At 44.3% G+C, this 71224-nt stretch overlaps 2 protein-coding genes and 2 long non-coding RNA genes across 5 annotated transcripts in view; 2 read left to right on the top strand and 2 right to left on the bottom strand.

The window, feature by feature from the left end:
- LOC141564410 (cytochrome P450 2F1-like) overlaps positions 1-7781 on the top strand; it is a 10103-nt gene extending 2322 nt beyond the window's left edge. For both annotated transcript variants that reach the window (XM_074306871.1, XM_074306870.1), the window contains exons 5-10: positions 941-1101; positions 1259-1435; positions 4472-4613; positions 4819-5006; positions 5417-5558; positions 6136-7781. In XM_074306871.1, the coding sequence (XP_074162972.1) occupies positions 941-1101; positions 1259-1435; positions 4472-4613; positions 4819-5006; positions 5417-5558; positions 6136-6317 (992 nt within the window). In that variant the 3' untranslated portion in view covers positions 6318-7781. The remainder of the gene's footprint in view (positions 1-940; positions 1102-1258; positions 1436-4471; positions 4614-4818; positions 5007-5416; positions 5559-6135) is intronic.
- Positions 7782-23800: 16019 nt separating this feature from the next.
- LOC141564409 (uncharacterized) lies at positions 23801-25450 on the bottom strand. The gene is made up of 2 exons (XR_012488630.1): positions 24662-25450; positions 23801-24064 (listed from the first exon to the last, which is right to left on the bottom strand). It is a non-coding gene; the product is annotated as an uncharacterized LOC141564409 (long non-coding RNA).
- Positions 25451-32365: 6915 nt separating this feature from the next.
- Positions 32366-34954, bottom strand: LOC141560011 (uncharacterized). Its single transcript, XR_012487614.1, has 3 exons — positions 34875-34954; positions 32874-32929; positions 32366-32464 (listed from the first exon to the last, which is right to left on the bottom strand). It is a non-coding gene; the product is annotated as an uncharacterized LOC141560011 (long non-coding RNA).
- Positions 34955-52515: 17561 nt separating this feature from the next.
- Positions 52516-58890, top strand: LOC141560010 (cytochrome P450 2F3-like). The gene is made up of 9 exons (XM_074297647.1): positions 52516-52776; positions 53432-53594; positions 53963-54112; positions 54360-54520; positions 55159-55335; positions 55462-55603; positions 57193-57380; positions 57650-57791; positions 58622-58890. Exons 1-9 carry the CDS (start codon positions 52612-52614, stop codon positions 58801-58803), a joined length of 1470 nt encoding a protein of 489 aa, XP_074153748.1. The 5' UTR covers positions 52516-52611; the 3' UTR covers positions 58804-58890.
- The last annotated feature ends 12334 nt before the right edge of the window (positions 58891-71224 follow it).

Raw genomic sequence — 71224 nt, 5'->3', positions numbered from 1 at the left:
ACTCTCATAGGTGCCCAGGACACAAATGCAAAAAAAAAAAAAAAAAACCCTCCTGCATATGTCAAACTTGCATTCTGGGAAGGTCTCCTTTGTGGAGGCGCAAAAACTTGCGGGCATCCCGCTGCAGCACAGCTTCTTGCTTCCCTTGAAGTATCCACATATTCAGGGTGAGCTCTTCCAGTGGAGGGCTGCTACAGTGGTGCGCCTTCAGCTGCTCCCACAATGCCCGTGTGCCCCATGCTCCTTGCCCTCCACCTCCTGAGCCTTCTCAGGCACTCCCTTGCTCCCTTGCTCGCTTGCTGTCCTGCAGCTTGCCATGCCTTCTATTCTGAAATGTTCATGACCTTGTGCTCGCTCTTGATGGTATCTGCTGTGTTCTGGGACAGAACTTATTATCAGGGGGCATACTGCAATTGGATTGTGCAGCAGTCTGTTGCATTACTTTGAGCTGTGCATCCTCTTGTAGGGCTGCATCGACTAGTGGTTGTGGTCCTTTGATAACTTGCTGCACCTGAGTTGTTACATTTTACTGTGTGCCAGAGCCAGGCAATCATCCGTGGGACAATAGGCAGAGATTGAAGGGCGGCCCCAGGCTCCTTTCATGGGACTGCTACAGTTCCTTCAGCTCCCGTCACCCTGCCCCCTCACCCTCTTCTAATCACTCTGGGCTTTACCCCCCCCAACATTGCTCCCCAAAGATGTCTGGTCTTCTCATAATTTATTCAGAATCCCAGAGGGTGATTCTCCGTGCATTTTAGAGAAAGACAACAAAAGTCCATATTTCCAGAATATAAAATGTCACACCTGGGAGGATCCTTTGCACAGACACTTAAAGAAGAAAGCGAGAGCTGAGAAGGATCTTGGACTATAACATGTCAGGGTTGGGACACAGAATGTAGCAGTTGCTCCCTGCTGACCTTCGGGTATCTCTGGCCCCCAGGCACCCCCTTTGATCCCACCTTTGTGCTCAGCCGCTCAGTGTCCAACATCATCTGCTCCGTCATCTTCGGCAGCCGCTTTGACTATGAAGACGAACGTCTGCTCAAGATCGTCCAGCTCATCAATGACAACTTTAAGATTATGAGCAGCCCCTGGGGAGAGGTGTGATTGGGCAGACACAGTGGGGAGGGGTGGAGAAGATGGCACCTGCAGAAGTGACTGAAGGTTCCTAGGGGACTCAGAGGACAGAGGGATGGGGAGAATGGGGAGACCTCTCTCTGAACTGGAGTCTTCTCCTCTCTCTCCCTTCCCAACTCAGATGTACAACATCTTCCCTGGCCTCCTGCAGTGGATCCCAGGCCCCCACCACCGCCTCTTTCAGAACTTTGGGTGCATGAAAGCCCTCATTGACCAGAGCATCCACGAGCACCAGGCCAGGCTGGACTCTAGCAGCCCCTCGGATTTTATCGACTGCTTCCTCATCAAGATGGCTGAGGTAGAGTCTTCTCCACGTCCCCTTCCCGGCCCTTCCGGGGTCCTCCACATTCAGCCCGGAGGAATCTGTGATCTTGGTCTCTGAGGGACTGGGGTGTCCCGATTCTCTGTGATTTGGCTGGAGAAGATTCTGTGATTTCCTGACAGACTTAGCAAATGGCAGAGCCGAAAGGAATCAGAGAAATTGAATCCAATTCCTCATTTTACAGAGGAGTAAATGGAGGCCTTGCATTTTGGGGTAAAAAAGTGCCGAGTGGAAGGGTGAAGTCCCGGGAGTGCAGGGAATCCTCAAATTCTCTCATTTTAAGACCCTAATATTCTCTGATGAGAGCAGGGCTGCCCCCAAGAGTAAGAGGCCCTCTAGATCAGAGTGGAGCTAGGGAGGAACTCATCCCGGAAGCGAACAGTAGCTTGTTGTTTAGTTTTTCTTCCTAAGCACTAAATACTTTTGTTCCCACACTGGTAAAAGGTGCAAGTATCAGGCACCTTGTAAATTCGACTGCTTAAAGAGAAGTTCTCGTCACTGTTACTTCGTAGCAACCTCGGAGACTTGAGGGGGTCTGGGTTTCGTTGCTTCTAAGAGTCAAAGATTTGAAAAGTCTAATATTTCATAACTGAAGACTCTGAAAGTCCAAAGTTCTGTGGGTCCAAGTTTCCAGGACCCGGAAGAATTTCAAGTTCTGTTAGTTCCGAGAGTTTTCCGCCTTGAGGAGCAGCGAGGTGGATAGATGCTCTGAATCCACAGTCAGGAAGACCTGAGTTCAAATGTGGCCTTGGACAGGTGTTAGCTGTGACTCTGGGCAAGTCACTCGCTCTGTTTGCCTCAGTTTCCTCATCTGTAAAATGGAGAAGGAGATGGCAAAACCGCTCCAGTATCTGCCAACAAAACCTCACTTGGGTCACGAAGAGTCACGTGACTGGACAACAACCATCCTGTTAGTCCACAAACCTCTAGGTCCCTGAGGGATTTTCTCCCACAATCAGGGAATCCTCCCCCTGTCCCTTCACCCCAGAATGCAAGGCCTTCATGTTCCCCTCTGTAAAATGAGGGGGTAGATTCGGTTCTGTGATTCCTGTCAGCTCTGCCGTTTGCCAAGTCTGTCAATCAGAGAGTCACGGAATTTGTGATTCAGGAATAAATCGGGACCCGGAGCCAGGAGAGGAAGAGAATCCCGCGGGAGGGAAACGGGGAACAGAGGTTGTTCCTGAGGTAGAAGAATCCCAGAGAAGCTTTCCTCAAGTTCTCAATCACCGATGTGACATTTCGGTCACGGGATTTAGCACTGAAGGGGACTGTTGAGCCCGCCCCTCTCAGTTATTAGATAGGGAAACAGACCAGAGGAAGGTTCAATGTGACAAGGGTGGTGAAGAGTTCGAATTCAAAGCCTCTGCTCAACTCGGTTAAATTAAACAAGCATTTATTAAATGCCGACTATGGGCCCGAACAGCAATTAGGAAAGGCCGCCCTGCAGCCGCCCTGAGCTCTGCACTGAAGGCAAGGCCAGGGTCTGGAAGGGAGGGAGGGGAGCACTGGGAGAGGCAGCCCGTCGGGGCCTGTGCAAAGGCCCTTAAAGTTTGTCACAACCATAAATCAGCCCATTCCTTAATTTAACCCCACTCGGTCCCTGGCAGTTTCCTCTTCCCCTCGGGGTCTGCAGGCTCGGAGCTGCTTTGTGTAGTGGCCCTGCTCCCACCCCCACCCCCAAGCCCACCGAGGGCCATTCTGAAGCCTGGCTGGCCCAGACAGGAGGTGGCCCCAGGGCCCAGGAAGGGTGTCCGAGGGTCTGAGGAGTCTGAGGGCCTGAGCTGGCTCTCACTCCAGGTGAAAGGGGGGTGAAAGAGGCAGCCTGGCCTGATACATGTCTGGGAAGGGGAGGGGATGGGGGAGGGAAATGGGGGGGACGGCAAGCCAAGGTGGAGAAAAAGGGAGAGATAGAGACAGAAACAGAGAGACAGAGAGAGATAGACTGAGACATACAAAGAGACAGAGACAGACTGAGAGATACAGAGAGACAGAGAGAGGCAGAGACAGAGAGAGATAGACTAAGAAATACAGAGAGACAGAGAGAGACAGAGACAGACTGAGATACAGAGACAGAGACAGACAGACACAAAGAGACAGAGACTGAGAGATACAGAGAGACAGAGACAGACTGAGAGATACAGAGAGATAGAGACAGACTGAGAGATACAGAGACAGACAGACAGACTGAGATACAGAGAGACAGAGAGAGGCAGAGACAGAGAGAGATAGACTAAGAGATACAGAGAGACAGAGAGAGACAGACTGACATACAGAGAGACAGAGACAGACAGACACAAAGAGACAGAGACTGAGAGATACAGAGACAGAGAGAGATAGACTGAGAGATACAGAGAGACAGAGACAGACAGAGACAGACTGAGAGATACAGAGAGACAGAGACAGACACAAAGAGACAGAGACAGAGACAGAGAGAGACAGACAGACAGAGATACAGAGACAAACAGACTGAGAGATAGAGACAGAGACAGACAGAGACAGAGATTCAGAGACAGAGAGAGATAGACTCCTGAGAGATAGAGACAGAGACAGAGATAGACTGAGAGATACAGAGACAGACAAACACAGAAAGAGAGAGACAGAAATAGACTGAGAGATACAGAGAGAGACTGAGAGATACAGAGAGAGAGACAGACTGAGACAGAGATACAGAGACAGAGACAGACTGAGAGATACAGAGAGACAGAGAGAGGCAGAGACAGAGAGAGATAGACTAAGAGATACAGAGAGACAGAGACAGACTGAGATACAGAGACAGACAGACAGACACAAAGAGACAGAGAGACAAAGAGACAGAGAGACAAAGAGACAGAGAGACAGAGACAGAGATAGACTGAGAGATACACAGAGATAGAGACAGAGACAGAACCAGGCTGAGGAAGGAGGGAGCGGGAGACTCCCGCCCGCCCGGGGTCAGGATGGCCTGTTGGACCCCGGAGTTCGAGACCCGCGGGGGGTGGAGGGGGGGAGGCTGAAAGTCTCGCTCTGCCCCAGGAAGCCAAGAGCCCAGACAGTCACTTCCACATGGAGACGCTGGTGAAGACCACGCACAACCTGCTTTTCGGCGGCACCGAGACGGTGGGCACCACGCTGCGCCACGGCTTCCTGCTCCTCATGAAGTACCCGCACATCCAGGGTGGGCCCCCCCAGCGCCCGCGCCCCCTCCCCGGCGCCCCCTAGCTCCCCTTCCCCCTGTCCCCGGGCTCCCACAGGAAAGCCCCCGCGCCCCCTGCCCCCCGCCGGCTGCCTCCGCCCCTAGCCCCTGAGAGAGACGAGGGGACCCTCGCTCGGGGAGCGGGGGGCCGCGGGGGAGGACCCCCGCTCACTGGCGCCTCCCGCAGCTCGGGTGCAGGAAGAAATCGACCGCGTGGTGGGGCGGGGGCGGCGGCCGGCGCTGGAGGACCGCGCGGCCATGCCCTACACGGACGCCGTCCTCCACGAGGTGCAGCGCTTCGCCGACGTCATCCCCATGAACCTGCCGCACCGGGTCACCCGCGACACGGCCTTCCGCGGCTTCCTGCTCCCCCAGGTGGGCCCGGCCGCTCTGCCCCCGCCCCTCCCGCGGAGCAGCTGCCTGAGCGGCCCGGGAGCTCCGGACCCAGACGGCCCCTCCCCCCACACCATCCCTTCTCTCCCCCGCCCCTTGATGGGACAAGAGCCCCTGTGGATCCACCCTCCCCCCTCATTCCAAACCGACCCGGTCTTTTCTCCCCTGACCGCCCAGCCGGCCCGCACCCGGCCCGGTACCACGAATCCAGGCCCCGCCCCGGGAGCCGCCCATCAGCCGAGCCCCGAGCAGTCACTGGGGATGGCCGAGAAAGCAGCTCCCCCAGTGCTCCCGTCCCTCAGTGCTCCAGGGCCCCAGTGCTCCCGGCCCCTTGCCCTCTCCCCATGGAGACGGACCGAGTCCCAGCTCCCGGACCTGCCCCCCACTTCCAGGGCACTGAGATCATCACCCTCCTCAACACGGTTCACTACGACCCCAGTCAGTTCCAGACGCCCCACGAGTTCAACCCTGCCCACTTCCTGGACTCCAAGAAAGACTTCAAGAAGAGCCCGGCCTTCATGCCCTTCTCTGCGGGTGGGTGCCCCAGGCCCCGCCCCCCCCAAACCCCTCGGCGGGACGCTCGGAGGGCTGGGCTCAGAGGCTCAGCTCTCCCGTCACAGCCGGGGACTTCCCGGAAGTCACTTCACTCTGGCACGGCTCAGTCGGGTCAGCGTCCCAGAACCGGGCTAGAACCGGCCCAGAACCGGCCCTGGGGGGATGAAACCGAAGCAAGCTAGAGACAGGGGAGTGGGGACACAAACAGAAGTTTAACAGTGAGGGAAAAGGAAAACGGGGGGAGGCCAAAGGCAGGTCCAACATACTTATCGTCATTTTGGGGTCTCGAGGTACCAGGGTCAGTGCCGGGGGCAGGGTCAGTGACAGACGCTGAATCCCTCAGTGAAGACCCGGTGCTGCTCCGGCCACGCGCTGCCGAGGGCGCTGTCACCCCGAGAGCAAAGGACTGTGGTTATGTCAACCTCGGGCCCTCAGCCCGGGAAAAAGGCCCGTTTCCAAACTGTGCCGACCGTCCCTTCCTCTGCACGAACGAGGGGCGGAAAGTCCCTCTTCTCTCTCACCCCGCGGTCCTCTAAGACCCGTCTCCTTCCCGCAGGACGCCGGCTGTGCCTCGGGGAGCCCTTGGCCCGGATGGAGCTGTTCCTTTACCTGACCGGCATCCTGCAGAACTTCACTCTACACCCCCTGTGCCCTGTGGAGGAAATCGACGTCACTCCCCTCAGCTCTGGCCTGGGCAACGTCCCCAGGCCCTTCCAACTCCGAATGTTGCCCCGATGAGCGCGTGACCAGAGCTCATCCACTCTGTCCCCACCCCTCGGTTAACCTGCCTGTCCTCCTCTGCTCCTCCGTACTCTTGCCTGGACCCTTCAGTTTACCCCGTCTCTTAGTCTACTCCCTCCTTTTTAACCTCTCTCGGTATGTATCTCTGCCTTTAGTTCTCTCTGTCTCTCTCTGTCTCTCTCTCTTTCTCTCTCTGTATCTCTGTCTCTCTCTGTCTCTCTCTGCCTCTGCCTCTCTGTTTCTGTCTCTCTCTCTCTCTGTCTCTCTGGGTGTCTCTGTCTCTGTCTATCTCTTCCTCTGTCTCTCTTTCTATCTATCTCTGTCTCTCTGGGCGTCTCTGTCTCTCTGTTTCTCTCTCTCTCTCTCTTCCCCCCATATTGGAATGGTTGGGGGGAGTATTTTGCCAAACTCTCCCTAGGACAAAGAGAGTTTCCTCACAAGGGGAATGAAATCGCAATCCCTGAATGAAAATGGCCAGCTGGAGGACATCCAGAGAAGGGCAGCCACGTTAGGGGAGGGCCATATGAGAAGGAACTCACCATATTGAGCCTGGAACCGAAAAGGCTTAGGGGGAACAAGAAAGCATTTGCCTTCTGGTAGAAGGATTAGACCTGCCTTATTTAGGTCCAGAGGGCAGAACAGAGGTTGCCTGTAGTTACTGCAAAGAAGCCAATTTAGATGGAGGTCATGAAAAGTTCCTCATGACTAGAGCTGTCCACAAAGGGAAATGGGCTTCCTCCCCCCTGGAGGTCTTCAAGGAAGGGCAGCTTTGGCGCACTTCGGGAGGACAGAGGAGAACTATGGAAGGAAACATTCACTAAGTGGCCAGGTGCCACGCGTTCTAAGAATTTTACGGATCTCCTCTGATCCACCCCAGGAGCTTAGCGTTATTATCATCCTCACTTTACTCTTCTTTGTTCTTCAATCTCTCTGTCTCCATCCTTCCATCTCTTCTCTCCCTCAGCCTCCCCATCCTCTCTCCGTTTCCCCACATTCTCTTCCTTATTCTCCCCCATCTTTGTTCTTTTATCCTCAGTCTCCCCCACCCCTTTCACCCTTAATCTCATCAGTCTTCCCTGACTCTCTCTTCCTTGGTTTTCCAGTCTCTATTTTTTCAGGCTTCCCTCATTGTCCCTCATTTCTCCTCTTTCCCTTTCCTTCTCTCCCATTCTTACCCCAGACCCCACATCCTGGACCATGGCTCCCTGTAACCTGGTCAGGACCCCAGAGCTTGGACCCCAGTCTGCCAAGATCTGGATCAGGTCCTTCTCCTGCTCTGAGTTCCCATGATTCCTCCTCCATCCTTCCCCTCTCACCCCCTAGCTTCATTACAAGTGCTGGGCTTTGTGCTGCTCACCCTTCCTGCAGCAGCTTCAGTTTTACTCAGCATTTGAGTCGGACGTCCTTTGACCTCCCAATTCTGCCCCTCTGACTGTCTGTGAATAAACAATCTATTTCTAAGCCGATGTCCAAGAGATGAAATGTGTGGGATCCGGGTGGGACATAGGTCAGAGAAGGCACCTGGAAGCCCCCCAAACATGGATCTGAGGCAGGGGACTAGGACCGAAGCCCATGGAAGCCTTGTTTCAGAAGTCAGGGTATCAGTATAATAACTCCCTAACAACCTTCAGAGCTCAGTCACTATAGAGTGAATCTCAGGGCTAGGAATGGAAACTCTTAAAGCACAGAGACAAAGCTCAATGGGCCAAGGCAAAGAAGCGGCACGGGACGGCTGACAGCTGCCATTTCTGACACACTGGCTGGGAGACACTAGTCAAATCACCCAAGGAAAGTGTCTGAGACAAACCTGCTAACCCCATCTGTATTCCCAGAGTAAGTCCCGATAACAAAAAGTCATAGGTTTGGGCTTTAAAACAGAAAAAGCCCACTCATATAAAGGCAGGGATCTGCATAGATCTTTGAATCATACAGTTTGAGAGCTGGAAAGCACCTCAGCGATCCTTTGGTTCAACTTATGGTCAAAAGGATCCACCGTGGAATGGTTGCCCAGCCTCTACCTAGTGCTCACTAAAAAGGAAGCCCACCCTCTCTTATGGCTGCCCATCCCACTTCAGGACAGCTTTCGTGGTTGGAAATGTTTTCTGCTTTCTCTGCCTCTTACTGCTGGTTCTGCACTCAGAGCCCAACCTGAGCATGGCTGGTCCTTCCCCAAAATAACAGCCTTTCAGGGATGTGCTTGAAGACAGCCATCACGTTCTTTCCTAAGTCTCTTCTCCAGCTGCATGTGTCCAACCCCTTCATACAATAGAAACAGTTTACAGATGAAGACAGAGACAGAAGACAATCAGACAGATGCACATGGGAGAAAGTCCAACAACCCCTTCAGTAAACATTTCCTGGGCTCCACTGAAAGATCCAGCCCTGGGGTTTCAGCTTTGACTTTCCTTGACCCTGTCCACGGTGCTTTGTCTTCAGCATCAGAACTACTTTCCAAACCTTGCCATATCCTTGAAACCTCGCCAGACTTTGAGTAGCCTTTGAGTATTTGATAATATAAGAATAAATATATATAAATATTTATATGTATTTGAAAATTTATATGTAAATATTTGGTATTCAAGTATAAAGATACTTGAGTAGCTGACTCCCCAGCTCTTGAACTTGCCCAGCTCCCTGAGCTCAGAGATTGGATGCCCTGTCCCTTATCATCAAGGGAGCAGCTCAGTCAGAATGAGGAAGAAATTAAAAAGAAAAATATCTCAGGGTCTAGACTAATTAGCACCTTGTTTGTTTTTTTTCTTCATGTTCAATCAGATCTTAAGATGAACCCTTTAGCTTTTTATGGTCTCAGAGAAGAATTCAACCAACACTTTTGTTGGTCAGTCATTTTAGTCATGTCCAATTCTTCACAACCTCATTTGGGTTTTCTTGGCAAAGATGCTGGAGGGGTCTGCCATTTCCTTCTCCAGCTCATTTGCAGATGAGGAAACTGAGGCAGGGTCGAGTAACTTGCCCAGGATCACCCAACTAGTAAGTGTCCAAAGCTGGATTTGAACTCAGGAAGTTGGGTTTTCCTATTTCCAAACCCATTGTACCACTTAGCTGTGCTTACCATGTACCAGAGCTGTATCTCTCTCAGAATACACTTGTTACTCTACCTGACTTTATATCAAATTGGGGGATTATCCCCTAAAATCTGCTCTGACTTGTTCATCCATTCTTAAGGCTCCCAGGCCCCTCAGCAGCCAATTGCAATGCACCCATCATTCTATGTTCTAATATCCAGGTAGAAGTATAAGTAATAATTCCAGAGCCATGAGGCAAATTCAACTAAATAAAGTCAACTGAAATCTCTTTTTTGTAATGTTAACCAGGATTGACAGGAAATAGAGGATGCTCTCAGTTTCCTTAGTGTGTGCTTCTACTGTCTGGCTCACTTTGTGGTTTGTGCTCTTTTTGAAGAACTGGGGGCAGACCTACACAAACTCCTCAACCTTACTCTCTCTTCTAGAGTCTTCAAAGTCCAGGACAAAAGTCAACATGGCTGCAGTGGGTGACCTTGATGCTTGACCAAGCTCTAAGCACTTCCCTTTGGCCGTCATCACGGCCAGTAGAACAAATGGTTCTCATGTGTCCCTTCCACCAGGGAAAGTCTTCACATGCTTGGGGCAGACATCAGTGTGTTTGAAGGCCATCAGTTATCCTCAAACTGGATTAGCCATGGGCCAAGAAGATTTTGCCAGGCTGTGGCTGCTGCACATGCTACTGCCCCACTACATACTCAAATCTAGCATTCCCTACTTCTCCACTAAGATGCCACTGCCCTCCACTGGACTTCCTTGTATCTTCTAAGTGCTCATTTATGTCATCTCTCTCAATAGATTATAAGCACTCTGAAGAAAAAAGCTGATTTTAATCTTTCTTTGCATCTCCAATACATAACCTGAGGTGTTATGCTGGAGCCAGCTCAAACTGCTTTGTGATAACTGTTTGTTTCATTTTCAGTGTGAACACTTAAGTCTTAGAAAACTACAAATGGGTTTGATTTATTGTTTGGCTGATCGTCTAGGCTTTAGAAAGTGGGGAAGACAACAAAGCATTTCCACTTCCTCTGTTTTTGTCCGCCTGCATTTTTGTTTTCCTTCTCAGATTATTTTTACCTTCTCTCTAAATCCGATTTTTCTTGTGCAGCGAGACGACTGTATAAATATGTCTCCATATATTGTATTTAACATATCCCTTAAGATGCATTGGTCTACCTGCCATCTAGGGGAGGGGGTGGAGGGAAGGAGGGGAAAAGTTGGAACAGAAGATTTTGCAAGGATCAATGCTGAAAAATTAGCCTTGCATATGTCTTGTAAATAAAAAACTAAAATTAAAAAATGGTGAAGAAAATGCCAACAGCAACAACAGCAACAACAAAAAGATTATACTTAGAGGTGTGTCATACATCCATTTTCCCCCCCCGGAGACCTGGTTGTTAAACACTTACCAGCAGCTCCCTGATTTTCTAGTAAATACATACTAGCATAAGGGATGGGGACTGGATTTTATTTCAGTGATTTAAAGAACTTCCTGCTATCAGTAGATTATCACATTTTCTGCTACTTATCACTTTAAAGAATTGCTAGAGTAAAGGTGTCTGCTACACCCAATAAATACTTCTCGTAGCTCAGCTCAGATTAAAATATAATTGGAAAATATTTATCAGAACAAATAAAAATACAACAAAATGTAGATAATTTGAATGTATAATTGTCTAAGCCAATACATGATGGCCAGCACCACCACTACCCCACCCCAACACCTCCAGGAATTCTTCAGTTAGTGTTTAGAGTCCTGCATTTCTGTTCGAGTTTAACAGCTCTGACCTAGAACACTTAGGGATTTGTCCAGTTTCATGCAACCATGTGTTAGAGATGAGACTCCTTTCCAGATTATCTTTCTATCCACTATACCATGTGGCCTCGCTATATAAGTATATTAAATACTTAATGGCTTAATAGATGGTTAATTGATTGACTGATTGGGTGTTATGACTCTTTCCCGGGCAATGCTCGGGGAATCCGATCTTTTGTGAGACTCCTCAGTCTCACATATGTCATATATCCAATTTTCTTGTTAATCGAGTTCCTAGCTACAGCAACATACAAGACGGCTATCTAGATATTTTTCTATAACAGTACAGTTGGAAGGGTGCTCAGAGGGATCTAGTCTAACTCTTATCCCAAAAGTCAATTCCTCTAAATAACTGTTCATTCAGCATCTCTTTAAAGATTTCCAATGACAGGGAATCCATTACTTACAAGGGTGTGTTGGTGAGTACACACTACTCATCAACACACGCTTGTAAGTAATGGTTATCTGTGTCCACATGGGTATGTCTAGATGTGGCTCACAAAGAGACATAAATATACAGCTCTAGAATCTCTTCCAACAATGTCCTTCTGAGGGGAACTCTAATTCCTGCCAGGAAAGGAGGAGTGCCATAAAGCTGACCGCTTTGTCCTCCTCAGAGAGAGAATACCAGTTTGGAATTACATTTATCTGCCTTTCCTAAATATTGTTTGTCTAGGAATTCTTATCTCCACCCTTAAATCTCCACTTTCCCCCCCCCCAAAAAAAGACTGACGTGTGATAATTTATTTAAATGTTATACTAAAATCTTAGGAAATAAAGTCTATAGCCTCCCTCTGACCGTTAGCCTGGTTATCTCATCACAGACTTCATGTGGGTTGGTCTGTTCTGGAGCTAAGCTTACTACTTCCTCAGATATCTCTTCCTTTGAGATGATCGCTTCCTTAGCTAAATGTTTCCTAATAATTTCTCTAATAATTCATAGCCTTTCTAGTGGGCACAGATATCCTTCCCAGGGATGTTACCTTGTGGCTTGATGAACTACAAGCAAATATATGCTCATAGTTGCCCATGTTCCTATGACTTTTGAACTTGATGGATTGCCCCACAGAGGCAGTGACCATAAAAGAAGGAGAAATCATCAGGCCCAAGGCTTTCTAGGACTCCATTCTGGGCTGAGTGAGGAGTAAAGAGGGGGCTCCTAGGTGTTACTCATCCGGCACTCACTCCCCTAAGGAGATAGCAAAGTTGATCAGATCAGAAATGGGATAGAGAGATGGGATCTGAGCTGGGAGGGTGCCAGGATAACAGAAGGTGGCAGAGTGGATAGAGCACCAGCCTTGAAGTCAGGAGGACCCGAGTTCAAATCCAGCCTCAGACACTTCCTAGCTGGATGACCCTGGGCAAGTCACTTAACCCCAATTGCCTCAGATAAAAAAAAAAAAAAGGAGACAAGTTAGGTCACATTCGTAGCCCCTTCACTAGCTACCTCCACCATCCCTGGAACAAAGAACTGCCTTGAATTTACCTATCACTCACATTCTGTTCTCCTTCCAAACTGGTGGGTTGAAAGGTGAACAAGGGTGAGTGGGGGAGGAAAGGAGAAAGACATTTTTCCCCATCTTGGCGGCCAGTCAAACCACCAGGCATTGAGAAATTCTATTTGCTTATTTGCTTACCCCTATTTCTATGTTATTTGAGGCCATCGACCATGAATTCTTGGCACACGCAAATGCCATGGGGCCTTTGTTTCTCCTGGGCCCCATCCCATTCAATATATACACACCCTTTGGAAGTTGCGTGAGGAGCAAGGGCAAATACTTTCCCAGGAACCAAAATTAAGCTCCCTGGACTTACAGATTCTCTTCCCTTCTCTTTTGTAACACTCTAGACCCCACCTGCCCCTCTCTAGCACTATGGTCCCATTGCCCTTCTCCACAAGCCCTGAACTCTCATTGACACCTATTTAATCATCACAGTGGACTGCTGTCAGTACTTGAGACTGTCTTTCACATGAGACAGATCACTTTAACTCACTGAGGCAGGAGGTTGGAAAAATGCATATTCCTGTCCTAATGTCAGTGGGGAACGAAGTACGTTTACTAACGGTGGGTTTCCAGTCGTCACTCTCTCTCCATCTGCCTCAGTTTCCTCACCCATAAAAAATAGCCCCTGCTTCATGGGGTTGTTGTGATGACTATTCAAATGTTAACTAATACCATGGAGGCCCGAATGCTCACTTACTATCTCTTTCCTTATCTTTGGCTCCAACTCTCCACTAACCCTTTTGTCTCCTGGATCTGTGAATCCCTCTGCTTGGCAGTAAACTACAAAGTCAACATTAGAACTGAGTAGCAATTTCTTGGCTCTAACATCAACCTCCATCATCCTATGCTTGCCAAGAAGTGGTCCTTTCCCATCCTTGACATTCCCCCTTTTCTCTGAAAACAGCTCAAAGATATCCCTCACCCTTAAGACTTCTGAAATACCCTGTATTCTTTTGTGTTTATTCCCTCCTGTTCTAACTATAACTCCTTGGGCTAGATCAAGTGGATTTTATTAAGACTCCCATCATACCTCTTACTGCATGAATCCAGATTATTCCAACTGGAACCAGCAAATTTGAGCAACACTAGAGGGAGCCAGTGATTCTGACATCCTTGCCACCATCGCAAAGATTCCGTCCTTTTTTATCTAAAGTCCTCCTTCCCTCCCTTGTGGAAGTCCAGCTCCAGTGAATTATCAAGAGAGCGGGTGAACACCCGAGGCCAGGCAGAAAATAGGCTTTGCAATCTCCATTTATTAATCTGAATATCAGCATTTTTACACCTTTTAGCTAGAGTTCCAAAATTATTAGCTACCATCATATGCCTTCTAGGACATTTCCATATCCACCTTAACTATCCATACCAAGATGCTTATCAACACAGAAATATAAAATAGGCTACTTGTGGCGCTCATCAACATCAAGAGAATTGTAGAGAGTTGTGATATTTATCAATACAGAGCAGAAATGATCATACGAGTGTATTTACCTCAAGTATGTCTGATTCATTGTATAGTTAAAATGCCTTGTTCCTGTCCCATGCATTCTCCATCAAGATTATCCTGAATTTAACAAGTGTGTTGTTACAATTGTTAGAGAGATGGCTAGCCAATAGTATTCAGTCCTGGCCCTCTACACTCTCTGACAGCACAACACAACAAAACAGCACCAAATCACACAACACAGAGCAATACAGTGTGATATAGCACAACACAATCCATTTCAACACAGTACATCACAGTGCACTACAACACAACGTGCAGCTCAGTACAAGATCATGCTGTACAATAGATATAACAGCAGATTGTACCTATATCACAATATAATGAATATAGCCACACATACACTACAATATAACACAGCACGGTGCCACACAATGCTCTTATTGATTATTCAGCATTAGGAAAGGTACAAAATTTAAATATGTGATAAATGTGTCAAAGAGAAGTGTGGTGTTGGGGGAAGGGGAGATACTTAAGCACTTAAAGGGTTGTCACAAAGAAGAACCACCAAAGCTCTCCTTGGTCCCAAGGGGAAGATGAGACCTCTCTCTCGGTCTCAAGAGCAATGGGGAATAGTGGAAAAGAAGCAAATTCAGGCTCAGTATTGGGAACAATTTCCTAACACTTAGGGCTGCCCCAAAGTGAAACCAACAGCCTTGGGACGTGGTGACCCCCAAAGGGGGACCATTCCCATCTTTTGTCACCTCTACCCATTTGAATTGAAATATGTGTTGTTTTGATGGACATATCTCTTATTGTTAGTAGTTTGAAACATTTGGTGTTTTGCTTCGTTTCTGGCATTATATTATGTTCTCTTCAAAGGCAGAAACTGTCTTTTGCTTCTTTTTGTAAACCCAGCACTTAGTTCAGTACCTGGCACACAAATGGTGCTTAATGCATGTTTATTGGTTGATTAGCTGAAGAGCCTAGACACTTCCACCATATTTTCCACTTCAGACTATTCTGTCGCTCTATTCTTGGTGGGAAAGAAACCAGCCAGTAGCTTATACTTAGGACTGGTGGAGAACAGAGAATTGACAAGGCTATCGCTTATTCTGGGTGAATAGGCAATAATCTGTAGCTTTTCTCTCCCTAATACCTCCAGCTGGCCCAGCACCGAGTTTCACATCTCTGTCAAAGAAAGGATTTCCAACAGAGTGAAGAACCTTTGGTGGCCATTCATTTTCTCCATTGATGTATCCATATTCATCTCAATCACAACCTCTGACCTTAAAAGAGTGAGGTCTTAAGAAAAGAAGGAAAGAGGACCTACATTATCCGAGTTTAAATGATACCTTGGAGCAGAAATCATCAAATTACCTGGTAATAATAGTGTTTGAATAGCATTTTAAAGATTACAAAGAACTGTTATCACAAATGGTCTTCACAAAAACCTTGAGAGGTGGATGCTCTTTTTGTTGTTGTTGTTGTTTTCTTTAATAATTTATTTTTATAAATACATTGAAAGATAGTTTTCAACATTCACCTTTGCAGAACTCTGGGTTCCAAATTTTTCTCCCTCTCTTCTCCTTCCCCCCACCAAGACAGCAAGAAATCTCATATAGGTTAAACACGTGCACTTCTTCTCAACATATTTCCATATTTGTCATGTTGCGCAAGTAAAATCAGATCAAAAGAGAAAAAAAAGAAAAGAAGGAAAAAAGCAAACTAACAAACAAAAGTCATCATCAAAAATGAAAATTCTATGCTTTGATTCACATTCAGTCTTTATAGTTCTTTCTCTGGATGTGAATGGCTTTTTCCATCCTGGGCCTATTGAAATTGCCTTGAATTACCACATTGTTGAGAAGACCCAAGTCCATCACAGTTGATAATATTGTTGTTCTAATTGGTTCTGCTCACTTCACTTAGCATCAGTTCATGTAACATTTTCTAGGTTTTTCTGAAATCAGACTTCTCTGAATGCTCTTATCATCTTATCTTATAGATGAGGTAACTGAGACAAAGAGATTAAGAGACTTGCCTAAGGTCACAGAGTGAGTAGGTATCTGAAGCAGAATTTGAACTCTTCCTGACTCCAAATCCTGCACTCTTCTCCACTGTGCCCCTGAGTTTGTGTTACATAAATAGATTAGATAATAAAGTATTACCAACTACATATCAAACTTTATTGTGCAATAAACCTAGGATCACAAATTATTGTAGATAGTATTCATAATTCAACATTATACAACCAAAAAATTGCTGGAAGAACTGGATTGCAGTTTGGCAAAAAAAAAAAAAAAAAGATGGACATAGATGAGCATCTCCCTTTTTATACCACAATAGATTCCAGATGGATTCATGGTCTAAATACATTTTAAAAATATTATTAAATCACAACAATGTAATTGAAAAGAGAAAAATAAACTGAAAGCTGGGTAATTTTAATGACAATCTTGGCCCTAAAGAACAGACAAGAAAACACATCTTCCTCCTTTCTTCCCAAAAGTGGTGGGCACAGCATATACTTAGTTTCAGCTGACATGTTGGTTGGTTTTGTTGAACTTTCTAATCTTCTCTTTTAATGTTCTTTGTTAAAAAGGGATGGCTTTCTAAGTAGAGGAATCCAGAGGTATAGATTTAGAAATGAAGATGATTTAAAATGAAAAGATATCAATAACAATTTAGATAGAAAAATTAGGACAAGTGGTAAATATCTTACACAGCTGTGGAGAAAATATGAATGTTTAACAAGCCATGACTTAGAGGAAATTATAAAAGACAAAATAAAAGATTTCATTATGTAATCCGTGACCAAGACCCAAAGCTCTGAATTTATACGGATTAGTTGAAATCTTGGGCTTTTCTTACAAAACCTTATTTTGGCTCATGCCCCAACATAGTCAGCCTCTGGGAACCTCAAAACTTGGCACCCAACAGAAGAGGCAAAGGATTAGCACTAGGTTGTAATTAAGACAATGTTCCTTCTTTTTCCTGTGGGTATACACCTCCCCCAAGAAAATATAATTGCCCAGATGTATTATACCTTTCTGGGGTGAAGGTATCCTCTAAAGGAAAAGTCTTTAGAGAGCTGATTCTTCTTCTCAGACCAATGGGGTCGATAAAACTCAAGTATTAGTAGAATACAAAGTCCTCCATATTATGATTCCCACAGGCATTATAGGGTGTGTGTCACACCCTAAAATCACATTCTCACTAGCAATTTTCTCCCCGGACAAGAGCCAACAGTACTGCTAACCCAGGTTAAGCCAGTACACCTGGCACGTGTGCTATACACGTCTACAATACTTCCTTCCCATGCCATTCTTTGGCTGCTGCTCTTGTCTGGTCTAGGATGTCCTTGACTAGGCCCAGAAAATCCAGGCCAGGGAACTCCCACTGCTTTCTCCCTTTTGGTGCTATCTCTAAGGCTAGAGGGACCCCAAGATGTAGCCAAGGTGATCAGAAGAAGCCCCGTTCAATTTGATCAGTTCTATGACTGACTTGATGTGACTACAGGGTGTGGACTTTTGTCAGAAAGGAATATTTTCCTTGGGAACCAGCCTTTCTGGAGCATCAAGTGCAAGAGGACATCCTTGCTGAGAGGGCACAGGGAATGCCTTGGAATTGTTCCCAACTATAATGAAAATCACTGATAACTGAGAGTCAAGGGGAGCCATTCTTCTTGAAGGACGCTCCCTACTCTGCAGCCTATAAAAATGAAACTCCCATTCTTTTGAGCCTTCTCTTCAGGAGAACTCTTTTGCAATGCATTCTCTCCAATGGACTTGCCCATAGCAATGGCAACTTGCAGCAGAATCACACAGCAGCATGACTGAGACTGGATCTCAAGTTCAAGGCTGTCTTCTGCTTGAGATAATATTTATAAAGATTGAACCACAGCTCCTAGCATATGGAAGATGCTAAATAAATGCTTATTTCCTCCTTCTTCTCCTTCCTGCCTTTCCATTTCTTTTTCAAAAGCCATTCCCTAATGGATAAGTAATCAAAAGATAAAAAAAAACAAACAATTCTCATAAAAATAATTGCAAACTATTAACAGCCAAATGAAAAAAAAAATGTTCCAGATCATGAATAGTGAGAGAAATGCAAGCCAAAATATTTCTAAGTTGTTATTCTTGAATCCAGCAAATTGACAAAGATGACAAAAGATGAGACTAAATGTTGGAGGGGTTGTGGAGAGGCACACTACTGCATTTTTTGACAGAACTGTGAATTGATCCAATCGCTCTGGAAGAAAATTTGGAATTACACAAAAAAACTGACTAAAATATCTATATTCTTTGACCTAAAAATACTCCTGCTGGGAACATATTCTGAAGTAGACTGATCGTGTTGTGATACATAAAAATAATGTGAGAAATGGGAGGTAGTGCTGTAATGAAAGTGGATTCAAGTACAAGTTGTTAAATTTTCAGTTTGAGCATTTGCACTTTAGAAATTGGAAAGGCTACAGATCAGGGTGGATTTATTGTTTTGTTGATTTTCTAGACTTAAGAAAGGAATGGAGAAATATTAATAATGCCTATTAAACTCAGAAAGGTGTTGTGCATAGTTTTTTAAGAGAACTGGTTGTTAAAAATGTACTAGCACATTGTGTATTGTGGGGATAGAGGCATACTACAAAATATAGGTGATGTAAAAAAACAAAAGATTGCGATGCGATAAGAAATTTATTTTTAAAAGAAGAGCATCAAGAATGCTAAAAGACAGTTAAGGACGAGGAAAAGGGACATCACAAAATGGCTAGCACTGTTGATCCAGGTGGATAGTATAATTGCAATCAAAGAAAAGGCTACAACTAGTTGCTTCTGTTTTCTCTTCTAAGATTTTTACCCTGGGCAGAATGGAACGAAAATGGCTTCTATGGAGTAGATGCACCCCAAATAAGGAAGAAGATGATAAGAAAACATTTAGTTCCCTCTTGATGAATTAAAGCTGCCTCACCCAAATGAACCATCCCTTAAGCACTGAAACAAGAGGTGAGTGTGATTGCTAAAATGTCAGGAACCTTACAAAGACTGGAGAGCAGGATCTGAGGCCTTGCAGAACTGAAGAGGATATGGCTTTTTCAAAAGAACTAAGAACTTTCAAAAGAACAATCTGGAAATTATGGACCTATGATCATTAACTTCAATTCCTGGGAGAATTACTCAATGCATCATGAAAGAGATGATTATTAAACCTAGATAAAAAAGCAGAAATCATGACTTTTTCAAGGATAGGTTGTGTCAAACAGGGCCTTTTTTCTTTTTTTTTCTTTCTTTCTTTTTTATGATGTAGTTACTAGACTGATATACATCAGGGGAATACTAAAATATATAATTATATTTATATTATATACATATACTTATTTTAATAAGTATTATATTTTATAATACATATATTTATATTACATATATACATATTATATTATATACAATACCTGCATATTATTTTCTTTTTTTACAAGTAAAAACTAGAATTTCTATAACACTTAAAAGTTTGCACAATACTTTGCAAATACTACATATTCGATCTTCAAAATAACCATAAAAGGTAAGTATAATAATTGTATTCATTGTACAGATGATTTTGTCCTTCATACTTGAAAAGGACCAAAAATACATCACTATGTTAGGATCGAGTTACAGTGTGTCCAACTGTAGCTGATCAGACCAATACGAGCTTGAAAAATGCTGAAATGACTTGCCTAGTGAGTGACGCAGACATTCCATAACTGAGATCAAAATTAAGTATAGATCTTTATGATTTTAGGTCCAGATTGACATCCAAGAGCTACATTTAAACAATTTGGTTAATGGAACAGTAGAAAAAGAATTCTTGTGAATGAAAAACTGACAAAAATCAGTTTCTTTTTTCTCTTAAAATATCGGAAAAGACAGAGCTTTAAGGAGGACAGGATAAAGAACTAGATGAAGAGATTATTTGAGGGCAGAGAAATGTCTGAGATTATAGGACTTCCTCAGTTCATTTGTATATAATATTTTTTAGAGTTGAGAGATTAAAATTTACAATGTGTCCAATCATGTAACTGCTTAATCTTAAGGAAAGAGTGAATAAATATTATAGGTTTCATAGCTGACAGAAAGGTGGATTTCATGAGTTTTAACTGATAAGAAAAAAGATAAATACTGACCCCCAGGAGTGTCTGATTTGAGTCATTAGAGATAATTAAGACTCCAGCAGGAGAGAAATTAAGAAGACAGCAGGATTGGCTTGGAAACCAGTGGGAAAGGAGTGGAAAAGCCAGCTGTGACATAAATAAAAACAGCAGGAGTTAGCTGACAAGAAAACTTCAGCCATTGACTTGGACCCTGCTAATTTGAAGAGATCTGAATTTTGCTGCAGTTTGAATTATTGTTCTCTGTTGACTGGTTTTTATATCTGAGGGAGAAGTCAGGGTAGGGGTAGGAGATAAGCTTTAAATTTGTTTTTTATTAAGCATAAGTATAAAATTGATTGACTAAGACAGAATCTTGTTGAAATCAAGCATGTTTCAGCACCTGCTATGTACTAGGTATTGTGCTAAGTGCTGAGAATACAAAAAAAAAAAAAGGGGGGGGGGGGCAAAAACAGAAAGTGCCCTCCAGAATCTTACTCACAGTCTAATGGGGAGAAAACATACAAACAACTAGATGCAACAAGGTATAGACAGAATAGATTGAAGATGATAAATATAGAGAAGATGTTTCTATTGGGATGGAATTTTAGTTGGGATTTGAAGGCAAGGGAACAGCAACCCAAAATGGGAATTTTCTAAAACCGAGAAAGTTGGGAGAGAGTGGTTAATGTTCAAAAAACATCCAGTCAAGTAAAGAACTGCCTTGACTTGTCCTCCCCATCCAGAAATGCAACCTGATGAGTTTTACAGTTTTCTGAAGTGAAAGATCTGCTCCCCACTACAATGACCTTACAACTTCTGAGCCTTTTGAAAGGTAGTTATCCATTTTAAAAGTCTCTCACTGTTTCAGCAGCTCAAGAGCAGAAGAGGAATTTTGCTTATTAAAAAGTGAAGAGAAATAGCTAGGAAAAAATCAGGTTCAGCTAAAATACATTCCTGAAGGGACTCAAAATAGTGATGACTGTGGTCCAGAGTTGTCAGATGTCAGGTTTCTAAAATGTATTCCTATTCCCTACCACAAACTGCATCCATTAGTGAGAATCTGATGTCAATTTATAGTGAACTGTGATATATTGATTATTCCTGCATTTGTTTTATATTGATTAAGGAACTGTGGCATTATAATTATTCTTGCTTTTTCCTCATCATTTAGCAAATGTTTTATGTTTAAGAATTAATGATGTTAAATTATATTAACATTTTCAAAATTTGCAAAAAAAAATTCAAAATATATAATTAACAGTTTTTTAGGACAGAAGCTATTCCCAACAGATAATTGGTCAAACAATATCAACAAACAATTCTCAAATGAAATTGCAAATAATTAATAATCATATGAAAGAATTTCCCAAACACTAATATAATAAGAGTAATACAAATGAAAAAAACCCGAAGTGTCACCTCATACCCTGAAAATTATCAAAGGTGGCAAAGAGATGGCAATAATCAATACTGGAGGAGTTTTATGAAAATAGACACACCAATGCATTATTGGTGGAGCTGTAAATCAGTAGAATCATTTTGGTTTATTTCCTCATTGCCTATTCTAATTCCTTTACTTTCTTTTCCTTTTTTTATTGCGAAAGCCCACGTTTCTAGTACAATGTTAAATAATAGTGGTGATAATGGGAATCCTTGTTTCACCCCTGATTTTATTGGGAATGTTTCCAGCTTCTCTCCATTACAAATAATTTTGCTATAAGTTTTAGATAGATACTTATTCTTTTTAAGGAAAGCTTCCTTTATCCTTATGCTCTCTAGTGTTTTTAATAGGAATGAGTGCTAGATTTTGGCAAAAGCTTTTTCTGCATCCATTGAGATTATTATTTGATTTCTGTTGGTTTTGTTATTGATATGGTCGATTATGGTAATAGTTTTCCTGATATTGAACTGCATTCCTACATTCCTGGCATAAATTCCACTTGGTCATAGTGTATTATTCTGCTGATAAATTGCTGTAATCTCTTTGCTAATATTTTATTTAATTTTTTTTTGCATCAGTTTTCATTAGGGAGATTGGTCTGTAATTCTCTTTCTCTGTTTTGGCTCTTCCTGGTTTAGGTATCAGTGGCACATATGTGTCATAGAAGAAAATTAGTAGTACTATTTCTTTCTTTACCTATTTTTCCAAATAGTTTGCATAATATTGGAATTAATTGTTCTTTAAGTGTTTGGTAGAATTCACTTGTGAATCCATCTGGCCCTGAGATTTTTTCTTAGGGAATTCATTAATGACCTGCTCAATTACTTTTTTAAAAATGGGACTATTTAAGTAATTTATTTCCTCTTCTGTTAACCTGAGCAATTGATATTTTATAAATATTAATCCATTTTGGTTAGATTGTCAAACTTGTTGCCATACACTTAACTTATCCCAGTGAAAAAGAAATTAAAGCAATAATTAGGAGCTATTTTGTCAGTGAACCTTGTTCATTTTTAATGCTGGTGATTTGGTTTTTTATTTCTTTTTTATGATCAAATTAACCAAAGGTTTATCTATTTTGTTCTTTTTTTTTTTCATAAAACCAATTCTTAGGGTTTTTATTAGTTCAAAAGTAGTAAAACCATTTTGGAAAGAAATTCAGAATACAGCAATTGAAATATCCATACTCTGGCCAAGAAATTTTTTTACTGCTCTTATATCCCAAGAAGCCATTAATAAAAAGCATGTCCTTCCAGATGCCCCAAAATATTTGTAGAACTTTTGTGATAGTAAAGGATTAGATAGCAAAGGACTGGAAACAAAGCAGATGCTCATCAACTGGGGAATGGCTAAACAAATTGTGGTAAATAATTTAAGAAGATATGCCATAAGAAATGATGAATGTGATGAGTACAGAGAAGCATAGAAAGATCTACATGAACTGATGCAAAAAAAAAAAAAAGTACCAAGAAAACAATATACACAATGACTACAACAATGTAAATGGAAGAAACAAGCACACAAAAAAGTTATTGTTACGAAATTTCAAGTTGCCTTGTGCTAATGTAAAGGATGGAGAGATACGAGTTAGGAGACAACATAAAATGGATCAAAAAATGATGGAATAGTTCTATGAGTAACTCAAGGATATAAATAGTTTAATATTGCTGTGGCAGGAAAATTGTGTTTATGATCTGTTTGGCTCTATACTATTTATTATTTATGTGCATATTATTTATGTAATTGGGGTTAAGTGACTTGCCCAGGGTCACACAGCCAGGAAGTGTTAAGTGTCTGAGACCAGATTTGGACTCGGGTCCCCCTGGCTTCAGGGCCGGTGCTCTACCCACTGCGCCACCCGGCTGCCCCAGCATTATATTTTTTTAAAAAGTCCAGTGTATTTCATGCTCAATATGCATCAATACTTAATAATCAATAAATGTTAATAAAGCACCTACTATGTGCTAAACGTGTTGAAATGACAATCAAATGAAATATTTGGAAAATGCTTACCACAGTGCCTGGCACATAGAAGGCTTGTTTCCTTTCTTCCTTAAGTGTCAGTCAGGGGAATTAATGTAATTATAAAAAGTACATGAAACAGCCAAAAAACAGGTTTTATTGAATGTCTGGAAAAATCAAAACATGACTCAAGCCTGAGCTCATGGTCCTTCCCGGTGAGTCTGACTTTCCCAGGTACCAACCAGCACTGCACTGGGATGGAGGGCCCACCTACAAGGGGAGGGAACCTGCCCATCTCCCAGAGGCCCGAGATAATGAAGGAGAGAAGTCTGGGCCTGGGTTCAGATTCTGCCTCATTCCCTGTGTGATCCTGAGCAAAGCTCCCCTGGGCCTCAGCTTCCTCATCTGCAAAATGAAAGAGTTGGATTCAATACTTTATGGCTCCTTATAGAAAATAAATATAAAAAAATAAAAATAAAAATAAAAAAAATAAAATAAAAATAAAGCTTCCAGCCTTGTCCCTCTCCAGCTGCAACTCGGTCCAGAGACTCAGGAGCTTACTGGTCGCGTCTGCCCCGGGGCCTCAGAGTCTCTGCAGGGGCCAAGGCCGCCCCTGGGAACCGAGTCTTTTGTCTTCAACAAGCCCCTCAATTCTCCCTCCCTCCTTCTCCCTCTCTCTCTCTTCTCTCTATCTCTCTCTCACTGTCTCTGTGTCTGTAGAACTGTCTCTGTCTCTTTGTCTATCTCTTTCTGTCTCTGTCTCTCTGACTGTCTCTCTCTGACTGTCTCTCTGTCTCTGTCTCTGTCTCTTTGTCTATCTCTCTGTCTCTATCTCTGTCTCTGTCTCTCTCTGTCTCTCTGTCTCTGTCTATCTCTCTCTATCTCTGTCTCTATCTCTGTCTCTGTCTCTTTGTCTCTGTCTCTCTGTCTTTCTCTGTCTCTGTCTCTCTATCTCTCTCTGTCTCTGTGTTTTTCCCTTTCTAGAGCCAAGAACAGAGGCACAGCCTGGATGTTGCTTCCTCATCGATACGGTCTTAGCTCTGAGACGTCGAACACCCCACAAGTTCCCTGGAAGGGGCCGCATCTGCGCGGAGACTTGGGTGATGATTTCTCTCCCCAGACTGGGCCGGCGCCTGCAGGCTCTCGGGCCTCGGTGACGCGTCTCCCGGGTTCCCATCCGGGTACCTGGGCCGCACAGTGTCCCGAGAAGAGCTCTGCGGCCTCTCCCCCGGCTGCTCGGTGTAAACGTGACCCGAGAAGAGGCCGCGGCTTCCGCGATCCGCCGGAGGTCCGGAGGCCTGGACCCCGTGGCACCTTTAACCTTTGCCCTCTAGTCCAGGGCCGGGCTGGGGGTGACGGAGGCTCTCAGTCTTTGCCCAAGTCCGTGATAAAAACACACCTCCTCCGCGGCGCAGGAGCCAGCGCCAACCACTAGAGGGCGCTCTGCCCCCGGGCTTCCCTGGCGGCCCTCAGCCTCGGGACGGCTCAGCGCCCCCTCCCTCTGCCCACCAGCGCGCCAGGAGACGTGCCCCCGAAGCCTCGGGAGACCCCGCCGTTGCCTGCGTGGACCCCCCGCCCCGGGTCGACGGCGGCCGCGCTCCGGGAACGCCCTGCAGAGGTGACACTTTGTGGCGCTCCCGCGGCCCCACCCGAGCGTCAGGGAGCCGGGAGAGCCCCCTCCGGGGCGCGAGAAGTCTCCCCTCAGCGGAAGGGCGGCGGGAGCAGCCTGTTCCGAGCCCCGGAAGCGGGAGCGCCTGGAGCGCCCTGAGCCCGCGCGGTTCTCCGCCGCCCCCAGGCCCGGCCCCGCCTTCCCTCCCGGGGACTCCGGAAGGAGGAGTGGGGAACGCCTCCAACCCCGTGTGTAAGAGCAGTTAGCCGAGATGTTCCTGCTCTATTAGGACTATTATGTCGGCGGCCTGACCAACAGCCCCTTAATGCGGCCGAGATGGCGCCGCTTCTTTGGCTTCTTGTATTATATACTTCCCGAGCACTAGAAACCTCCTCCCTTCCGCACGAGCCCGCTCCGCTGTTGTACTTAGGTCAGTTTTCCTGATGGAAGAGTTTGCCCCGCTGCCGCAGGTCGGGAGGTGCCCGCGTTGCGGCTGCTCTGGAGGCCGCCCTGGCTTTAAATACCCCGGAGTCTGAGGACCGAAGCACGAAAGCCCCGAAAGCCCCGCGGTGCAGTGACTTTCCTCAGCAGCCCCAAGGGCGCGACTCATTCAGAGCAAAGGCCTTTAGCAAAGTAAGGGAGATGCGCCCTCTGCAGAAGCCCCCCCTCCCCCCACGAATCCATCCCGCATAGACGGGCTAGGACGCCCTCGTAAGGGGGCAGCAAGGCCTCTGGTGCGCAGGGTCGCTGATGCGCTGCTTCACTTACGCTTTCTGTACACACACATACACTGTAGCATGAAGCACAAGGACTTGGTAGTATAGTATACATTACTTGCCCCGCCTCTGCTGCCCTACTAAGGTTTCCGTTTCCCAGGAATCACCTGGAGTTTCTACTGCCAGTTAGTTAATGAACAAGTATGAAGCGCGCGCCACGTGCCAGCAGCGGGCTAAGGGCTGAGTGAAGAGCGAACGGCGTTCCCTCCTCTCGAGGAACTCGCTGTTTAATGCGGAAATAACTTTACACCAACGAGACGTGCACACGGTGAGCTGGAGCTAGTCTCAAAGTCCAAGCTCGGAAAGAGGATCCGGGATTCTTCTGAGGCGAGGAAGATAAGAGTTCTTACCCTCCCCCCCCACCCCACCCCAGCGCCCTCGCGGCCATTCTGCCTCAGGAATACCCGACGCTCCCGGGAGCAGGCCCAGCCCCGAAGAAGTTCCGAGTGGGATAGTGGACGGTGAAACGCACCTCGCTCCTCTTCCTTAGTTCGGTGGTACAGACAAAGCTGAGTGCCCGTGTAACTGTCCAGGAGTCCTCGATGACCTTGGGATGTAAACAAAGTCATGGCTGAGCTCCCTGGAGACTGACCCCGGCACCGCCTCACCGGGAATCTGGCCGATCAGTCACCCTAACTTCAGGGTTAGGGGGACCGAACAGGAAAGTTCCGCGATTTCTACCTCATCCCCTAGACTTGGGTTTGGGGGAAGAAGGGGGAAGGGGGTCTTGGCTGTAATTTCAGCGGTGCGGCTTAGCGGAATGGACACTCCTCCCTGATCCATATCTGTGACTCAGCTGTAGCTTACATCTCCTAAGGCATTGAGTGTCTAAGCGGGTCCAGTGCCAAGCAATCAACCAATAAACATTTGTTAAGCTCCCGGGCATGACAGACACTGTGCTAAGTGCTAGGGAGCAAAGGCAAAAATGAAACACTATCCCCAAGGAGTTCCCATTCTGTTGAACATGACAAGGGGTAAATAAAGAAATATACTAAGAATAAATGAGTACATATATCCGCATGAGCAAGGCTCCCAGCTTACAGGGGAGGCTGTCTCCGATATCTCTGACCCTTCCCCTTCCAAGGGAAACGAATTTTCACTTTAGGGGGCCCGGAGAAGAGCTATAGCTAGGTATTAGCTCCTTCCTTTGACCACCTCCAGGAGGAGTTCCAACCTAGAATTTTTATCTGGCCCCTGAATTTTCATTTCATTTATATTTTATCTAGCTCCTCAAATATCCTTGTCTAATCTAGAAGTACGAGATTGAATCAGATGGAGAGTTGGTCTACATTAAGGGAGAGAAAAGCCTTTTAGCTTCTACCAGCAGTTTAATCCTTTTCTTCCCAACGCCGATTACCGATAGACCATCATGACTACGACCTAAACAAATTTGCCCCAAACAACAGCAATTAGAAATCAAAGAAATTCTATGGGTTGCTATATGCCAGAATATATGCAAGAGTTGAATGTGCTCTTTAGCTGGGAGAAAACTGAAATCTCAGTTTGAACCAGGAGCCAAAGCCCAGTCTCACCCAAGGAGAATTATCCTGCCAGTCTTTGAGACATACACTAGAAACAAGGGAAGGAAGCCAGCTTCCCTCGTGTGATGGTAACTTCTCTCACCATGTCTGTCTTTGACAACGAGGCTCTGGAATCATCCTAAAGAAGCTCTAGCATCTCTCCACCATCAGAAGGCTTATCTCCTTTTGCATAGACAGTGGCAAGCCAAAGGACAAAGGCTAGATTGGAAGCCCAGTTACCAATGCAAGGTCATTTATGGAAGGCCGGGATTGAGGGGGATCCAGGAAAGTTCCTTGTAGAAGACATAGCCATAGTCTTGAAAGAAGTAAGAGATTCTATAAGATAGAGGGGAGAAAGAACCGCTTGTGCAAATATAAGCCGGGGAATGTCATGTGGCAAGACTAAAAGACCAGTATGACTAGAATATAAGGTGCAAGAAGGGGCAGCTAGGTGGCGCAGTGGAGGGAGCACCAGCCTGTAGTCAGGAGGATCTGAGTTCAAAATAGACCTCAGACACTTAACACTTCCTAGCTGTGTGACTCTGGGCAAATCACTTAACCCCACCTGCCTCAGGAAAAAAAAAAAAGAAAGAAGGAAAGTCATGAGAGGAGAAAAGTTTGCATGTTATCACTCCCAGAAGAAGGGAGATAATCCTGCTCCTTGAGAGAAGGGACTAGTTTTTGCCTTTCTTAATATTCTCCTTCAGGACATAGCACAATGTCTGGCACACAGTAGGTGCTTAATAAATGCCTATTGACTTAGTCTAGCTTATTAGATATGAATTTGGACCCAAATGTCTGGAAACATGACAATAATCTGGGCTAGCAGGGTACTCTCCTATTCAAAGAGTTTTTCCATAGTGAATAAATATCATTCTCCCTTTCTTTTTTTAGAAAGGTCAGTTTTTCCAAGAATACAATATCAATACAGAAGGTTTTGTAATTATTCTCCACACAGCCAGTTCTCAGGAATCCTTCTAGGGAATTTTCAAGGTTCTACTTACAAAAGGGAATTCATAAGATAATCTTTTCATTATTTTGCTATTTTTCCTTTATTTCAGTCGTGTATAACTTCTCATGACCCTTTTTGGGATTTTCTTAGCAAAAATACTGGACTGATTTGTCATTTCCTTCTCCAGCTCATTTTGCAGATGAGGAAATTGAGGCAGGGCTTAAGTAACTTGCCTAGGATCACACAGCTAAGAAGTGTCTGAAGCTGGATTTGAATTCAGTTTTTCCCCGATTCCAAACCTAGTGGCACATTTAGTCACCCCAGGTTTTTCCTTATACCAGATCAAATATAAAATCCTCTGCTTGGCATTCAAAGCTCTTCTTAACCTGGTCCCGTCCTACCTTACCTCTTACCTTACTCTTAGATCCAGAGACTGGCTGTTTCACAAACAAGATACAACATAAACAAATTTCTCAATCCCAGGTGTTTTAAGCCTGGAATTCTCCCTCTGCCTTCCCTGGCTTCCTTCAAGCTCTCAGAATGGGGCAGACAGGGCTTTCTGAAGATCATAATGTCTCGGACAATATTCCTGGTTGGCTTTGGCTGGAAGATCTTCACCAAGTGGAAAGTCTCTGATGCCCGATTCTGCTCCCTCCACTGCCCCAGAGCCCCAAGGAGTAGACGTTGCATTTATCCCCCTGAGTTAGAGAAGGAAATGGCCAGCCAATCTAGTATTTAGGATCTTTGCCAAGAAAACCCCCAAAAGAGTTGGACATGACTGAAATGAATGAACGACAACAGAATAAAGTTGTCTTAGATCCATGTCATCATTTGAACTTATGAGTGTCTTTTAGGATCCAAACTGTCACCTAACATGCCAGCTTGCCCTCCCAGTGTGTGTAGGGCTGAGGCATCCCCTCTCATGTGAACCCCAGAAAAGTTGCCTAAATTCAAGATACACTTTGGGATGAGACTTCCTTAAAACATAATTCATCAGCCCCCATCAGTGTTTTTTAATTTAACCAGAGGGCATATTTGTTCAAAAGAAAAGTTCTTTTTTTTTTTTTTTTTTGCTGAGGCAATTGGGGTTAAGTGACTTGTCCAAGGTCACACAGCTAGGCAAAGAAAAGCTCTTTAATCAAACTGAATGCAAATAAAGAAGCTAGAAAAAAATTCTCCTGCTCACACCATCACAGTTGCAAGAGAAAATGCATGATTGGGAAATATATGCATGTACATACAAATATATACATATGAATACATACAAATATATGGAAAGGAACATATCACATGGAGGCAAGAGGAAGGCCAAAACAACCCACCCCTTTGAAGTTGCCAAGCTGCAAAATATCTCCTAGTAATAAAATCATACTACTCTTTGTTATGTGGTATTGTCTTTTCAAATTAATAATAATAACTAGCATTGACATACCCTTCTAAGATTTGCAAAGCATTCTACATAGGTTGTTTTATTTAATTTTCACAGCCCTAGAAGGGAGATGTTTTTGTCCCCATTTTACAGTTGAGGAAACTGAGGTAAACAAGGCTAAGTAATTTGCCCAGGCTCACACAGCTAGTGTCTGAGGCTGGATTTCATCAAATCTTCCTGCTTACAGATTCTATGTACTGTATGTACCTTCTGTCCCAGAATTAGAATTTCTAATTTACTCCAAAGCTCAGCACAAATGTCACCTCCTGCTCCCATCTCCCCTTCCTCCCAACCACTTGTGATCCCTCCTAATTTACCAAATATTTATTTTGAATATATTTGGTATAAACAGTAAGCATGCTGGGAAGCAAAGCTCGATGGAATCGTGTTCTTCCTATCTTAGAAATATTAAGAAATTTTTTTTTTCAGTATCTTAGTCTGACGTTTTTGGACTTGTCTGAGTGAAATAAATCTCATCAATCAAATGCCAGGAAGAAGCAGTTTGATCTCCCTAAAAACAGAATCTGCAACTGTAAAGGACTTGGCTCTTCTCAGCAATGTCGTAATCCAAGGCAACTCCTTGGATTAGGATGGAAAATGCCATTGTCATCCAGAAAGAGAATTATGGAGACTGAATGTGGATCAAAGCATAGGATTTCTACCTTTTTGTTTGTTTTTTTCTTTCTTTCAATTTTTTTCTTTTTGGTCTGATTTTTCTGGTACAATACGACAAATATGGAAATATGTTTAAAAGAAATGCCCAAATTTAATCTATGTAAGATTGCTTGCTGCTTTGGGGAGTAGGGAAATAAAAGAGGAAGGGAGAAAAATTTGGAACACGAAATCTTACAAAAGTGAATGTTGAAAACTATCTTTACATTTACTTGGAAAAATAAAATACTATTAAAAAAAAAATTTTAAGACAGAATCAAAGTAGTAATAGAACAAGGGCAGAAGACCCTTTGACTAAACAGTAGTGGATAAGGTCTGAATTCAAATCCTGCCTAGCTATGTTACAGTAGGGAAGACATTTTGGGTCCTTTGTTCCTCATCTGTAAAATAATTTTTTTGCATGACTTTATTTAATATTTTCCCCAGTTACTTTCAAAACATATTTTTTGCATTTGTTTTTAAAATTTTTGAGTTCTAGTTTCTCTTCCTTATTCCCACCCACAATTAAGAAGCCACATGTGAAGTTATGCAAAATATTTCCATAAAAGTCAAGTTGTGAAAGAAAATAGAAATCTTGTAAAATAAAATTTTAAAAATTAAGACTCCAGAGGTCACTTTCAGCTCTGAATCTATGATCCAGTATAATCCTATAATCCTTTTGAGAGCAGGCTCCCTTTTTCTAGCTCCTTGACTGGATTAGAGAAATGATTCTTCAGGATGACCTACATTTTAAATTGTTAATTCTTCTGCTTGATAAATCCAAGACTGCTCCTTAATCCTGTCTTGTGAAATCTTGTTTTTGTTTCTAAATGCTATAAAAGTATGAGTGTAAGAGATGTAGGGGGTGTTTCAGAAGGACAAACACCTCTGGTGGAAGGACTACTCATCCATCTTTGGTGTCCATCCTGCCACAACTCTCACCTGTGGCTCCAAGGGGTGGCAGAGTGCACAATGGCCACACCTGGATAAAAACATTTGGGCAATTAGTTGGAAAATGGCTGAATGAGTTATGGGATATGAATATCAAGGAATAGTATTGTTCTGTAAAAAAATGGCCAACAGAATGACTTCAGAGAGACCTGGAGAGACTTACATGAACTGATGCTAAGTGAAATGAGCAGAACCAGGAGATCATTATACACGGCAATAAGAAGATTATATGATGATCAATTCTGATGGACATGGCTCTGTTCAATGATGAAGTGATTCAGGCCAGTTCTAATAATCATGTGATGAAGAGAACCATCTGTACCCTGAGAGAGGTCCATGGGAACTGAATATGGATCACAACACATCATTTTCACTTCTTTTGTTACTGTTTACTTGCTTTTTTGTTTTCTTTCTCATTTTTTTCCTTTTTTGATCTGATTTTTCTTGTGCAGCAAGATAATTATATAAATATGTATGCATATATATGATTTATATATATTTTTACCATGTTTAACATAGATTGGATTATTTGCCATCTAAAGGAGGAGAGAGAAGGGGAGAATTGGAAAACAAGGTTTTGCAAGGGTCAATGATAAAAAATTATCCTTGAAAATTAAAAGCTTCAATAAAAAAAAAAAAAAAAAACATTTGGGCAGGTGGGCTAAAGCAAGTTGAGGGTAACCAACAGGTCTCAAACCCATGGGTGAGTTAGGAGGGTGTCTACCTCAGCTTATGAAAGTTTCCACTACAGAATGGACAGGTGAGAACAATTTGTTTCAATGACCTTGAAAGCGGTTGAAGCCAGCTCTGTGAAGCACTAAAAGCTTGTTCAGATAATCGAAGATACTGAGGTCATCCACTGCATCCTGGGGCAGCCCCAGTCCTGATTTTTGTCCCACCACTGGATTCTAATGACTCTGGAAGAGAAAAGCTGGTGACTTTGTGCAACTCTGGCTCCCTTCAATCTAATTCATAAGTCAATTAGCCCTATTTAAAAATACAAGATAAACAGCAACAATACAAATGTGAAAATCTTCCTGAGGGAGAGAATTTGAAAACAAACCCTTTTCGCCCAATTTGGAGACCATTGTTTAAGGAAGGACCCAGGCCACTTCTACTTGAGCCACAACTCATTCTCTGGACTTCAATGTACTGGCCATGGTTAGAAGTTTTATTTCTAAGTCAGTGTTATATAGACATATGTTTCTGATCACGAAGGCAGATAAGGAGCAAACAAGACCCAAAGTCAGTTCTGAGTTCAAATATGGCCTCAGACACGGTTCTGTTTGGAACGACTGAAATAACCCAACAGCAACAAAAACTTACCAGCTATAGGGCCCTGAGCAAGTCACCTTAATTTCCATTTGCCTCAATTTCCTCACCTGTAAAATGGGAATAATAAGAATATTTACATCTCAAGGAGATAGTGAGGATAAAATAAGATAGTAATTGTAAAGCACTTTCCAAACCTTAAAGTAATATAGAAATACAAGCTATTGTTATTATTAGTACTGTGGTTATTAGTATTATATTTTTAACTCTGTTCAGAGATCCAAAAACCAGTAGTAGACTGTCAGCTTGTTTAGGTGGAAGAGCTGGGAAGCTGTTAAAGGAATACAGATTTGCATATGAAGGGAGGTAAAGACCAGGCCTTTACCAATCAGTGAGCCAAGTTCTCCCAGTGAGTGAGGCTTCAAGTTCTTTCAAGTTTGAGGTCTTAGGAAGCTGATATTATTATTATTTTTTGTCTTTTCCTTTTTTTAATATTTTATTTTTACCCAATTGAATGCAAAAAATTCATTGAATTTTTTTAAAATTGAGTTCCAAATTCTCTCTCTTTCTCTCTCTGTCTCCTCAATCCATTCTTGAGATGGTAAGTCATTTGATATAGATTCTACAAGTGCAATCACTCAGAACACATTTCCATATTATTAGTGCTGTCAAAGAAGACAGAGACAAAGATAAAAGGAAAAAAATAGTGGAAAATAATATGTTGAAGCTAATATTAAAAGTATTCTAGAACGAGGAGTAGGGCATGCCTTTGTGCCCCAGAAAGGACTTTTTAATGTACTACAGCAGATAGAAACATGACACCAGGGATGATTAGGCTAAACAGTTATAGAAGAAAGAGTCTTTCATCTGAAATAATAATGCACTCAATAGATTCTGACTGAGTTGAATGATTGCTATAACTATGAAGCTTTTAAAATTATTTTTTTTCCTCTCAGCAAAGCAGAAAGCAACCTAGTTTACAAATAAATTGAACACTTTCCAACTGACCAATTTATCGGTAATTTAAGAACCTTGCCCTGTAGGTATTATCCTTTTTTTTTTTTTTTTTTTTTTTTTTTTTAATCTTCTCTTCAATTTGGAGAAGGAAGTTTGATTTTTTAACTCCTAAATAACAGCCTGGAGGAAAGGTGTCTCTCTCCCACTCTTTTTCCTTGGCTTCTTTCCTCGTTAGTCAACAAAACTTGGTCTCTCTCAAGTTACCAAGGATTTCTTAATTGCCAAATCCAATGGTCTTTTCTCAGTCTTCATACTTCTTGATCTCTCTGCCCCATAGGACATGGTGGCTGGATAGCCCTCTTCCCCTCCTCCAAATTCTCTTTGCTCTGGATTTTTGGAACCTCCTCTCTGCCCTGGTTCTCCATTACCTATGGCAGGCTCTTTTACTGGGTTTCCCACAGGTCTCTATCCTCCATACTATTTCACGTGGTGAAAAATAATTCCTTCTCTGTGCTCTCTGTGCTGATCATTTTCAAATTCAATCTTAATTTCACTGCTGACCTGTCTCCAGACACTTCCAACTGTTTTTCAGATATCTCAGGCTTCCCAAAATATCTTAAACTCAACATTTCCAAAACAGAATTCATTTTCTTTCTTTTTCTTTTTCTTTTTCTTTTTTCTTTCTTTTTTTTATTTTTCTTTCTTTCTTTTTTTTTTTTTTTTTTTTTGAGGCAGTTGGGAGTTAAGTTTTCCCAGGGTCACACAGCTAGAAAGTGTCACCTGTTAAATTTGAACTCAGGTCCTCCTGACTCAAGGACCAATGCTCTATCCACTTCCCCAATTCATTCTCTTTCTCCCCAAATTCTTCAGTCTTCCCAAGGTAGTATCAGCTAGTCTAAGTATATCCAGTTCTAACATGGTTCTTGCTGTATCCTCTACCACGTGGATAGAGCAGCTTCTTTTGGATGGCTGCTTGGGTCTTTAGGAGTGGTGTTCTTTCCTGCCATCCTGTTGGCCATTTTAGGGGTCTCTTATCAGCTGCCCCAGTTAAATGCCATGAAGAGGTGAGAGGGGAGGCCCTTGTCTTCCCCTGCTTACCTCTCTTTTACTCCAGATCTGAGAAATGGGTCCAGGAAGGGTATTTGTCCTCAGTTGCAGGAATCCGGTGTGATCCCCACTGGATCCAATTGGATACCAAGATGTGGTATTGCCAGCCAGCCTGGATCCTGGGACTCAACTGGGGGAAAGGGATATGAAATAAGGACTGTGCTCTATGGGAACTGAGGTGAACTTGGTTTACCTAAGCCTTTTCCCCTCTTCAGAGATGGAAGTGGTTCAAGGGGGAGAAGAATTATGCTTCCCACGAGTGACTGTTTGCATATTGTGATGCTACCTTTGGAAGTAAATATTCCTCTGGAAAAGGTCCAGTAAAAGGTCTAGTTTCCCAATGGCGCTACCTTCCTCCCAGTCTCCCAGGATCACAAGCTAGGAACCATCCTCCACATCATATCTCTCCCCTCCTCCTGCCTCCACATCCAATCTGTTGCCAAGGCTTGTGACTCTCACCTTTGGAACATTTCTTAAATACTCCATCTCCTCCCCCCTGACCTATTGCACCTGCTGCTGATGGGGTCCACATGCCTCCAGCCCAGGCTCCAATCAGCCACCAAAGGGATTTCCCTAAAGCACAATCTGATCATCCATGTCATTCCCTATCAAATCCAAAACCCTTCGCGTGGCCTTCAAATCCCTTTATAACCTAGCCTCCCCCCACCTCCTGCCAACCTTTGCCATTATCTTACACTTACCTTCTTGCTACCTATGGCAGTGGTCTCTCATTCCTCAAATAAGACACCGCCATGTGCTGATATTTGTATTTTCAGTGGCTGTCCCACAAGCTGGAACGTTCTCCTTCCTCATCTCCACCTTCTACAGGAAGCCTTTCTTCCTCCCTCTTAATACTAGTTCCTCTACTTTGTTTCTGATTTTTTTTTCTGATTTATCCTGTCTATAGCTTATTTGTCCAAAGTTGCTTCCCTGTTGCCTCTCTAGATTATGAGTTTTTTTTTGAGGTCAAGGATTCTCTTGTGCCTTTTTTTGAATAGCCAGCACTTAGCACAGTGCCTGGGACTGTTATTGTTGTTACTCGTTTTTTCAATCACGTCCAACTCTTCACAACCCAATATGGGGTTTTCTTGGCAAAGATATTGCCATTTCCTTCACCAGCTCATTTTAGATTAAGTGACATGGCCCAGGTCAACCAGCTACTAAGTGTCGGAGGTCAGATTCAAATTTGTGTCCTCCTGACGCTAAGATCTAGTGCTCCATCCACTGTGGGATGACCTAGCTGCCAGGTGTGGGACATTAGGCACTTAATAAAAGGGGTAGCCATATCCTAAGCCTTCTCAGCAGGCAGCTAAACCAGGTTAAGAGTCACTCATACAGGAGTTAGGGAGATGTCTGCCTCACGCATGTGAAGACTTCCCCAGGAGGAAATGAACAATTTTTTTTTTCCAACAGCCATGAAGGCGGCTGAAGCACTTAGAGCTTGGTCAGACCCCAAAGGCACTGTATTCCAGGCCATTGCCAGGCCTGCCACGAACCTCCATGTCTCTGGAAAAGGCAGTGAGACTGAGACTTTGTGCATCTCTGCCTTAAATATAATTCTATCCTTGGTACTCTTTGAAAGGAAAAAAAAACTCAAGATTGATTAACTAAAGGAGAAAACCAAGCAAACTACTTTTAAAGAAAAGCGTTTCTGACTTTTGATTACCCAACAAGATAGACCTAGGAACTCTTCATTTGAACAAAGTCCAATCTTCATTGTGTGTCAGCTCGGAGGCTCCCCTTGAAAAGCACTGACTGCAGCAATTTAAAGACATTTTAGACTTTATTGAGACATGAGAAAAGCAAGCTAGAAAGAGATTAACTTGCCAGCAGAACTAAAGAAACATTGTCTCCTTTCCGGGCATGTGTAATTAGATCAGAAATGTCTAATGATTTCCAAACTTAATTGCATAGATGCTACTATTTTTGTGGTTTGGGGAAAATATGTTAAACCACGGGGTAATTGCTAAAATTGAGTAATTTAAAATTCATGTTCATCTTGGGCAGGATAAATTAATCAGTCACAATAATTATCCATGGCAGAGTTAAGTTGTGTTCTGGATAGTAATTGATGGTGTCACACCCTTGTAACTGAGATTTAAAGCATTTTCTGAATTCATAAAGTACATGGAGTGACAAAATTGGCTGAGAGATGAATGGGATTTTTCTCCTTCGGGTAATTGAAGGAGGGAGTACACATAGATTGGTGTTATTGGATCAGTAATAGTGAGCTCTGTTTTTATATTTATGCTTTAACTAATGAGATTGTTTTATGTTGGTGCTATGTATACATTATTATTTAGGAAAATATTATAGAAACATGGAAATGCTGTTAATGGACATGCAGGTGGTACAGCTGATTGAATGCTGAACTTGGAGTCAAAAAACTTTAGTTTAAATCCTGCCTCAAACACTAATGAGTTGTGGGACTTTGGCAGCCACCCTTTGCCTCAGTTTCTTCATCTGTACAATGGGGTAATAATAACCCCCATATCATAGGTTTGTTATGAGAAGAAAAATATGGAAAACTCTTGTCAGCAAATGTAAATGCTTGTTATTCTCACTATGAGCATCTTTCATATAGGTCCCCTCCTGTTTCCAATCACAAAACCATGATTCTAATTCAGTCCCTAATCACCTTCCACACTGATTTATAATAGTTTGCTTGCACATATAGAACAACCCCCTTTGGGGCTCACTCATTCAATTTACACTGGTATTGATTTTGGGTTCCCAAAGGAGTGGCTCCTATTACTTTCAACATTCTAGCAGTGCTCCTCAAACTTTTTAAATAGGGGGCCAGTTCCCTGTCCCTCAGACTGTTAGAGGACCAGACTATAGTAAAAAAAAAACTCACACTCTGTGTCTGCCCCTCAGCCCATGTGCCATAACCCTGCAGGCCCAATAAACGTTCTCAGCAGGCCGCATATGGCCCGAGAGCCATAGTTTGAGAACTCCTGCCTAGGGTATTAGTACCCTATAGATATTAGTCCTCCTAAGCTCTAGCTCAGCAGCCCCCACAAGTGTGCTTCCTCTTAACAATCAGCCAATAAATTCAATTATTTAGCAAAGGCATTTACTCAAATAGTGTAGCAAATTAATAGTTAAAATCATTTTCCCCATCAATAGGGGCAAAATCTTCTCCAAGTATACCCAAAGCCTAAAGGAGAGCGGAAAAAAGAAAAGGAGCAACCTTAAGAGCCATGGTAGTGAGGTACACAGGTGGGAACCATGTCCAAGGATGCCCAGAACTCCAGAATTGCTAAGTTTCAATGTCCCTTCTCTTTCCAGAGGTGCTCACAACACACAGAGTGAATGACCAGGGCACTGGCCAGGAGCAACACCTTGACAGTAGTGTTATGATCCAGAATCCTTTGGAGCCCTATGTCTTTCCCTTTCTGATAGGTGCCTGGCCCATGGAAGCTGTTTATTTCCCTTGATCTAAGGTTGCACAGTAGATAAAGCATTGGAACTGGAATCAAACTGAGGCAAACAGAGGTTAAATAACTAGCCTACAGTCACACAACTAGCAAGAGCCTGGGGTCAGATTTAAATTCTTCTTGATTCCAGTTCCAATGCTTTATCTACTGTGCAACCCTCAAAACCTGGGAATCCAGCAGTGTCAACCTTAACCCTAACACTAACGCTACAGCTCTGCTCCCATGAGCTCATTACATCCCCTGCTGTTTGTCATTGTTGCATCTGATAGCATCTCCTGCTATGGCACTTTTTATATCCACCTCTTGTCCTTTCTTCCCAAGGGGAGAGCAATCCCAGACTCATTTGAGAGAAAGTAATTGTTAAATTTTTCATAAGCATTTACACCTGGAAAATTGGCAAATACTAAGAATCATTTAGTTTTTTGTTGAGACTTAAAGTGATGTCGAAAATATTAATAATGCAAATTAAACTTAGAAGTGTCCAGTTTTTGGACACATGGACGATTCATTAAACATTGACCAGCACCCCTCTGCCCCTTCCCAAATGTACAACTTGTGGCAGAGGCAGATTCTCTGGCTCCTCACATTACACCTGTCCCCTCGAGGATACATCCGAGCAGCATCCTCTTTTGTCTGCTCCCCAGTGCTTGTTCTTGCTTGCTCTCTCCTGACTGCACGCTCCCTTCTAACGCTTCTTCTGCCCTCTTTCCTTGGGACTGGAGGAGAGATTAGTCCATCCAGTCAATCTGTGTTAATCTACGAGCAGAACTAATCTCCTTGAAAAAGTAAAAGCTGAGGGATTTTCATCCTGATCAGGAAGCATCCATAGCTAAGGGCTATTGAACCTATAATGCACTATACAGTTGAAATAATGGCAAAAGCCAGAGTTCATGCTAAGGTGCAATGTACCCACATATTCCATAAATCCTACCAAAAATCAGTGGATGCCATCCAAGGCCCAGCACGCTATGGCCAAAGAAGTCCTAGATGAAAGTTTTAGATATATGAGTCAAGACAAAACTGGAACGAAGAAGAAAGAGATTATTCTGGCCCAAGATGGTAGCAGTGATCATTAAGAAGTGAGAGATTTGTGCTTGATATGTCTCAAGAATAATATTACTAATTCACTTTTCCTATTTGGAAAATATGAGTATTAAAAAACATGTGGGATTTGTCTGTCTTGGTTTCCTACCTCTAAAAGGAAAAAGTAAGACTATAAGCCACATCTTTGTGAAATCTGATCATGTGTATGTGTGTGTAGGGGTTTATATAAGGGCTTCCCAACCATGGTTTCTAAAGAGTAGTAGAAGTATTTTCCAGGATAGGTCTCTCTACTAAGATCCATTTCCCCCCTCCCCTCAATAGTATTTTATTTTTCCAAAAACATATAGTTTTCAACATTCCCTTTTTGTTGTAAAACTTTGTGTTTCAATTTTTTCTTCCTTCCTCCCTTACCTTTTCCCTCCCCCAAATAACAAACCATTTGGTCTAGATTATACATATACAATACTTTTAAACTTATTTCCACATTTGTCATGTTGTTTAAGAAAAATCAGATCAAAAAGTGAAAAAAACATGAGATAAAAAGCCAACACTAAAACAAAGGTGAAAATACTGAACTTCGATCCACCTTCCATAGTTCTTTCTTGGGATATGGATGGCATTTTCTACTCCAAGTCTATTACTAGGATCCATTTTGTCCAAGGCAAGGACTTTTAGAACAAGCTACTCAAATAAACACTGGCGTTGCCAGGTGTCCAGAAAATCTAGAGCTACACTTTGCCCTCCCCAGAGAGCCCCACAACCTGCATATTTGAATTGCATGTTGGGATCAATAAAACCAGAATAAAAATCACAGCAGAGTCAAGATACGGTATAGCTAGTATGGTCACAGCACTCTGTCAGAAATGCTATCGCAAGCTTACTCCATTCTTCCTAAAATTTGGCCAGGAACCATGTCTTCCTGTTGATTTCTGCTTTGGCGTCCCAGAATCCAATACTCATAACAAGTACGTATCTCAGCTGAGTAAAAGGCTAAAGGAATTCAGTTCTGAATTCAGTCCAAAAGACTTCTGACAGAATGAAATGACAACATAGAATGCCCAAGTTTATTGCCAAGACAAGATATCATCACTTGTAGGTATCCATCAAGGCAACAGAGCTCTATTGAGGAACCGTGATGGCAAGGGAGCCGTTTTCCATCTACTTTGGGACGGAAAGCTAGTACAAACCAAATTGCTGAGAAACTGACCTGTTTACAAAATAGCCTTAGGATAGTTGAGGGCCTGTAAAGACAGTTTACCACACTCAATCACCTAGTGCCTATAAAAGAGTTCATTGGAGTCTCTGATCAGTAAGGGGAAGAATGATGGAGACCTAGTCCAGAAGAGTCTGCATCAGAGACTGTTTACCAGCTGTATAGATATTCGGGTCACCTGCCTGAGCTCTGATCTCTGACATAGACTAACTCATGATAATAGAGATGAAACTAGAGAAGTTTCATAGGTAGCCAGATATCAAGACTAATATTTGCTCATAGTATTGGCTCCTTCCATGTCTTGTCTATAAAGAGTGGTAGCATGGTATAAAGTACTATGTTGCATATTCACTTAGAAAACTATAAATTAATACTGTGTTGTATTATATTTTACTTATTTTATAAAACATCTCCCAATTAACTAATCTGATTCAAGCTACACTCATGAGTTTTGTGGAATTTGGCACATCTCCTGTAAAGGATAAAGTTTTAGGATGAACAAAATCAATACAGCCAAAATTAGAAGAAAAGTAAGAAGGGGAGTGTATAGCAAGTCTCTCTAATAAAGACTTCATTTCTCAAATGCATAGGGAACTGAGTCAAATATATTGAATCAAATATATAAAAATAAGAGACATTCCCCAATTGGTAGTTTTCAGATGAAAAAAATCAAAACTATTAATAATCTTGAAAAATGTTCTAAATCATTAATAATTTGAGAAATACAACTCAAAATATTTCTGAGGTACTACACCACACCCTTCAGATTGACTAAGAGAACAATTGCTGACAGAGACGTGGGAAAATAGGTGTATTAATGTACTGTTAGTGGATCTGTGAACTAATCCAACCGTTTTAGAGAACAATTTGGAATTATGCCCAAAAAGCTATTAAACCATTTGACCCAGGGTTACCCTTATTAGTTCTATATCCCAAGAAGATGAAAGGAAAATAAAAAGGTACAAAATATTTATAGCAGTTCTTTTTTTTTGGTGGAAAAAAATTAGAAACTGAGGACTGAATGACTAAACAAGTTATGGTATATGAATGTGATGGAATACTATAGGAACTGTACTGTAAAAAATGATAAATGAGATGCTTTCAGAGAAACCTGGGAAGAATTTTATGAAGCGATGAAAATGGAAGTGAACAGAACTAGGAGTAGAATCTACACAGTATCAATAATATTATAATCAATTCTGAAAGATCTAGTAATGAATCAATATGGTGATCCACCAAAGGACTCATCATTTAAAATGCTATCCACCTACAGATAGAGAACTGATGGACTGAGATAGCAAATTGTGCTATTTTTTTCCTTGTTCCTCCTCCCCCAACATTGCTGATGCAAAAATATGTTTTGCATGACTTTATTGCACAGTGGGTATTATATTTTCTGACTTCTCGATGTAGAAAAGGGAGGAAGAGAATTTGAATCTGAAAACAAATAAGTAAATTTTTAAATGTTAAAATTCATGGCTAATTTTTATACTTATGTAATCATTTTAAATATATTTCTGTATTAGTTAAGTTGTGAAAGAAAAATCAAAACAAAGGGAGGAAACCACATACACACACAAAGTAAACCCCAAAAAGGTAAAAATACTATGCTTTTATGAAAAAATGCTGTAGATCATTATTGATGAGAGAAATGCAAATTAAAATATCACCTCACACCTCTCAGATTGGCTAAGATGACAAGAAAAGATAATGATAAATGTTGGATGGGATATGGAAAGACTAGGATACTAATGCATTATTGGTAGAGTTGTGAAATGATCCAACCATTCTGAAGAGCAATCTGGAACTTTGTTCAAAGGGCTATCAAACTGTGCATACCCTTTGACCCAGCAGTGCTACTATGGGGTCTGTATTCCAAGGAAATTATTAAGGAGGGAAAAGGACCCGTGCTGTACAAAAATGTTTGTAGCAGCTCTTTTTGTGGCTGCAAAAAATTGGAAAATGAGTAGATGCCCATCAATGAGGGAAAGGCTGAACAAGTCATAGTACATGAAAGTAATGGAATATTATTGTCCTATAAAAAAAAATTGATGAACAAACTGATTTTAGAAAGGCCTGGAAAGATTACCTGAACTAATGCTGAATGAAACAAGCAGAGCCAAGAATACATTGTACACAGTAACAGTAAAAATGTGCGATGATCAACTATGAAAAACTTGGTTCTTCTCAGCAGTTCAGTGATCCAAAGCAATCCCAATAAACTGGATAGAAAATGTCACCTGCATCCAGAAAAAGAATTATGGAGATTGAATGTAAATCAACATATGCTATGTTCACTTCTTTTTTCTGGGTTTTTTTTTTCCTCTCCCATGATTTTTTCCCTTTTGTTCTTATTTTTCTCTCCCAACATGAATTATTAGGAAATATGTATTAAAAAATTTAATGTACATGTATAACCAGAAAAAATTAAACAATAAATCAATTGAACAACCAAAAAAAAAAAAGCTATGCTTTGATCCATATTCAGTCTCATAGTTCTCTCTCTGGAAGCAAGTGGCATTTTCCATCCCTAATCTATTGAAATTGTCTTAAATCACTCTATTACTGAGAAGAGTTAAATCGATCACACTTGATGATTACATAATCTTGTTACTGTGTACAATGTTCTGTTTCTGTTCACTTTTCTCAGCATCATTTCATGTAAGTTTTTCCAGGCTTTTTTGATCATCAATTCTTATGTAGCAATAATATTCCGTTACATTCACATACCATCATATTTAGCCAATTTGACAGGTTTAAAGTACATTTCTCTAACCAATAACAATTTAGAGCATTTTTATATGACCATAGATGGTTTTAATTTCTTCACCTGAAAATTGTCTATTCATATCCTTTGGCCATTTATTAATTGGGGAATGACTTATATTCTTATAAATGTGACTCAGTTCTCTATATATTTGAGATATGAGGCCTTTATCAAAAACACTGGCTGGAAAAATTATTTCCCAGCTTTCTGCTTCCCTGCTAATCTTTGTTACACTGGTTTTGTTTGTGCAAAAACTTTTTTGATTTAATGTAATTAAGATTACCCATTTTGCATTTTATAATGTTCTCTATTTCTTGTTTCATCCTAAATTCCTCCCTTCTCCAAAGATCTGACAGATTAACTATCCCTTGCTTTTCTAATTTGTTTATAGTATCACTTTTTATGTCTAGATCATGAACCATTTTGACCTTATCTTGGTATGGGATGTGAAATGTTGGTCAATGCCTAGTTTCTGCTATACTATTTCCCAGTTTTCCCAGCAATTTTTTTTCAAATAGTGAGTTCTTATCGCAGAAACTAGTCTTTGACTTTATCAAATAGAAGATTACTAAAATCATTTAATATTGTGGCTTGTGTACCTAACCTATTCCACTTACTCACCCCTGTGTTTCTTAGTGCCAAGTAGTTTTGATGACTATCGCTTTATAATATACTTTTAAGTCTGGTACTAGGAGGCCACTTTCCTTTGCATTTATTTTTCATTAATTCCTTTGATTTTTTGACCTTTTGTTCTTCCAGATGAATTTTGTTTTTATTTTTTCTAGCTCTATAAAAATTTTTTGGCAGTTTGAGTGGTATGGCACTGAATAAGTATATTAATTTAGGTAGAATTATCATTTTTATAATATTAGCTTAATATATCTGTGAGCAAAATTTTTGTAGCAGCTCTTTTTGTAGTGGCTAGAAACTGGAAGATGAATGGATGTCCATCAATTGGAGAATGGTTGGGTAAATTATAGTATATGAAGGCTATGGAATATTATTGCTCTGTAAGAAATGACCAACAGGAGGAATATAGAGAGGAGAGAGGCTTGGAGAGACTTGCATGAACTGATGTTGAGTGAAATGAGCAGAACAAGAAGATCACTATACACTTCAACAACAATACTGTATGAGGATGTATTCTGATGGAAGTGGATATCTTCGACATAAAGAAGATCCAACTTACTTCCAGCTGATCAATGATGGACAGAAACAACTATACCCAGAGAAGGAACACTGGGAACTGAATGTAAAATATTAGCACTACTGTCTATCTACCCAGGTTACTTATACCTTCGGAATCCAATATTTAACGTGCAACAAGAAAATTGCATTTACACACATATATTATATCTAGGTTATACTGTAAACACGTAAAATGTATGGGATTGCCTGTCATCTAAGGGAGGGAGTAGAGGGAGGGAGGGAAAAATCTGGAAAAATGAATACAAGGGATAATGTTATAAAAAAAATTACTCATGCATATATACTGTCAAAAATGTATAATTATAAAATTAATAAAATTTTAAAAATAAAAATAAAAAATATATATCTGTGAGCAACTGATACTTTTCTAGTTGTTTGGATTTTATTTACATTAAAATTGTTTTGTAATTGTGTTCATAAAGTTCCTGGATTTGTCTTGGCAGATAGACTCCCAAATACTTTATATAGTCTGTAGTTATTTTAAATGGATTTCTCTTTCTATCTTTTGATGGTGGTTATTGTTGGTAATATAAAGAAATGCATGACTAAAATTTTTCAAAGAATTTCTACTGAGCAACAGTTTTCTCACTTTAAGAGTTTTTTTTTTTTAAAAAGTAAGCACAGCAAATAAATAATAATGCTTCTCAAAGCCTAATAGAAGTACCTAAAGTAAGTAAATAACCCACAGGAACATTCAACTTTTCCTCCCTGGGAATAAGGGCAAAGACGAAGGAGGAGAAAAGAAACTGGTCTCTCTCCCTAACCCAAATTGAATAAACCATGCAGTTTCTCCCAGGGAAGAGTTCATGTTTTAATCATTTTTAAAAGTTCAGCTCAAGAATCATCATAGCTGCTTGCACGAGCCAGACTCCAGATGTCTGCTCTCCATGTCTCTGTCTCCTTACTTGCTTTTGATGGCATCTCCTCCCTCCTTCCTCCTTGTTGGTGTAGCTCTCCCTCTAAAGTACTTCCTTTAACTTACACTCGAGATTTTATAAAATGAGTCCTAAAAAATGTTTACTTTAGGGTTCTAGGATACCCTATGGGTAGCAAATTCTTCTTATGTAGCTCATAACCCCCACCAAAACCCTTTCCATAAATAATCAGGCAATAAGTACAATTAGTCTTAATAAAGGCATTTTACTAAAAAAAACTTTTTTAATTTACTAAAAAAAAAAATAAAACAAATAGCTATAAAATATTTTCCTCATAAACTGAAAGCACACTCTCCCAACAATACATATAGAATCTATAGAAAGAGTAAACTCAAACTTACAAAACAGTTAAATAAAGCACAGAATACACTTCTGGCAAAGGCAACTTGCAAATCTCGCTTCTTTGGATTTTTTTTTCTCTTCATACAATATTCAAACACCTTGCTTTAGGTACAACATCTCTACTGCCAAGGTTGTTCAGGTGTAATCTCTATTTCTTAATATTGCCATGAGTCATAATTGTAGAACTGCTTTCTCTCTCTACGCACAGCTGTCTGGAATGTTTTTGTCCCTGTTTTCCAATGGATTGGGTGTCTCTTACTCATTCCACTAGCTTCAAGACTATATTGCTAATGGAGTGATAGGCAACAGTAGGAGAGAGAAATTCTCTTTTCGACCCTTGCAGGGAATCCCAAGCTTATCATCTTCCTGCTCTCCAACTGCTGAAACTCCTCTGGGCCAAAGAACCCAGGGGCAATAGCTAACTGGTTTGCTCCGTCCTTTCTTGACTCAATCAGAGAGTTATTCTTACTGTTAGTTAAACAGCTAATTAATACCTTGTGATTTGGGGTGTATACGGTGTTCAGGAGGACTAGCATCTCTGGTGTGAGCTGCTCATCTTTTCAGGGCTGCTCATCCAACTTTGGCATCCACCTGTCAGCCAACTCTTACTTGTGCTTCAAGTAGCTGTATCTTGGGCAGCAGTCATGTGCCAGAAAACCATCTTCTTGGATTGGGGGGGGGGGCTAAAACCAGAAGAAGATAGGCGAATTAGGGGATGTCTATCTCAAGCATGTGAGGATTTTCTCCAGTGGAATGGGTGGATGGAACAATTTGTTCCAACAGCCATGATGACGACTGATGCATTGTGAAGTGCTTAGAGCTTGGTCAGAGATGAAAAACAACCAAATCCATCCATTCATCCTGGCCATCAATGGCCCTGACTTTCGTCCTGCCATTGGGCTCCCGTGATTTTGGAAGAGAAAGTGAGGCTGATGACTTTGTGCAATTATGCCTCACTAAAATCCAAGTCATCCATGGGTCAAGATATTCCCATGATGTCATTGATCTGACCCTACAATACCTTTTGAGTATGTCGTAGGTATTCAGCACAAAGGTCAGCTTCTCTCCCTTTGGCTTCCTAGTTCTTCCAAGGACAGAATCTCAAAGGTGAATGAAGCCTAAAGAACATCAGCTAAGTCATCTACATGCAAGTGACTTACCAACTCTTTCTTCACCATCAAGACAGAGAGTTAAACATATTCAAAAATACTTCTAACAATACTGTTGTGGTAGCAATCAGCCCGGAAGAAAAAGTACCAATCACCTGACTGACCAAAATGTAATATATGAATATCATGAAATAACAAATCAAATTACTTTTTATTTACTTTCTATGTACTTATTTATGCTTATGTGTTTCTTCCTTTAGAATGCAACATCTTTGAGGATAGGGATTATTTCACTTTTGTCCTTGTATTCCCAGGGATATAGTGGACACTGTGATGAGTGAAAACCCAAGAGACAGAATTTCTGGGTAATTAATAACTAATTCCATAATTAGACTAGCTAATAATTAATTATTGATTGTCAGCGGTTCCTCCATTGTGATTCCAGAACAAGGTGACCCAAAAGTTGGGAGAAAATCATCTTTTATATAAAGTTCCTTCCCTTAGTCACTCCTAAAGAAATGGAGCCCTGGTCAGAGAGAGAGACAAACAGACAGAGACAGACAGAGATGGAGATAGAGATGGAAGTAGAGAGAGATGGAGAAAGAGAGAGAGATGGAAAGAGAGAGAGATAGAGAGAAATAGAGAAATGTTGCGAGAGAGAGAAATGAGAGAGAGAGAGAGAGAGAGAGAGAGAGAGAGAGAGAGAGAGAGAGAGAGAGAGAGAGAGAAGAAGAAGAAGAAGAAGAAGAAGAAGAAGAAGAAGAAGAAGAAGAAGAAGAAGAAGAAGAAGGAGGAGGAGGAGGAGGAGGAGGAGGAGGAGGAGGAGGAGGAGGAGGAGGAGGAGGAGGAGGAGGAGGAGGAGGAGGAGGAGGAGGAGGAGGAGGAGGAGGAGGAGGAAGGAGGGAGGGAAAGAGAAAGAAACCCATAAGAGCCAGAGAGTCTGACAGAGAGTTTTGCTTCCTGGCCCATCGTGTGTAGACCTGATCCAGCAGGACCTCCTTCTACAATTTCCAGCTATCTTCTCATGATAATGAACCCCTACTTGGGTCACCCCATTCCCCCCTAACTTTCCAATTCCTAAACCATAAATACATCAAGCCTGTTGTTCCTGGAAAGGGTGTGGGCCCCTGGAAAGCTGAACTCTACCAGGGCTCTGCTCACGTTCCCGGGACTTTCCAACCAAAATCCCCTGCCTTGGCCCCGACTCTCGTCTGTGAGTTGCTTCTCTGTTAGAAAGTGAGCTCTGTGAGGGCAGGCTCAGTCTGCAAGCTAATTCTGGTTCCCAGCACTCAGCATTAGGCTTAGTCCATCATAACTGCTTAATTGCCTTCATTTACTATTTACCTGATTCTGGTCCCACCCAGGTCTTGTTGCTTCAGCCCAGAAGAAGACGGAGTGCCTTTGGGTGCCCACTCCCATCCTGGCTATGAGCACAAAAGTGGTCTCCAGAAAAGGAGTGACTGTGAGCAAGTTCCAGACCCCAGACCAATAACAGCAATAAAATCTTCTGAGAAATAAAAAGAGAAGCAAAGAGATTGGGGGAGGGGAGAGTGACGCACAAGAGACCCAGAGTGACAGATGTGAGAAGAGACATGATAAGAGACAGGATCATGGAGATAGACAAAAGCTTTTTGAAATAAAATTTTAGAAGAGAAAGAGACAGTTGATAGAACTGGCAGAGGCAGAGGGTCATAGTTCACAACCCCCTGGACCAGGAGCCAGGAAATCAAGCGTCTGTCCTGGACTCTACTCTGATTTTTCTGGATGACCTTGCCTAAGCTTCTCTTGGGACTTTAGTTTTCCAGCAAATGAAAGCGCTAAATGTGATGTTGTTCCTGGTTCTGAACCTTTCTAGCCATGTGATCCTGACCTCTATGAGCCTCAGTTTCTTCAACTGTAAAATTGTGCCTCCTGGGGTCACTGTGACAATCAGAGAGTGGGATTTGTGAAAAATGACTTTCCACTGAGCAGTATGTAGACAGCAGCTATTATCAGTAGTATTGTTACATCACTCTCATGGTATTTTTAATTTTTTTCATGGTATTTTTAAAAGGGTATAAGGACAAGGGAATTAGTAGTTTGAGGGGAGAGAAAAAACATTTATATTATTACCAGACCCTGGACTAAACACTTTATAAATTTCATCTCATTTGATCTTCACAATGACCCTGAGAGGTTGATGCTGTTATCATTCACTTTTTATAACTGAAGAAACTGAGGCAAACAGAACCCTGGGGTCACACAACCACTGAGCTTTGGAGCTAAGATTTGAGCCAGGTCTTCCTGGCTCCAGGTCCAGTGCTCTGGCCACTAACTGCCACAAAGGCTGAGTGATTAGCACAAGAGTGACAAAACCTTGGTCAAACAACAAACTTCATGAAAATTTACGAGGACCAAATGGCTACTTGAGATAACAAAAAATTAAAACAAAGTCAAAAGATTGGAAAAATAGAAGAAAATATAAAGTATTTCATAGCAAAAACAACTGACCTGAAAAACAGACAAGGGGAAAAAAAAAAACAAGAATCTATTTGCGGGGCAGCTGGTGGCGCAGTGGATAGAGCACCAGCCCTGAATTCAGGAGGACCTGAGTTCAAATCTGATCTCAGACACTTCCTAGCTGTGTGACCCTGGGCAAGTCACTTAACCCCAGCCTCAGAAAAGAAAAAAACAAAAACAACAACAACAATAAAAAAAATAAATAAATAAAAAAGGATCTATTTGCTTCCACTTCACACTTCTCAGATTGGCTAAGATGAATGTTGGAGGGGATATGGGAAAACTGGGACACTAATACATTGCTGGTAGAGTTGTAAAATGATCTAGCCATTCTGGAGAGCAGTTTAGAACTATTCCCAAAGATCTATCAAACTGTGCATACCCTTTGATCCAGCAGTGTCTCTCCTGGTCTCCAAAGAGATCATAAAGGAGAGAGAGAGAGAGAGAGAGAGAGAGACCCATGTGTGCAAAAATTTTTGTAGCAGCTCTTGTTGTAGTGGCCAGAAACTGGAAACTGAGTGGATGCCCTTCGGTAGAAGAATTGCTGAATAAATTATGTATATGAATGTTATGGAATTTTATTTTTCTGTAAGAAATGACCAGCAGGATGATTTCAGAGAGGCCTAGAGAGACTTATATGAACTGATGCTGAGTGAAATGAGCAGAACCAGGAGATCATTGTACATGGCAACAACATTATGTGATGATCAATTCTGATGGACGTAGCTCTTTTCAACCAAGAGGTGATTAAGTCCAATTCCAATAGACTTGTGATGGAGAGAGCCATCTACACTCAGAGAGAGACTGTGGGAACTGAATGTGGATCATAACACAGTATTTTCATTTTTTTGTTGCTGTTTGCTTGCATTTTGTTTTCTTTCTCGTTTTTTTACTTTTTGATCTGATTTTTCTTGTGCTGTGTGATAAACATGGAAATATGTATAGAAGAATTGCACATGTTTAACATATATTGGATTACTTGCCATCTAGAGGAGGGAGTGGGGGAAGGGAGGGAGAAAAAAATCTGGAATACAAAGTTTTGCAAGAGTGAATGTTGAAAATTATCAATGCATATGTTTTGAAAATAAGAAGCTTTGGGGCAGCTAGGTGGCACAGTGGATAGAGCACCAGCCTGAACTCAGGAGGACCCGAGTTCAAATGTGGTCACAGACACTTAACACTTCCTAGCTATGTGACCCTGGGCAAGTCATTTAACCCCAGCTTCAGGGGAAAAAAAAAAGAAAAGAAAAGAAAAGAAAAAGCTTTTTTAAAAAATGAATCTGCTTACTTTAAGAACTATCTGAATACCATAACCAAAAAAAAGACCCTAGACATCTTATTTCAAAGTATCTTAAAGTAAAACTGGCCATATCTATAATAACCGAAGAGCAAAATGGAAGTAGAAATAATTCACTAGTCACCTATTAAAAGAAATCTTAAAATGAGAACTCCAAAGAACATGAATCAAAATCCAGAGCCTCCAAGTCAGACAAAATACTGCAAGCAGCTAGAAAGAAGTCAAGCACTGAGAACTCCAGTGAGGATCACACAGCATTTAGCAACCACCATTAAAAAGAAACAGAGAATTGGAATATAATAACCTGGAAGGCAAAGGCTGTGGGCTTAAGCAAAGAGTAACTGACCTAGAAAAACTGACTATAATGCTACAGGAGAAAGGGAGGGAGTGCAAGGAGAGAAGAAAAGATTAGAGCTTCAGAGAACTCTGAAGTCGGGTTCAGAGAGTAAAGGGAAATATAAAAAAGTCAACATGAATTAACAATAATAATTGCTCAAACAAGGATAAATGGCTTATACTCTAATATACGGAGATGATAAATGTATCATCTCTGATTCCTATCTTCATTGGAGTTCATACAGAGTCTAATTAGACATGGCCTGGAATTCATTCTCTTATGTCCTGATGATCTTAAGAAAAAAAATGGAAAGAGAGGGGGAAACGTAAACAGAGAAAGAAAGGGAGGTTAAGAAAATTATCTCACAACCAAAGGGTACAAGGGAAGACCTATACAAACTATAGACATCTATACAAAGAAAGTAGGGCAACTTAAACCTTACTCTCATTTGAACAAGTCTCTCTCTCTCTCTCTCTCTTTCTCTGTCTCTCTCTATTTTTCTCTCTGTCTCTGTCTCTTCTCTCTCTCTCTCTCTCTATTTGTCTCTGTCTTTCTCTCTGTCTCGCTCTCGTCTCTTCTTCTTCCTTCTCCTCCTCTGCTTTCTCATGCTTTTTCTCCCTTTCTCTCTCCTCCATCTATTGTTTTTGTCTCTCCCCATTTTCTCTAACCTCTTCCTCTCCTGTCTCCACCTCTCTCTCTCCCTTTTTCACACACTCACACATACACACACACACACACACACACACTCACACACACACACACACACACATATACATACAGTTTTATACAGAAATATATTTAATTCAACAAGGAAAGTGAAGATATAGAATAAGAGACAAGATAGACCAAAGGATTTGCCTTTTAAAAAACATATATATATATATATGAAATACTATTGTGTCATAAGAAGTAATGAAAGGGATAGATTCAAAGAAAGCTGGAAGAATGTGGATGATTTGTTCATATATATGTTTATATATACAGAGGGAGAAGGAGATAGACACAAAGAAAGGGGAAAGAGAGAGAGACCGAGACAGAGAAAAAAAAAAAAAGAGACAGAGAGAGACAGAGAAAGAGACAGAGACAGAGACAAAGAGGCAGACAGAGAGAGAGACAGAGAGAAAAAAGAGACAGAGAAAGAGAGAGACAGAGAGAGGAGATGGAGGGAAATATGGTAAAGACAAATAATGTTGAAAGAATTAGGAATTCTCACCAGCATGAAGACCAGCCATGATTCCAGAGAACTAATGATGCAACTACCTCCCTCCCCAAAGAGAAGCAAAGGACCCAGAGTTCAGAAAAGGGCAGATATTGTTTTGGAACTCGGCCAGGGTGGAAATCTGGCTTGATTCATTGATTTGTCTTCCTGTGTGTTTATAGCAGGGTTTGTTTTTCCTTCGTCTTCCAAAGTGCCTGCTGTGGGTGGGAAGGGGAGAAAGCTCCGAGGCTCTGTTTTATACCCGGAGGCTGGGCAGGGAGAAGCCTTTTTAAGCGAGGCTGGGCTGCCCGTGACACACTCCTGGCCTCAGCCTTGCCATGCTGCTGCTGCTCTTGCTGGGTCTGCTGCTCCTGGCTCTGGGCCTGCACCACAGGGGCCCACGGGGCCCTCGGGCCCGGCTGCCCCCCGGCCCCACCCCCCTCCCACTGCTTGGAAACCTGCTGCAGCTTGGCCCCTCCAGCTTGGACAAATGGCTCATCGAGGTAGGAGAGGGCACCGGGAAGGCGAGAGCTGGGGGGCAGTGAGGGGCACCTGGGGCTAGAGCCACCTGAAGGAAGCAGGAAAATGCCCAGTCGGGGGAGCAGAGGCAGACACTGAAAGGGAGAAGGGGAGAGAGACTCAGGGGCTCCTAGAAGTCGGGACTGGCACACCTAGATGGAAGGGGGCAGGAAGTGGGAAGTCGAGGAATTGGAGGAGGGGGAGGTAGCCACAGTCATCTGGGTGGGACGGTCGGGGACAGGCTGATGGGGAGGCCAGGCCCGGGCAGGGAGCCTGGGACACCCCGGGGCCAGGATGCCTCGCTCCTGGGCTCCTGAAGGGAAAGGTGAAGGGCCCAGAAACAGCCTGAGGAGCCTGGAGTCCCCAGCGCGGGGCATCGGGAGCCTGGGCAGCCGGGTGATGCCATAGTGCTCAGAGGCTGGGACCCGAATCAGGAAGCTTCCCCCTCTGGGCTTCCATGGGGCTGTGAGACCTGTGAGGCTCTGCATCCTGCCTGCCTCAGTTTCCTCATCTGTAAAATGAGCTGGAGAGGAAAGTGTGAGCCCCCCAGTCTCCCCACCAAGAGAACCCCACCCGTGGGGATGAGCCCCAGAAGCACAGGGGCCACTCAGGCATCAGCTGCCTCTCTCGCCCCCGCAGCTGAGCCGGCGCTTCGGACCCGTGTTCACGGTGCACTTGGGCCCGCAGCCGTGCGTGGTGCTGAGCGGGGCCAGCGCTCTCCGGGAGGCTCTGCTGCTGCAGGCGGAGGCCTTTGCGGGCCGCGGGGGCATGGCTTCTCTGGACCGCTGCACCCGAGGCAAAGGTGAGGGGGACGTCGGGAGGCCGTGAGGGCCGGGGCCGGCCTTGTGACCACAGCTGACCCCTGCCCTCTCTGCGCCCCCCACAAAGCACTGGCCCCTTGGATCCTCAGGTCTCCAGCTGCCTCGGCCCTCCTGGCCTCCACGCTTCTGGTGTCCAGCTGCCCCCTCCAACTTTTCCTGTCTGCTCGGCCTCCATCACTGTCTCCCTGGGCAGCCTCTACTCACCCCCCAGACCTTTGCCCTCCGAGGCTCGCCCCCCCCCTTGCTCCTGCCCTCCCCTTCTCTCTGTACCCCCACATGTCTCCTTAGCCCCCGTCCTGCTCTCTGTCTCACGTCTCCCCATCTCTCGCTCCCTCTTTCCCTCCTGCAGGAATCGTGTTCTCCAATGGCCCCCGCTGGCACAGCCTCCGAACCTTCACCGTGGGATCCCTGAAAGCCCTGGGGGTGGGGACCCGGAGCATCGCTGAGCGCATCCAGGAGGAGGCAGCCGTCCTGGTCCGGGAGCTCAGCCTCCACGGAGGTTCGGACTGAGACCCAGGGGCAGAGACGGAAAGGGAAGGGGGGAGGGGGGCAGAAGGGCAGACCCTATTCCTAGGACAGAGACCACAGTGATGGAAGGGACAAAGGGACTGAGAAATGGACAGACACACGCGGGGATGAGACAGAAGGAACTTCAGGGGACCTGAGCCACAGGGAGGTCAAGGCTCAGTGTGGGAGCGGGTGGGCCGTGGCCCCAGACAGAGCTGACGGCCCCCATTGCCCCCCAGGAGCCCCGTTTAACCCCCTCTACCACATTCGCAATGCTGTGGCCAACGTCATCTGCTCCGTGGTCTTTGGGGAGCGATATGCCCACGACGACCCAGAATTCCGGGTCCTGCTGAACCTGCTGAATGACAACTTCCGGATCATGAGTTCCCAGTGGGGCCAGGTGAGCCAGAGCTCGGGGCCGGGACAGCCAGGGCTTGGGGGCCGGGACAGCCAGGGCTTGGGGCCGGGACAGCCAGGGCTTGGGGCCGGGACAGCCAGGGCTTGGGGCCGGGACAGCCAGGGCTCAGGACCCGGTGTCAAGGCTGGGGCCGAGACAGTCAAGGCCGGGCCGGGACAGCCAGGGCTTGGGGGCTGGGACAGCCAGGGCTCGGGCCCTGCCATCCCCAGCTCCAGCTTCTGAGAACCCAAGAAGTCCATGTGGGGCTCTCCCCAGGAGACCTTAGCTAGGGGGGCAGTGGGAGGAGGAGGGGGTGGGTGCAGGGGAATAATCCAAGGGTCAAGACATCCTGGGGAGCCTTGCAACTTACTAGGGGACAACAAAGAGGAGGACCTGAAGTTTCAAGAGAATGCCCGGGGTCAGGCCACTAGTATCTGACGTGAGATTCGAATCCAAATCTCCCTGATTCCCAGTCCAGAACCCAGTGAAATGATTCTGCCACATTGTTCAATAAGGGTGGGAGGAGGGGCTCCCATGGAAGCTGGTGCAATGACCCCTAAACACACACACACACACACACACACTCTCACACACTCTCACACACTCAAACTCATCCTCTTGCTTCGTCTCCCCTTGCCCAGATGTACAACATGTTCCCCTCCTTCCTGGACTGGCTCCCCGGGCCCCACCACCGCATCTTCAGTAACTTCAAGAAGTTACAGGCTTTCATTTCTGAGGAGATCAAGAAACACGAGGAGAGCAGACAGCCCGAAGAACCCCGAAACTTCATTGACTTCTTCCTGGGCCAGATGGAGAAGGTTTGGTCCCTTCCCCCATCCTCCCTGCCCTCACCCCTAAACCCCCAACAAAAAATGTAAAAAAGCCCAGCTCCTTCACCCAGTGGTTCCTTCTCCCCCGAGCTGCAGCCCCTTCTCCCTCCTTAGGAGAAGCAGGACCCCAGGAGTCACTTCTACAAGGAGACCCTGGTGATGACGACCCACAACCTCTTCTTTGGTGGCACTGAGACCACGAGCACCACCATCCATTATGGACTCCTGATCCTCCTCAAGTACCCCAGCGTGGCAGGTACGGGACCTTGTGTGTGACTCCCCATTGCCAGCCCTCCCCCAGGAAAGGGAAGGGGATGGATCTGGAGGCTCTCCAGGGGTCCTGCCCAGTCTCAGTGCTGTGAGCCAGGAGACCGTGGGAGCAGGAGAAAGCCCTTTCTCAGAGAAGATCTAGAAAGAGATATAGTCACTTCTATAGGGCAAGACTCTCCCCATACCAAAGTCTGAGACCACCCATCCTACACCCCCACAGACTCCCAAACCCCATGGTCTCATTCTTACATTTGTATATTGCCCGGGGGCACCCCCTCACCCACACAGGGAGCCCCTAGACTAGGTTTTCCCAGGCTCCAGGTGCTTTATGGGTCTGTATCCATTAAAACCTTAGCTCAGGAGCCCCCATCAGTGGGTTCCCATTTACTAGACAGACAGAAGATACAATTATTTCATAAGAGACATTTAAATGAAATCATGTAGTAAGAAAAGTAGCAATGAAGCACTTTCTCTTCCTGCTGGGCACATTACTCTGAAACCAGATGTCTCATGAGCAGAAAACGTGAAGGGACTTGGGAGATAAGTGTAGCCAGGGAAGGGCTGGCCAGCTCACCCACGCGGAAGGTCACTCCTGACACTAGAGGGCTGCTGGTGGCTCTGGTAGTGCTCCGGCCTGGCCCTGTGGGGGGCAGTCTCTGTCCAACGTGTGACCTTGGTTAGTCATTTAGTTGTTTCTGGGCGTTGCTGCCTGATGGTTTTGAAGGAATAATTTCCAGCATTACAGCTCATGCAGGTGGCTTAGGGGATGGAGGCCGGGTCAGAGGGCAAAATTGACCTCGGCTACTCTATGGGCAAATCACTTAACCTCTTCCTCCAATGGGGATTATAGTAGTACCTTCCTCCTGTTGAATACAAATGAGTTAATAATTGTAAAGCACTTAACACAGTGCCTGTCACAGAATAAGGGCCATGGGAATGTTTAACCTTTTCCCATTTCCCTTTCTCCCATTGCTTCCCTGGTCCACAGCTGCTAATAATTACTCAGGCAACCCGTGAGGGACAAAATCTATGAGATTGTGGAGCTGTTGTCTGCTTCTAACTGGAGTCTCCAGATGCACTGCTGACTTTTCAGTAGAGGAGTAGAAATTAGCACTACTGTTTTTCCTGCTAAAAAATAAACAAACTAAAAAAATAAACAAGCATATAATCACGTAAAGGAAAGTCCGTCGTTGGACATATGCACAATATAAGCTTTTAAGTCCATTATTTCTTTGTCAGGAAGTGGGTCACAGGCATGATCTTTGGTGCTCTGCATTATAGCTGGTCATTGTGTGGATCAGAGTTCTATAATCTTTCAAAATGATTTTTTGTCATATTTATTACTACATAGATTGTTCTCTTGGCTCTTTTCATGTTACCTTGCCACAGTTCATAGAACTTATTTATATGCATATGGATCAGACTTTGGAGCTTCTCTCTATACAAAAGGAGGGGGTTGGAATTGGGGGTTCCTCCAGTTCTAAATTCCATGCCAGACCTAATGGTGGGAAGAGAGACCACAGGAGGCCTGGGGCCCTGAGGCCTTCCTTCCTCCTCCCCTCTTCACTTTCCCAGAGAAGATGCAGGAGGAGATTGACAGCGTGGTGGGTCGGGAACGGCCCCCCTGCCTGGAAGACAGAGACCATCTGCCCTACACCAATGCTGTCATCCACGAGATCCAACGTTTCATCAGCGTGGTACCGATGGGTCTTCCCCATGTTCTCACCCAGGACACCCACTTCCGGGGTCACTTCCTACTCAAGGTGCCCAGCTCAGTCATGTGCTCTGGCTTGGGAGGGAGGAGGGCTCGGAGCTGGGCTGGCACCGTGGTGGAGTCAGACGTCCCAGAATCCCAGACCCATCCCCATGCTGATAGTCTGTAATCAGTTTTCTGAGGGAAGGAAGGAAGCTGTGAGCTCTGACTCCACAGTCACCCCGGCTCCACCCACTGAATGGGATAATCCTCCTGTCCCTGATGCCCCAAACCAGCCTGGATCTGCCAGGGCTTACGCTTTCTGTGCCCTCCCCACAGGGCACCACCATCATTCCACTGCTGATCTCGGCGCACCGGGACCCGGCCCACTTCAAGGACCCAGAGAACTTCAACCCCAACAACTTCCTGGATGACGAGGGTGGCTTCCAGAACAACGAAGCCTTCATGCCGTTTGCTCTAGGTTGGAACAGGGGTTGGGATGAGTGATGGTGGCCGTAGTGGGGGGAAGCTGTAACGTGGCGGGGGGAGCTGTAGTGGGGGGAGCTGTAGTGTGGCGGGGGGAGCTGTAGTGGGGGGAGCTGTAGTGGGGGGAGCTGTAGCCCCCAGCTTTCATTGGGCAGTTTGGTGTCAGTTATACAAAAGAGCATCTTTTTACACAAAGGAAGCAAGAAGAACCTGAAGGAGCCAAAGAGATTAGAATATGTCAGTGAGACACAGGGCCTGGCTCATACTAGGTATCTAAACAACACTTATTGGCTGACAGCTCAAGCCAAGAAAAGGCTGCCCTGATTGAATCCAGGGGGAAACTCCCCCGAGGCCTTCTGGAGCCAAGTGGGAAACCAGGGACCGGGTGGGCGGCTGCTTTCACGATTGGCTGTAGCTCCCAAAGTCCGTCTCTCTCCTCCTGTCTGCAGCTGGTGTCCAGCTCCTAAGATCTGAGGGGGAGTGGGGTTTGAGTTCTGTCTCCCTTTCAAGCTTCTTGAACCAGTCCTCCCCCTGGCACAGGCACAGGCCACTGCGTCAGCTTTCTCCCTCAGTTAGGAGGGACTCATGCAAAGCCTGGGGGGGACCCCGGCTGCAGACATTCAGGATGGCCCCCTGCCTTGGGCTGATGAAGTGCACCCACAAAGGGAAGTGATCTGTCCTTCTGCATAGAGTTGGCAGGTGGCAGACAAGACAGAGAGAAGGGTCCAAAGGGGATCTGGGGAACGAGCGGGGCATACGGTAGGGAGGGAGTCCAAGGAAGGGCAGGCAGGCGGGTCACTGACAGATGCCACCTGGTGCCCACAGGAAAGCGCATCTGTCTCGGGGCAGGCCTGGCGCGCATGGAAATCTTCCTCTTCCTCACCACCATCCTGCAGCGTTTCACCCTCCACCCTGTCAAGAGGCCTGAGGAGATTGACCTCTCTCCCAAGTCCACAGGCCTGGGCAACGTGTCCCCACCCTATGAGCTCTACCTGAAGATCCGCTGAGCCCCTGCCAGAGGGGACGTGTCACACACAACCGCCCCCCCCAGCTCCTGGGTCCTTCGGCCAATAAAACCCCAGAATCTGAGCAAAGAGCTTGTTACTCATGGAGGCTGGGGAGAGGGGAGGGGGGGGAGGGAATGGCCATGGAGAGAATGCACAATTCTGAGCAGGCTTGGGCAGCACCCACTGCACTCCCTCCCACACCTGGGTCTCCTAAAGAAATGAGCCCTGGTGCTTCCTCCTGGGCCATCCCCATTCCAGAGCCAAATCCCAGGAGCCCCCACTGATGGGCTTCCTTTACTAGTCATCCACAGAATACAATTAGCTCAAAGCAAAGGCATGTACTATAGCACGGGGAGCAAAGGAGCAAAAGCACATTCCCCATAAACTGGGGGATCCTCTCTCCCAAACACGCCATCAGCAGAAGGAGCAGACACGGGCAGGGATAACGGGTGAGAACACATTTGGAGGGAACATCTGGAGGAAACATCTGGAGGGAACATCTGGGGCAGCTGTGGAGAGACATACACCTGGGGACCACAGGGACACAGTTAGCCAGGCTGCACACCCTCCCCTGCTAAGGGAATAATGGCATCTTCTATCAGTGCCATCCCACTGCTTCTGTGCTCCCTTCTGTGCTTCCCAGCGGCCATACCCACACATGGAGGCTCTGCCATAGGTTTTTCTGGACCCCAGAACTCTGTTAGCGCTTTTCAAGGGAAAGACAACCCAGCCCTGAGACTAGGGAAGGCCGATTTCCCTCCTTGAGCAAGAGCTCTCTCACTGCCAGGTCCTGGCCCTGGAAGCCAAGTTCCTTTGGAACACAGAGCAGCCCAGACAGTGAAGAAGACTTCCTGGGTATTTAATCTGTCCCTGAACAGGCTTCTTCCTGCTGACCCAAATCCAGGTCCCTTCCCAGGTCTCTCTCTGACTCTGGTTTGGAAACTTTCCTTTGCCTCCAATCAGTCCCTGATTCTCAGTCCCTCCGAGCCCATGGCAGGGGCGCCGCCTTCCAACAAACATCAAACATGGTTCCGAGGTTACGTGACTCTCCCGTCCCCACCTCCAACACCCCCGACTTCCAGCCTCTGCCCTTGACTTTCCCATGCAGATGTAACTAAAACCCCCCTGGCTTTGAGCTGCTTTTCATTTCTCTCCAGAGAGGACACAAGTTGGAGCCCAAAGGTCCTTTTCCCGCCTCCACCCCCAAGCTCCAGAGGAGGCCTGGTCCAAAGCACCCCAGAGCCCAAGGGCGTGGAAGGGGTCCCCTCCCAGCCCAATTTAGGGCAGCAGGACCACCCTCTCCTGGCCAGATGGAGGCCCTAAAGCAGCCCAGCTTGTGAAGACTCCAGTCTAACAAAAGTAACTGTTGTCAGACCAAGGGAGCACTGAAGGGCCCTCTCAGCTCTGGCCTTGGGAATGAGGGATGATGAGGTTCAGTCCTGGGGGAGCCTGTTGTGCATGAGGCATTTTTCAGCCATGTCCAATTCTCCAAAACCCCATCTGGGGTTTTCTTGGCAGAGAGACTGCAGTGATTGGCCATTTCCTTCTCCAGCCCACCTTACAGATAACTGAGGCAAACTGGGTAAAATGACTTTCCTAAGGTCACATGCCCAGTAAGGCTCTGAGACTAAGGTCCTCCTTAGAATCTGGGCCACCTCGCTGCCCTGGGGGAGCCTGCCCACCTACAGAAAAGGGGATTTCCCTCTTTCGTCTCACACTCTGCATCCCTTGCCTATTCCCTTGCCTCACGGGAAATTATTTAAAGCTTAAGTTTTATCTCATGTCTGGGATCTTTACAAAACAGGAGTGGAAACGTACCCAGAGTGCAGTTATACATCAGCTATTATTTCCTCCACACATTAACGAAGACTTAAAATGTCACACAGTAACCACGTTTATATCCTTCTAGAGCTGATATTTATCTAGAAGTGCTGTGAAAGTGCTGAATAATCATTTTATCTTTCATGTCATCTCTCCTATCGAAGTCAGTCTGGCTGGGGAAGACCCTCAGGGTTTCTGGCCAGAAGAGAAGCAATTATCATTTACATTCACTCCGAACCAATCAGGATCCAAATAATGACCAAGGGAGGCTTGACTTGGGGTCTATTGCTGGCCAGTCTATGAGAGCCAGAGTGATCTGGGGTTAAGAGAAATCTAGCTGTTAAATCCCAAGATATCTTGCAGCTGGGGGTATGACAAGGGGAGGAGAGGCGTATGTTGTCAATTGGCCAAGTCCCACTTGGGTCCCCAGTGGGGCGGCTCCCACTCACAAAGGTTATTACTTGTCTTTTATTCTCAGAAAGGACCGAGACATCAGGGAGGAGATGCCATGACATGGAAATGAATTGGATTTCAGCCAGGGAGGCTGGGCGGGGTCACCAGCCTCCTTTTCTTTTCCAGAGTCATCTGGGTCCAACAGCATAGACAGAGGTCAGGAATGACTGGAGATGGCCCTGGATGTAATGGGAGAACGTGGCCTTTCTAAGCTAAGGCCCTGACCGAGTCTCCTTTTGGCTGAGGCTGCACCCACTCGGTGATGAAGGCTAGGTAAGAAATGGTGCAGAGAATGACCTCTTTCACCCTGTCCAAAAAAATCCATCTGGGAGGGGAAGTTCTGGCCATGGTTCTGGAGGAGAAAGTTAGTCCCTCTGGTGACTCCGCCCTGCCTCCCTGGCTGAAATCCAGTTCCAATGCATGTCATGGCATCTCCGTCCTGATGTCTCGGTCCTTTCTGAGAATGAAGGACTAATAACAACTTTTGTGAGTGGGAGCCGCCCCACTGGGAACCCAAGTGGGACTGGCCAGTTTACAACATACGCCTCCCCTTCCCTTATCATACTCTCACCTGCAAGATACCTTGGGATTTAACAGCTAGATTTCTCTCTTAAGGTCCATGCCTTAACCCCAGATCACTCTGGCTCTCCTAGACTGGCCAGCAATAGACCCCAAGTCAAGCCATCCTTGGTCATTGCTTGGGCCCTGATTGGTTCAGAGTGAATGTAAATGATAATTGCTTCTGTTCTGGCCAGAAACACTGAGGGTCTTCCCCAGCCAGACTGACTTCGATAGGAGAGATGACCTGAAAGATAAAATGATTATTCAGCGCTTTCACAGCACTTCTAGATAAATATCAGCTCTAGAAAAGAAACATGGAAGAGCCAATATCAAAGATCAATCTTAAGGAGTTTAACCCGGACAAATTGCTTATGTTTTTTCCATGGAAATGTATACCCTATGTTTAATGTTTGCTTCAGCAGTTGGGCAGCTCAAAAGAAAGATCAGGGCAGAGTTAAGTATTATCTGACTCAAAAACAAAACTACCTAGGAAAAGATAACAAGTAATCATGTCATACAAATGAGTTGCAGAGAAAGAACAGACACCGAGGCATCAGAGCGGGGAGGAGGACTCATAGTTCTGAAAACCTGCTCACATTGAGAATGGGTTAAATAGACAACACTACATATAGACCATGAAGGGTATAGCACCTTCAAAAATCTATAAAGAAATCAAGGGGGAGAAATGAACAGATGGGGAAACCAAAGAACAGGGGAAGAAGAAAAACATGGGTTTCATGGGAAGGGAGAAGTTAAGTAACAGCAAGGCAAGTAGCAGAATTAAACATTTCAGAAAATTCTTGATTAGGTTTTTTTGGTAATCTGACATTTAGGATAGAAACCTACATACTAATTTTCTAATAAATGTTACCATGTCAGATCCTTATAATCGCTAACTACATTGAATAAAATAGTAAGACAAGCCAGAAGAAATAATACTAAGAAATCACAGTTTTAATTTTTTTTTCAATTTTCTGAAACATGTACCCAGTATTCAAAATATATAACAATAAATTACCAGTTCAAGAAAGGATATATAATAGTAGAAGAAATTATATTCATGAGCGTTCACATTTTATTTGCTTCCTTATAGGTGGTTCTTTTCTTCTCAGTGGACTTTTTTTGTTTTGTTCTTTTTTTCCCTCCTTTCTTCTCCTCTACTTCCCTCAAGCAGGCCATACTTAATCACAGATATATTTATATATACTTACATGGATTTATATATTTATTTATTTACATTTTTGTTGTGTGCATATATATACATATATATGCACACAACAAAAATGTAAATAAATAAATATATAAATAAATAAATGTATATATATATACAGATACATAAATATATATATATATATACACATATACATTTACCACCACATATACATATATCTATATACACATATACATAGAGCATGCACATCTACATATACTCAAACATATATACATACATTTGCCCATATGTAAACAATTGAAAAATTGAAAATGTACTGTAAATTATATGTGAATACTATTCATTTCTAAGTCAGATCATGTTATATCTGAATTTTTAAAGACTATTTGGCTATTACTTATAAAAATTGTGAAATTGTTCATTGTTATTTGGGGTGATTGTCATAATATTGGAACCTAAAATTGATAATTACTATGTGTGGGAAAAAAAGCCCATGGTAACTCTAAGGGTAGAAAAAGAAGAATTGAACTTATGTTCTGCTCTGGGGCCCCTTCCTCTAGTTTGTAAACTTGCCAGATTTCTTGAAATGGTTTTTGCTAGCAAGATCATCAGCCCCAAGAAAAAGCTGGGTTTTAGATATAAAATTTCAATTTTTTCACCTTTAAATTTCAGAAAATTCTTGATTAGGATTTTTGGTAATCTGACATTTAGGATAGAAACCTACATACTAATTTTCTAATAAATGTTACCATGTCAGATCCTTATAATCGCTAACTACATTGAATAAAATAGTAAGACAAGCCAGAAGAAATAATACTAAGAAATCACAGTCTTTAATATATGCACCTAATATTTTATTTATAATCATGTGAGAACAGCATGCGGTACATACAGTAGCATCCCTGTCATCCTGTCTGCTATTGTAGCCCAAAAGATCCTTTCAGTTAGTCTACTGAAGATGAGTTTACATCCTAGAGGCAACTAGGTGGCGCAGTGGATAGAGCACCAGCCCTGAAGTCAGGAGGACCTGAGTTCAAATTTGATCTCAGACACTTAACACTCCTGGTTGTGTGACCCTGGGCAAGTCACTTAACCCCAGCCTCAAGGAAAAAAAGAAAAGGTTTACATCCTAGTATTTTCATTCAATTTTTAAAAATCATGATTTCATCTACCTTTACAACGATTCACATCGAACTAATGTAAAAGATTAATAGCAAGCTAATATGCATTCTAGTAACTTTTCTAATGAACTCTATTTTTTTTTTCTTTTTTTGAGGCTGGGGTTAAGTGACTTGCCCAGGGTCACACAGCTAGGAAGTGTTAAGTGTCTGAGACCAGATTTGAACTCTGGTCCTCCTGAATTCAGGGATGGTATGCCATCCACTGCACCACCTAGCTACCCCCTAATGAACTCTACCAAGAGAAATTAGAATAAGATAACAGGGGGCAGCTAGGTGGCGCAGTGGATAGAGCACCATCTCTGAATTCAGGAGGACCAGAGTTCAAATCTGGTCTCAGACACTTAACACTTCCCAGCTGTGTGACCCTGGGCAAGTCACTTAACCCCAGCCTCAGGGGGGGGGGGGGAAAGAATAAGATAATAATAAATTGTGTCCACTGTTAAAGACTAAAAAAAAAGAACGCTGTATGCTATGATCTGCATAATTTCATGTGTTTATTTTAGATCAGTTCTCCCAGTGGTTGTGGCTGCTCCATACCCCTGGCCTGAGCCCTCTCCCTTGGGGGGAAGGAGAAAACAAACCCACTCATTGATGCTCACTCCCACCCTTTCTGGGCCCCCTGCTGATTCAGTGAAATTGCTTCCACTATTTAAAGGGAGAAATTACTCTTATAATGCTGAAGATCTACATGAAAAAGGTGACTGTACCAAGAGTCTTAATGCTTAGCAATGCAAAGAACTTTTTTTTTTTTTTAACTTTTTTTTTGACAGTACATATGCATGGTTAATTTTTTACAACATTATTCCTTGCACTCCCTTCTGTAATGCAAAGAACTTCTAAGAAAAGTTTGTTAGATTTCTGGTTGACTGTAAATTCTCTGAAAATAGTTATTTCAAAGCCCATTACTTCTCAGCCTGCCTTCAACAAATTATTTAACATTTATTCAAGTGCATCATGGTCTCGTTGTTGAAAGAACAATATAATAAATATGATCTGTAGTTTTCTTAAAACACCTAAAAGTAGAATTTTAACCTGACAGACCTGTACCTAGTTTTGACTGGACTCTGCAGACATAAGTCCAAAGGAAATTCATGGCATGAGAAGGCCTGCTACCTTATCAGCCCTGCGATGATTTAGGTAATGCACAATGGTTTGTAAGTCTTTTTTTTTTTTTTTTTAAGATCCAAAGCCTTTGATATGGGACTTAACTATTTGAGAGAAAAATTATTGGGACATCATAACTAACATTATTTCTCAAGATTAAATCCAGCAAATTTCTATATACAGAGCAAGCAGTCAGCTTAGAAGTCCCAAGCAAAGTACAAGTAGAAAAATCTTGGTGAAAATGTGATATCATTAGATAAATGACTTTTCCGTCATTGGATAGATGGAGATTTGGCCTAGTCATCTGCCTATTGCTCGAGATATATTTTACTAGAAATATGTTTTTTACAAGGTCTTTAAATCTTTCAAAATGTAAGAACATTTAACTAGGACTACAACTGTTTGTGGGACCCAGCCGTTACCTTATTACTTACTGAAACTAAAGCTGAAACATCTGTAGGATAATATGGAGAAGAGAATTTTAGTGTATTCAAGTTTTCTTAGAGGGATGTAACTTATGGGATATTTTGTTTCATCCATGAGAAATTCAGCTTTATTTAAGTTTATTCCCAATTGGGAATAACATGCTTGTCCTGTGTGTCCTAGTTTCTTATAAAGAACTTATTTGGACACAATAGTCAATGACTAGAGTAATCTAGTGTTTGCCAAACTCAAAGACTCCAGCTTCTGGGATAAAACTCACTATTTGACAAAAATTGCTGGGGAAATTGGAATGACAGTACGACAGAAACAAAGATTTACCAGGACCTAACACGTCACCAAGAGAAGGTGGAAATGGTTTCATGATTTGAACATAAACGGTGACTCTATAAGCAAATTAGGAGACCAAGGGGAACCTCTCAGATTGTGACAAGGAAGGGATTTATGGCCAAAGAACTGGAGAACATGATGATTTTTATTATATTAAATGGATGATTTTTATTATATTAAACTGAAGAATTTTTATACAAACACAACCAATGCAACCAAGATTGGAAGGAAAGCAAAAAACTGGGGGGAAAAATTTTACATCCAAGTGACGAGAGCCTGAATATTGTTTTGGAAAAGGGGAACTAAAGAATTGATTCCTGAGGCAAGCAGACAGAAGGTTCTGATATCAGTTTACTGCACGACCCTTGGGGAGGTGGTCCAGTCTGAAACTCTGAGACACCCCCAGGGGAGTCTTGAGCAGTCTCGCCTTGCCAGGCCCTGTCCGAAATCCCTGTCATGTCCCTGAAGTTAAATGTTCCCTAGAAGATATACCTGTGGCCATCTCGTGCCACGGTTACTGCCCTCCTTTGGGTCAGTCTGCCACGGCACTCTGCCACGTGGCATCTCCCCTAACTCCACTGGGCTTCCCAGCCCCACTTCTCCCCCTTAAGCTCACTGCTCTTGTAGGGTGCTGGGTCCCGTTCAGGATCTGGCCTGCAGCTGAGGGCATGACCAGCCTCATGGGGCGCCCCTTTCTACTGGGTAATGGGGAGCTCCACTTCTTTGTCTTACGCTCTCCGCTCTATCTCGTATTTATCGTCCCCTGTGGCTGTTGTGTCCCTCCATTTTGTCTGTAACTCTTCCCCAAATAAATCTACCATTTACCAAAGAGGACGGCCATGGGAAGTCTTCACATGAGTGAACCCCAACTTTTGGTGCTGGCCATCCTCTGGTGACAAACCCCACCCCATCCGTCACATCGCAAGGGCTCTGATGGAAGCCTCATTTCTAAAATACAGAGTTACAAATTAGTCAGATCTACAATCCTCTTTCTTCTCCCATTCCATACGTTGAAAGGTGTCCTGACTGGCTGGCCTGATCCGGGCTCTGACTCCTGCACTGATCCTGACATTGACCCCGGCTCTGACCCCGGCTCTGACCCCGGCACTGACCCCGGCTCTGATCCCAGCACTGATCCGGCACTGATCCCAACATTGACCCCGGCTCTAACCTATGGCATTGACTCCGGCTCTGACCCCGGCTCTGACCCCGGCTGGCTTGGACCCGTTCAGGCCTGGACCCCTGGTCCGGACCTTTGTCATTTGGCCACTTCCTTGGCGCACTCAGGGATTGGCGGGAGATCTTAACCAGACACTTCACCTTTTCTGACCCAATCTTCCTTTTCCTGCTCCCCCCATTTCTCTTTTCCTGGGACTCGGTTTCCAGACTCCTTCCTGCTGCCTCACAAGCCTTTGTAGCCTCAGTTCCCCTTCCTCAGCCCCAGGCTGCTCACGGGCCCTGCAGCCATTATCACGCAAGAGCCCCCACCAAATGCAATGGGTCCCTCCGCCCCCGGGGTCCCCCTCGTCCCGAGGTCTCTCAGAGCCTGAGAGCGAATGCGGGGGTCCACAGCGGCGGAGCGGACAGGGCTCCCCCGTACCCTGAGCTGGACCTCCAGGGAAGCCCGGGGGAAGAGGAGATGGGGGAGGGAGCGCTCGGCGGGGAGCGGGCATTATGGCCGAACCTCTCAAAGGGAATCCGGGTTTTATTCTCCCCCCCCCCCTTAGACTGGAAGACAATCTCAGCGTCCCGGAAACCTCCCGTCAGCCCATGCTAGATGCCCCAGAGCATCAGGGAACGGGACAAGCCTTTATTGGGGGCTTCTAGGTGCCGGGCGGGTACCCAGCACTTCACAAACGTTCTCTCCCCGGATTGGGTCCCTCAGCACTCCGGGAGGGCGGGGAAACTGAGGCAGAGAGAGACTTGCCCAAGGGAGGAGACCGTCTCACCCAGAAGGTCATGGATCCAGAGAGGGAGGGTCTTGTGGGGCTCCCCAGTCCCTCCCGCTCCCACGCCCATTTTACAGATGAGGAGACGGACGTCGGCTGCCCCAGAATCCCCTTCCCTCCACAAGCATCCAGGAAGGTGATGAAGCTGCATCTCCCAGGGACAAGCAGGAAGTGGCCACAGGCGGCTCCGCTTGGCTGGCGCCCTCTCGTGGCCCGAAGGAATATTGCTCCCTGCCACAAGGCGCCCATCTCTCGGCACCCTCTCGGGGAAGCGCCACCTGCCGCCGGACTCGGACACTGAGCCCCTTTCGAGGACTTGGGCGTCCGTCCCGCGCTCCGCGGACCCGCAGTGAGGGAGGGGGCGTCCTCCGCAGCATCCGGCTCCAGGGCCCCGGGCAGAAACCGGGCCCGAGCCTCAACCCCCACGGGCCGGGCCGCGCTCTCAGAGCCCTCTGCAGCTGGTGGGCGGGTCTCCGCGCTGAGCGCCCAAGAGCGTCTGTCCCGGAGGAAGCGGCGGACACGCGCGTGCGCGGACACATCCCACGTGCACATACGTGTGAGCTTGTTGCTGGATCCTCAGTCAGATCTGCAGCGAATGACGCGGGGGAGGGGGGGGGGCGGTTCTTGGCAAAGACCCCGGCGTGTTCTGCCCTTTCCTTCTTCAGCTCCCGTTACAAATGGGGAAACTGAGGCAGGCCGGGAGAAGGGGCGGAGCCGCAGCCAGGAGCGTTTGCGCCGAATCGGAGCTCGGGAAGACGGGCCCGGCCCCCCCTCCCCCCGGTTCCACACGTGCTGTTACTCTTGGCCTCTGCGTTGCTGCGGTGGCCACGTGTGATTACTTTACCTTCTATTTCCCTCCACTTTAGTCCTTCCCGTGAGCCTTTGTGTCTTCCCACGGTTACATTCCAGCACACTCAGGAAGCACAAGGGCAGCCCCTCCCCCCCAAGGAGCCTCTACTGCCCTCCCGGTCCTGCCCACTCCCCAGAGGCTCCTCTGAGTGTCTGAGGGCACGGGGGACCCGTAGCCGTCCTGGAATACACGTCCACATTCAACGCGGCGTCGGGTCAAAGGCCACCGACGTTTTGGTCACTTTCTAAGCATGTTTGTTTCTGATTTCAAAAGGAGAGTAATAAACATTTGTTTTCCAGCTGGTCATTCTGCTGCTTTCCAGAATTAGAAACAATCCCCAGCCCGGAGCCCCGTCTGCGCGCCTGCCTTCCACAGCCACCCTAACTCTCCTCCGCCTCCCTCACCTTGGCCAGTTCTCACTGTGCGGTGGAACCTCCCCATTGTTTGGTGTGCAGGGCTCCCATCGGGAGTAGTCTGGAGAAATCCTCCATAAAGTTCCCGGTGTTGGCTTAAAAACCGCGCCTCTGGCCCTTCCTTCCTCGCTTCTCTTTTGGGTCGTGATGTGGGTGAAACAATTATGGGCTCAGGTCTCCCCCAACCCCCCACCTCCACCAAACTGGGCTCACAGGGATGGGAGCTGGCCCAAAAAGCATCTCTCTATTTGGATCGTTGTTTCCATCTGGAAATCTCCAGGAAAATGTCTAAATATTCTCCTAATGTAGCTCTAAAAACAAGGCATAAGGACAGAACACTTTCCCCAGGTGATAAATGTTCAAAGGCTATAGAGACAATTTCCAGATGCTGAAAGTAAAGCCATCTATAATCAGCGAAAAGCTGCTCTCAATCACTATTGTTTAGAGAAATGCAAATTAAAACAGCTCTGAGGCACCACCTCACCCTTCTCAGACGGACTAAGATGCGGGAAAAGATGATGAGTTTGGAAGTGATGTGGGAGAACGGGGACACTGATGCATTGTTGGTGGAGTTGTAAAATGATGCATCCGTAGTGGAGAGCAATGTGGAACCATGGCCAAAGGATTATCAAACTGTGTATGCCCTCTGACCCAGGGTGCCATTACTGAGTCTGTATCCCAAGGAAATCATGAAGGAGGGAAAAGGACCCACATGTGCAAAGATGCTTGTAGCAGCTCTTGTGGAGGCAAAGAATTGGAAAGGAAGTGGATGGCCACCAATGGGGGAATGGTGAACAAGCTGTGGTACATGAAGGTAACGGAATATTATTGTCCTATAAAAATGAAGAAAAAGCTGGGTTTAGGAAGGCCTGGAAAGATTTACTTGAACTGATGCTGAGCGAAATGAGCAGAGCCGAGAATACATTGTACACAGTAACAGTAAAAATGTGCGATGATCAACTATGAGACACTTGGTTCTTCTCAGTGGTTCAGTGATCCAAAACAATCGCAATAGGCGTTGGACAGAAAATGCCGTCTGCATCCAGAAAAAGAGCTAGGGAGACCATGCAAATCAGCACATGCTATGTTCACTTCTTTTTTCTGTTTTTTGTTTTTTTGTTCTTGTTGTTCTCCTGCTATCTCTTCCAACATGATTCTTAAAGCAATGTGTATTTTTAAAAAAATAATAAAAAAGAGTACAGAAAGCTCTTAGAATCAAAAAAAAAAGCCTGACTTTAATTCTACTCCTTCTGCTAACACATGCTGGCTCAGTGACAAGGAGAAAACCATTTCACCTTCAGAGCCTCCCAAGCAACGCCCTAAGATTAGGAATTGCTGAACAGCTGCTAACTATATTGAAAAAGGGGTTTTCCTCAGCGGTTCGTTATAATCTAGGTGTTTCCAAAATGTCTGCAGCAAGCGTCCCAAGTCCTTTACAGGCCCTGAATGGCTGGATGCCTGTCCGGCCTCCATCTCCTGCCCAAACCCAAGGGATAAAGTTGCAAAGGAATCCCAAGAAGGTATGAACACGCACTCTAGGCACACCATATCGTTCATGAATCATAAAGCATGCGACCACCCTGTTAGCCTCTGTCCCCCTCCATGAAGGAATAAAGGTCTTTACTGAAAGCTCCCTGGGGGCTGAGCTCAGAGGAAGGAATATCAAAGTAAAAGGCCTCTAGCGGAGGAAGACGCCCCTGCAGGGAAGGGGCTCTCAGGGAGACTTGGGTTAGAAATCCAGGGGGACGGTGAGCGGGGACATGGGGGCCCGGAGCTCCTCCCAGAGCAGGGACAGAGTACATCTACTTCTGCATGGGGCTGGAGCAGCTGGGGGGGTGAGAAGATGTCCCAAGGGAACCTGGGACCAGATGCAAAAGCCAATGGGGTATTTCTTGGGCAGCATGATAAGTGGGGAAATACACATAGAAGAACCGCGTGTTTAACACACATTGCATTACTTGTTGTCTAGGGGAGAAGGCTGGGGAAAGGACAGAGAAAAGTTTGGAACACAAGGTTTTGAAAGGGTGGCTGTGCAAAACTACCTTTGCATGGATTTGGAAGATAAAAAGCTAAATCAAAATAAAAGCAGGACAGCTGGAGCCCAGGGCAGGAGTTCTGGGAATGGGAGGTGGGGGCTGCTGTACATA

Source organism: Sminthopsis crassicaudata, chromosome 3 (genome assembly GCF_048593235.1).
Source record: "Sminthopsis crassicaudata isolate SCR6 chromosome 3, ASM4859323v1, whole genome shotgun sequence".
Lineage (NCBI taxonomy): Eukaryota > Metazoa > Chordata > Mammalia > Dasyuromorphia > Dasyuridae > Sminthopsis > Sminthopsis crassicaudata.
The sequence above is the reverse complement of the archived record's forward strand: the minus strand, read 5'-3'. Positions and strand labels throughout refer to the sequence as shown.

Bases quoted from the DNA above. Each gene is read 5' to 3' on its own strand.
- LOC141560010 (XM_074297647.1), top strand. From the start codon at position 52,612: ATGCTGCTGCTGCTCTTGCTGGGTCTGCTGCTCCTGGCTCTGGGCCTG. The intron at 52,777-53,431 runs GTAGGAGAGGGC...TCGCCCCCGCAG, and splicing joins TGGACAAATGGCTCATCGAG to CTGAGCCGGCGCTTCGGACC. The intron at 53,595-53,962 runs GTGAGGGGGACG...TCCCTCCTGCAG, and splicing joins CCGCTGCACCCGAGGCAAAG to GAATCGTGTTCTCCAATGGC.